At 40.3% G+C, this 71923-nt stretch overlaps 2 protein-coding genes across 2 annotated transcripts in view; both read left to right on the top strand.

Annotated features, from left to right (window-relative positions):
* LOC127561691 (uncharacterized) overlaps positions 1 to 9121 on the top strand; it is a 20205-nt gene extending 11084 nt beyond the window's left edge. Inside the window, exons 6-11 of the mRNA XM_051996872.1 lie at positions 1849 to 1953; positions 3054 to 3158; positions 4355 to 4459; positions 5242 to 5346; positions 6551 to 6771; positions 9068 to 9121. Coding sequence (XP_051852832.1) covers positions 1849 to 1953; positions 3054 to 3158; positions 4355 to 4459; positions 5242 to 5346; positions 6551 to 6771; positions 9068 to 9121 — 695 coding nt within the window. The remainder of the gene's footprint in view (positions 1 to 1848; positions 1954 to 3053; positions 3159 to 4354; positions 4460 to 5241; positions 5347 to 6550; positions 6772 to 9067) is intronic.
* A 3821-nt stretch (positions 9122 to 12942) lies between these two features.
* Positions 12943 to 69477, top strand: LOC127563473 (sp110 nuclear body protein-like). The gene is made up of 31 exons (XM_051999985.1): positions 12943 to 13043; positions 13837 to 13932; positions 14735 to 14830; positions 15622 to 15717; positions 17392 to 17496; positions 18299 to 18403; positions 20137 to 20241; positions 21041 to 21145; positions 21970 to 22071; positions 23765 to 23869; positions 24680 to 24784; positions 30913 to 30999; positions 33265 to 33351; positions 35521 to 35607; positions 37691 to 37777; positions 40172 to 40258; positions 42934 to 43020; positions 45298 to 45402; positions 46995 to 47137; positions 49779 to 49826; positions 50611 to 50688; positions 51474 to 51521; positions 55043 to 55085; positions 57147 to 57275; positions 61772 to 61911; positions 62238 to 62303; positions 63683 to 63801; positions 64640 to 64763; positions 66044 to 66115; positions 66400 to 66543; positions 68873 to 69477. The coding sequence occupies exons 2-31, from the start codon at positions 13860 to 13862 to the stop codon at positions 68954 to 68956; spliced, it is 2862 nt and encodes a 953-aa protein (XP_051855945.1). The 5' UTR covers positions 12943 to 13043; positions 13837 to 13859; the 3' UTR covers positions 68957 to 69477.
* The last annotated feature ends 2446 nt before the right edge of the window (positions 69478 to 71923 follow it).

Below are 71923 nucleotides of genomic sequence, written 5' to 3'. Positions count from 1 at the left end.
GACAGGTGTTGTCCCTTTTTGTGAGCACGAAGAGGTATATTTACACCTTTCTCCCACTTGCTTTTCCAAGGCTGCTTAGCTCTAGCTACTCTGAGGGCATCCTGACTGCCAGACAAAGGAGATGTTCCCTCTTATGTTTTCAGGCACCTGAGTGGTGCCTTCCAGAGCTGCATAAAGAGCTTTAGGCAAGTGTCTCTGGAAAAAATATGAAGAAGAATCAGGGAGGTGTCTGCCCTAGTGCATTTGCCTCTTTCTCTGACTGAAGCTTTCTTTCTGCCTAGTGACTCCAGATGCATCACTACTACAAGGTAGCAGAGGACCTCCTGTCCAGAACACCAACTTTGAGTGGGCATCAACTGTCAGGGCTCCTCAAAATTCTGTTCAAGGTATTTGAATTTTATGAGACTTCCTGTCTCTACTCAGATCTCTGTTACTCAGGTCCTTCTCATCTCACCTACTCCTGTTGTTTGTTAACTCTCAACTATGACCCTCATGTCACATCATGTCTCCCTCCTGTCACCTGAGCACAATATATTCCTCACTGGCTGTGTCTCAGGTTGTTGAGGGCATCCCCTTTGGTTTTTCGTCTTTGTGGGAATAACAATATCTCAAGAATTAAAATGCATGTTTTGATCACATGATTTTGGCAGCATTGATTTCATTTTGCAAAAATGTTTTAATTTCACATGAAATTAAAACATTTTTGCAAAATGAAATCAATGCTGCCAAAATTATCAGGAAACTGGGGGAAAATTCAATTAGGGCAGTCCTATTCCAACCCATTAATCTGTAAGAATACCCAATAGCCCAAATCCAAAAGCATTTCAAGGATATTAAGGCAAATCTAGAGCCAGTTGGGATCTTGAGATGGGGGCATCTGTGTTAAGGAAGAGACAACATCCAGTATCTCCCACTAGAATTCCAAGATATAGATGACTGAGTCAATCTGTGAGGACCAGAGTTGTCTTTTCCTATGGGTATAAGGAGAGGTGTCTGCTCCTATCTCTGACTTGTTTTTCCAGTTCTGGCTGCTCTGGGAGACTCTCAACAGCGACATAAAGGAGATGTTCCCTCTTATGGTTGCAGGCACCTGAACAGGTCCATTGATAGCTGCATAGGGGCTTAGGGAGGAGGGTTCTCTCAAAAGATGTGAGGAGTCAGGAAAGTGCCCTTCCCTGTGCATCTGCCGCCTCCTTTCACTGAAGCTTTCCTTTGCTTTCTAGTGGTTCCCAATGGATTCACACCACAAGTCAGCATGGGGTTTCCTATCCAGAAGAGCGTCCTTGAGAGGACTTCTGCTGTTAGGGCTGCTAATTTCGCTGTCAAAGGTAGGGGGATTTGGGGTGACCTTCTGTCTCTGCACAGGCCTTTCTTTTACAAATATTTCCTGTCTAATCCATTCCTCTCCTTTGTCTTCTCTCTCTTTACAGGCTATCCCTCAACTTTCCTTCTTGTCAAATGTCTGCCTCCTATCACCTGTGCATATTATACCCCCCACTGTTTTTGGTCCCTGAGGTAGCCCTTTTCATCTTTGTGATCATAGCAATATTTCAGGAAGTTAAATGGATAACTTCAATTACATGATATTGAAACATTTTGCACAAACTCTTGCTTCTCACTTGCTTTTCCAAGGCTACTTAGCTCTGGCTGCTCTGAGGGAGCCCTAACTGCCAAACAAAGGAGATGTCCCCTTTTATGTTTACAAACACACCTGAGTATCTCCTTCGATAGCTGTAGAGAGAAGTTTAGGGAAATATCTCTGAAAAAAGGTGTGAAGAAGAGTCAGGGAAGTGTCTGTCCCAATGCATTTGCCTCTTTCTCTGACTGAAGCTTTCCTTTTCTGTCTAGCGACTCCAAATGGATTAGCACCACAAGGCAGCAGGGGACCTCCTGTTCAGAGCAGCAGTTTTGAGAGGACATCAGCCATCAGGGCTCCTCAAAGCTCTGTAGAAGGTACTTGGGCAAATAGGAGACCTCCTGTCTCTGCTCAGGCCTCTCTTACCCAGGTCATTCTTCTCCTACCCCCTCCTCTGCCTTTGTGGCCAGGACTCACTTTTGACTTTCATAAAATATCATGTCTCCATCCTGTGACCTGAGCATATTATATCCACAACTAGCTGTGTCTCTTGTTCTTGAGAGCTTTCTCCATGGTTTTACATTTTTTAAAATATTTTATCTATTGAAAATAGATTCAGGAATTAAAAGGTATAATTTTGATTAAAAGAAATTGAAGCTTTTTCCACAAACAAAATCAATGCAGCCTTAACTAGGAAACTTCTTAGGCTAGTAGGAGACCACCTTTCTCTGCTCGTGCCTCTCTTACCAGATATTTTTTATCTTAGCCCCTTCTTTCCCTTTTTCACCAGGCTTCATGGACTTTCATGTCTCATCATTTCCCCATCCTGGGACCTGAGTCGATCATATCCCCAACTAGCTGTTTCTCATGGTCCTGAGAGATTCCACCTTCACTTTTATCTTTGTAATAACTGAAATATCATAGGAATTGAATTGGATCATTTTGATTCCATGAAATTAAAACCTTTTCCATACACAAAATCAGTGCAGCTAAAATTAGCAGGAAACTGTCAGGAGAGAGAAATTTGATTTGGGCATTCCTATTCCACCCCATCAACCTGCAGAAATACTCACCATTAATTCAAATCCAAAATCACTTCAAAGGTAAGGTGAATCTACATCCAGCTGAGATCTTGAGACAGGGACATTGGCATTCCCTGGGCAAAGACAATTGAGATTAGCTGGGCTGGCTTCTAGATAAGTGTTGTCCCTTTTTGTGAGCACAAAGAGGTATATTTACACCTTTCTCCCACTTACTTTTCTAAGGCTGCTTAGCTTTGGCTACTCTGAGGGCATCCTGACTGCCAAACAAAGAAGATGTTCCCTCTTATGTTTTCAGGCACCTGAGCAGCTCCTTCCAAATGCATAGAAAGTTTTAGACAAGTGTCTGAAAAAAATGGTGTGAAGAAGAGTCAGGGAAGTGTCTATCCCAAGGCATTCGCCTCTTTCTCTGACTGACATTTTCCTTTTCTGTCTAGGGACACCAGATGCATTAGCACCACAAGGCAGCAGGGGACCTCCTGTTCAGAGCAGCAGTTTTGAGAGGACATCAGCCATCAGGGCTCCTCAAAGCTCTGTGCAAGGTACTTGGGCAAGTAGGAGACCTCCTGTCTTTGCTCAGGCCTCTCTTACCCAGGTCATTCTTCTGTTATTCCCTCCTCTGTCTCTGTGGCCAGGACTTACCTTTGACTTTCAAATAATATCATGTCCCAATCCTGTGACCTGAGTATATTATATCTACAACTAAGTGTGTCTCATGGTCTTGAGAGCTTCCCTCTTGGTTTTTCATCTTTGCAATAATTGCAATATTCAGGAAGTGAAATGGATAATTTTTATTACATGAAATTAAAACATTTTTACACAAACTAAAATCAAAGCAGTCAAAATTAGCAGGAAATAGAAAAAATCTGATCCTAATAAGTAGAGGGCTGAATCTCTGAATCAGACAAGAGAGCACTTAAGACTACCGATTCGATGTGAGACAATGGCTTTATTAGCATATATTTGGATGATGGCTCTCCTCACCATTGGTACTTGCTGAATGTTTGATAGTAAGATAATCATAGGCAAGGATTGGAGGGTGGAGGGAGAGAAGTCAGAGGCACTTGGTGGCAGGATGAGGAGGAGAGAGGCTGGAGACTCCGGACTCCAGAATCCAGGATACAGCTTTGGCAAGCCATGTGGCAGCTTGTCTGCCTCCTTTACTTCTCTCCCCAAACACCAAGGACTTTGATTCATCCTGACTCTGGCTGACCCTGAGACCCTCCAGGGAGCTAGCCCGTACTTTACACTAATAGTTTTGTTCCACTCCATCAATCAACAGGAATACCAGACATTAGTTCAAATCCAAAAGCTTCAAAGATGGTAAGATGAATCTGGAGCCAGTTGGGATCTTGAGATTGGGTCACCTATAGGTTTAGGGAGATAGAAAGGACATCTTCTGTTATCAGCCACTGACATTCCCAAAGCATAAACTATTGAGCTTACATGTGCTGGCTTCTATACGGGAATTTTTCCTTCTTCTGGGTATAAGGAAAGGGGTTGATCCTTGTCTCCTACTTCCCTTTCCAGGGCTTATAGAGGTCTGACTGCTCTGGGGGATTCTCAAGAGCCAAACAGGGAGATGTCAGCTTTTATGTTTGCAGACACCTAAGCAGGTTCATTAATAGCTGCATAGGGGCTTAGAGAGGGCTCTCTGAAAAGATGTGAGAAGTCAGGGAAGTATCTTTGCCTGTGCATCTGCCCTTTTCTTTGACTGAAGCTTTCCTTTGCACTCTAGTGACTCCTGATAGATTAATACCACAAGTCAGCATGGGATATCCTATCCAGAAATGCAGCCTTGAGACAACATCTGCTATTGGGGCTGCTAATTTTGCTGTCAAAGGTAAGTGAGTTTTGGGGGACTCAAGCCTCTCTTATACAAATTCTTCCTATCTAATCCACTCTTCTTTTTCTTCTCTCTTTCTGTAGGCCAGTCCTCAACTTCAGTTCTTATGCTAAATCAGATCTCCCACCTATCATCTCTGTATATTATATTCCCCACTGGCTGTGTTTCCAGGCCCTGAGTGTAGCCCCTTTGGTTTTTCATCATTGTAACAATTGCAACGTTTCAGGAAGTTAAATGGGTAATTGTGATTACAAGAAATTAAAACATTTTTCAAAACAAAATCAATGCAGCCAAACTAGTAGGAAACTGGAGGGAGAAAGAAATTTAATCCAAGCAGTCCTATTTTACCCTATTCACCTTCAGGAATGCCTACCATTAGTTCAAATCCAAAATCACTCCTAAGATGGAAAGGTGAATCTAGAGCCAGTTGAAATCTTGAGACAGGGATGCTTACTTTCCAGAGGAAAAACAATTGAGATTAGCTATGCAAGCTTGTACATGGATGCTGTCCCTTCTTTTGGATACAGGGAGGTATATCTAATCCTGCTACCATTTGCTTTTCCAAAGGTAGTGAGGTCTGACTGCTCTGAGGGATTCTCAATGCCAAACAGAGGATATATTCCCTTTTATGTTTGCTAGAACCTGAGCAGCTCCTTCCAAAGCTGCACAGAGAGCTTTAAAGCAGGCAGCTCTGGAAAAGGTGTGAAGAAGAATCAGGGAAGTGTCTGTCCCAATGCATCTGCCTCTTTCTCTGACTGAAGCTTTCCTTTGCTGTCTAGCAATTCCAGATGGATTAGCACCACAAGGCAGCAGGGGACCTCCTGTTCAGAGCAGCAGTTGTGAGAGGACATCAGCCATCAGGTCTCCTCAAAGCTCTGTGCAAGGTACTTGGGCAAGTAGGAGACCTCCTGTCTCTGCTCAGGCTTCTCTTATCCAGGTCATTCTTCTGTTACCCCCTCCTCTGCCTTTGTGGCCAGGACTCACCTTTGACTTTCAAATAATATCATGTCCCAGTCCTGTGACCTGAGTATATTATATCCACAACTAAGTGTGTCTCATGGTCTTGAGAGCTTCCCCCTTGGTTTTTCATCTTTGCAATAATTGCAATATTCAGGAAGCGAAATGGATAATTTTTATTACATGAAACATTTTTGCACAAACCAAAATTAATGCAGTCAAAATTAGCAGGAAACAGAGAAAATCTGATCCTAATAGGTAGAGGGCTGAATCTCTGAATCAGACAAGAGAGCACTTAAGACTACCGATTCGATGTGAGACAATGGCTTTATTAGCATATATTTGGATGATGGCTCTCCTCACCATTGGTACTTGCTGAATGTTTGATAGTAAGATAATCATAGGCAAGGATTGGAGGGTGGAGGGAGAGAAGTCAGAGGCACTTGGTGGCAGGATGAGGAGGAGAGAGGCTGGAGACTCCGGACTCCAGAATCCAGGATACAGCTTTGGCAAGCCATGTGGCAGCTTGTCTCCCTCCTTCACTTCTCTCCCCAAACACCAAGGACTTTGATTTATCCTGACTCTGGCTGACCCTGAGGCCCTCCAGGGAACTAGCCCGTACTTTACACTAATAGTCTTGTTCCACTCCATCAATCAACAGGAATACCAGACATTAGTTCAAATCCAAAAGCTTCAAAGATGGTAAGATGAATCTGGAGCCAGTTGGGATCTTGAGATGGGGTCACCTATAGGTTTAGGGAGATAGAAAGGACATCTTCTGTTATCAGCCACTGACATCCCCAAAGCATAGACAATTGAGCTTACGTGTGTAGGCTTCTATACAGGAATTTTTCCTTCTTCTGGGTATAAGGAAAGGGGTTGGTCCTTGTCTCCTACTTCCCTTTCCAGGGCTTATAGAGGTCTGACTGCTCCGAGGGATTCTCAATGCCAAACAAAGCATATATTCCCTTTTATGTTTGCTGCAACCTGAGCAGCTCCTTCCATAGCTGCACAGAGAGCTTTAGGCAGGCGGCTCTGGAAAAGGTGTGAAGAAAAGTCAGAGAAGTGTCTATCCCAGTATATTTGCCTCTTTCTCTGATGAAGCTTTCCTTTGCTATTTAATAATACCAGATAGATCACCACAAGCCAGCTTGGGATCTCCTCTTCAGAACAACAACTTTGAGTGGACATCAGCTGTCATGGCTCCTCAAAGCTTTGTCCCAGGTACTTGGACTTTTAGGGGATCTCATGTCACTACTCTTACCCACATCCTTTTTATCTTAACCACTCCTCTTCTCTGTCTTCTCCCTCTCAGATACTTGTGTCCCATCTTTACCTCTCATACACATCATGTATTCCTCCTATCACTTGAGCATAACATAATTCTAAAGGCTATGTATCTGTTCCCTTGGGGAGTCCTTTGGCTTTTCATCTTTTTTTTTTTTTTTTAACAATTGTGATATCTCAGGAAGTTAAATGGATAATTTGGATTATATGAAAGTAAAACTTTTTTTCACAAACCGAATCAAAGCAGCCAAAATTAACAAGAGACCGGGGGAAATTTTGATCCTGGCAGTCTTGTTCCACCCCCATCAACCTGCAGGACTATCCACCCTTAATCCAAAAGTGTTATGGGCCAGAACTTGAAACAAGGTGCTGAGTCAGTGGAATTGATAGAGACAATAGTTATCTAATTTAGCACTGTTCAGTATAATTGATTTAATCCTACAAGGAGATGTTTGGGTCCAGAACTTGAAACAAGGCACTAAGTGGAATTGAGGAGACAGTGGTTAAATCTAAATTAGCACTGATTTAATCCTACAACAAATAATGGTTTCCTAGCGATAGAATGATTGGTGTATACTCAGTGTGGAACATATAAGGAGAAGCTCTCAGGGCCAGAAAGGACAGGTGCACTAGAAGCTGTCGGAGGCAAAGACAGATTCATTCCATTATCTACCTTTGTTGTGGTTGGAGGCTGAAGCACAAACCTTTGGAAGTTGAGGAGATTTAGAAGCCAGGGAAGGCAGTCAGGCAGAGCTAAGGAAGACAGAGAAGTGGTGGCAGGCTGTCCTGTGGAGAACACTGAAACCAAGATCCAGAAGTTCTCCAGAAAAACTAGCCGAGCCCCAAGTGAAGGAGACAAGACTTTGAAGGAGACAATAAAGGATTTGAACTTTAACTCCTGGCTGCATTTGGAGGATTACTGAACTGAAAAGAAGGCTATGTCAGAAGCCCCCCAAGAAACCTGCTCCCAGAGAACATTACATTTTAGAGAAGAATATTACATTTTGGCTCCAGAATGTGGGCTAAAGTAGTACTTCAGCTAAAATGAGACAGAGGGTTAGAAAACAGCCTTCTTTTCCAATTCAAGGAAAATGTGTAGAGAGCATTGTCAGACTTATGAAAAACCAAGGTTTGACTATAATTTGGGAGCAGATCACTTAACTTTTAGAAACTGTATAGTCTACGTCTCCTTGATTCTCCAAGGAAAAAGAATCGGATCTAGAGGAGTAGAAATTAGTAGGAGAGCAACTATGTCAGTTCTACAATGAAAATGGACCTGACTCAATTTCCAAAGATACACTTTATACATATAATTTAATATAACAAGCTTTAGGAAATTATGTAAGTTATAGAATAAGGAAAAAGAAGAAAGAGCAGAAGAGGGAGGATCTAAAAAAACTAGGTGAAAAGGATGAAGAATCAGATAAGAATGGAGTTAAGTACAATTCTGAGTGTAGTGTTTCATAGCAGAAGCCATCTCCTGACCTACTTACCTCAATTAACCTTTCATGGAAGGAGATAGAAGGAGGAGGGGGAGAGGCAGTGACACAATCAGCATCACCTATGAAGCAGCCTATGACAAGATTACAAAAGGCATTGGTTAAGGCTAAGAGACAAGGACAGGATATATCTGATTTAAAAATAAATGCCTACTCTGTGATTGAAGAACTTGACTCTTCAGGTCAATAAAGGAGAAGATACACTCCTTTTAATTTGGAAAAAATTAAGGATTTGAAAAAGGGTTGGACTCTTTATGGGGCTACATCATCTTATGTTAAGATGTTACTAGAGAATTTGTAATCTTAAACCCAAATGATTGGAAATCCATAGCTAGAACATGTTTAGAACCAAGACAAAACTTGTTGTCGCTTTCAGAGTATCATGAATTATGTAGGATACAAGCCTAATGCAATAGGCAAACAGGACTTAATATACAAGTCACCTTTGACAAACCAGCAGGTGAAGATCAGTATGCAGAAAATTCAGCACAGATTAATTACCCCATACTAGCATATGAACAATTTGCTACTCCTGCTATAAAAGCTTGGGATTCCCTCCCAAGACAAGACAGAGGGGAAGCCTTCACAAAAATAGAGCAAGATCCCAATGAACCTTTTGCGGATTTTGTGGGATGTTTGCAAACAGCTGTCACAAGAACCATTGGAGAAAATGCAGTTACAGGAATAATGACCAGACATCTGGCTAAGGAAAATGCTAATGAGGTTTGCAGAAGAATTATATGGGGACTACACAAAGATGCTCCTTCACAGGAGATCATAAGGCATTGTGCCACAGTGGGCACAAATGCTTATTATACCCAGATTATGATGAACATGGGAAGACTGGGTCCCTCTTGGCAAGGGACTTCTAGAAAAAGTCAACGATGCTTTCAGTGTGGAAAAGTTGGACATCTGAGAGTCCAATGTAGGTATAGAGCTAGAGTGAGAAGACAGGATGAGAGAATAAGACCCAAAACCCCACATTCAAAATGCCACAAGGGCTTCCACTGGGCCTCAGAATGTAGATTGACCCAGGGAAGTGAGAGGCAGGGCCCAGCTCCAAGATATCATACAAAAGACAGTTGGGGCATGATGGCAGCTGAGTTTACACCCAGAGAGTCTTTAGAAATTCAGGACTCTGGTGTGATCAATCAGCCAAAAAGTAATCACATGGCAGAAAGAAATTATATGATCAATCAGCAGAAAAGCAATCAGATAGCAGAAAGGGATTATAAATGGGGAGAATACAGGCTTTTTTTTAACTCAACAGAAGGACAGTGTTCAGTGAGAGAGCCAGGTGATGAAGAGAAATCTAGAAAGTAGCAACTTGAAGGGACTAGATAGGCTAACTGCTTGGGAGAAAGGGTTTGTTTGTATCTCTACAGATGGAGAAGGAAACAGATGAGTGGCAATGATCACCTGGAGGAAGACAGAAAAAGAGAAAAATCTAGAAACAAAGGAGAAGACCTTAGAACAAATCTTAGGAATTATTGGATTCCCTAACACAAGATGAGACTATAGCAGGACTTCAAAACTTGTAGGAATTATTGGATTCCTGGAATACGAAGTAATGGACAATAGATTCCTTTTGGACTATTTCTAGGACTTATGGACATGTATAATTCCTCATGTTGATTCATGTTATTTGTTACATCCCTACTAGCCTGTGTTACTATGTGCTTATGTAATTTATATAATTATGTATAATACCTCCCATATTGATGGATTTATGTATTCCTGTTTTAAGAGTGAGACCCTTCAGAAACCCACTAATCTGATTTGATTTCCTTTGGTGTTTTCATCTCCCTTCCTGAGATGTCAGGGAGGGCATGATCACCTTTTATGTTGTTTTCACATCTTTTTTGACCAGTCAGGGAAGGTGTGCCCTCTTTTTGGGGGTTCTCATCTCCTTGAGAAGTCAGGGAGGTCATGACTACCTATGTTCTAAAAACAAAAGGAAGTGGGAGATGTTATGGGCCAGAACTTGAAACAAGGTGCTAAGTGGAATTGAGGAGACAGTGGTTAAATCTATTAGCATTGATTTAATCCTACAACAAATAATGGTTTCCTAGTGACATAATGATTGGTGTGTACTCAGTGTGGAACATATAAGGAGGAGCTGTCAGGGCCAGAAAGGACAAGTGCACTAGAAGCTCTCGGAGGCTGAGGCAGATTCATTCCATCTTCCACCTTTGTCGTGGCTGGAGGCTGAAACATGAACCTTTAGATTCAGAGACAATTGGGTAGAACTAAGGAAGACCGAGAAGTGGTGGCAGGCTATCCTGTGGAGAACACTGAAACCAAGATCCAGAAGGCCTCCAGAAAAACTAGCTGAGCCCCAAGTGAAGGAGACAAGACTTTGAAGGAGACAATAAAGGATTTGGATTTTAACTTCTGGCTGCATTTGGAGGATTACTGAACTGAAAGGAAGGCTACGTCCAGAAGCCCCGCAAGAAACCTGCTCCCAGAGAACATTACATTTTAGAAAAGAATATTACAAAAAAGTATGTGAAAGATGATGAGATGAATATAGAGCCAGTTGGGGGGAAGGGCACCTATGTGTTTAGGGAAACAGGAAGAGACTTACATTGTCAGCCACTGGCATTCCCAAACATAGGCAACTGAGCCACTTGTGCTGGCTTCTACACAGGAGTTTTTCCTTCCTAGTAAAAGTAAAGGAGTTGGCTCCTGTCTCCCACCTCCCTTGCTATGACTAATTAAATCTATATGCTTTGAGGACTCCCAACTGCCACACAAATGTGCTATTCCTTCTTATGTTGCTGGCACATGGGCAGGTCCATTGATAGCTGCATAGAAGCCTTAGACAGGGTTCTCTGACAAGAAGTGAAGGGTCAGGGAAGTGTCTGTCCCAATGCATCTGCCTCTTTCTCTGACTGAAGCTTTCCTTTGCACTCTAGTGACTCCTGATAGATTAATACCACAAGTCAGCATGGGATATCCTATCCAGAAATGCAGCCTTGAGACAACATCTGCTATTGGGGCTGCTAATTTTGCTGTCAAAGGTAAGTGAGTTTTGGGGACTCAAGCCTCTCTTATACAAATTCTTCCTATCTAATCCACTCTTCTTTTTCTTCTCTCTTTCTGTAGGCCAGTCCTCAACTTCAGTTCTTATGCTAAATCAGATCTCCCACCTATCATCTCTGTATATTATATTCCCCACTGGCTGTGTTTCCAGGCCCTGAGTGTAGCCCCTTTGGTTTTTCATCATTGTAACAATTGCAACGTTTCAGGAAGTTAAATGGGTAATTGTGATTACAAGAAATTAAAACATTTTTCAAAAACTAAATCAATGCAGCCAAACTAGTAGGAAACTGGAGGGAGAAAGAAATTTAATCCAAGCAGTCCTATTTTACCCTATTCACCTTCAGGAATGCCTACCATTAGTTCAAATCCAAAATCACTCCTAAGATGGAAAGGTGAATCTAGAGCCAGTTGAAATCTTGAGACAGGGATGCTTACTTTCCAGAGGAAAAACAATTGAGATTAGCTATGCAAGCTTGTACATGGATGCTGTCCCTTCTTTTGGATACAGGGAGGTATATCTAATCCTGCTACCATTTGCTTTTCCAAAGGTGGTGAGGTCTGACTGCTCTGAGGGATTCTCAATGCCAAACAGAGGATATATTCCCTTTTATGTTTGCTAGAACCTGAGCAGCTCCTTCCAAAGCTGCACAGAGAGCTTGAAAGCAGGCAGCTCTGGAAAAGGTGTGAAGAAGAATCAGGGAAGTGTCTGTCCCAATGCATCTGCCTCTTTCTCTGATGGAAGTTTTTCTTTACTGTCTAGTCACTCCAGAAGAATCGACTTCACAAGTTAGGACAGGATTTTCTGTTCAGAAGACCAGTCTTGAGAGAGAAACAGCTGTCAGGGCTCCTCTTGGCTCTTTCAAAGGTACTTGAGTTTTAGGTGACTTCCTATGTCTACAAATCCTTCTTGCCTTATTCAATTTTGTGCTTTGTCTTCTCCCCCTTGAGTCACCAGACTACATTTTTGCCCCTCATATCATATCCTGTCTTCCTCTTATGACCTGAGTATATTATATCCACAACTAAGTGTGTCTCATGGTCTTGAGAGCTTCCCCCTTGGTTTTTCATCTTTTTTTTAATATTTGCAATATCTCAATAAATTAAATGGATAAATTTTATTACATGAAATTAAAACCTTTTGCACAAACAAAATCAATGCAGCCAAACTAGTAGGAAACTGGAGGGAGAAAGAAATTTAATCCAAGCAGTCCTATTTTACCCTATTCACCTTCAGGAATGCCTACCATTAGTTCAAATCCAAAATCACTCCTAAGATGGAAAGGTGAATCTAGAGCCAGGTGGGATTTTGAGGCGGGGGCACTTAAGGTTGCAGGGAGACAGGAAGAGACATCTCCCATTGTCTCCTCCTGGCATTACCAGGAGATGGATGATTAATTCTTGCTGTGCTCACTTTGACACAAGCTGTCCCCTCCTATGAGTACAAGAACAGATGTCTACTCCTGTCTCCCACCTCCCTTTCTACTGGTTAACTCTATATGCTTTGGGGGACTCCCAACTGCCAAACAAATGTGCTATTCCTTCTTATGTTGCTGGCACATGGGCAGGTCCATTGATAGCTGCATAGAAAGCTTAGACAGGGTTCTCTGACAAGAAGTGAAGGGTTAGGGATGTGTTTTTTCCTATGCATCTGCCTTCTTCTCTGACTGAAGCTTTCCTTTGCTGTTTAGTGACTCCAGAAGGATCGACTTCACAAGTTAGTACAGGATCTTCTGTTCAGAAGACCAGTCTTGAGAGAGAATCAGCTGTCAGGGCTCCTCTTGGCTCTGTCAAAGGTACTTGAGTTTTAGGTGACTTCCTATGTCTACAAATCCTACTTTGCCTTATTCAATTTTGTGCTTTGTCTTCTCCCCCTTGAGTCACCAGACCACATTTTTGCCCCTCATATCATATCCTGTCTTCCTCTTATGACCTGAGTATATCATTTCATCTATTGGCTCTGTCTCCTATCTCTCAGGGAACCCCTTTGGGTTTTAATCTTTTTTTTAATATTTGCAATATCTCAATAAATTAAATGGATAAATTTTATTACATGAAATTAAAGCCTTTTGCACAAACAAAATCAATGCAACCAAAACTAGCAAGAAATTGGGGGGGAAGGTGATCTTAAGCAGCCTATTTCACTTCCATAAACACTTCAAAGGTGGAAAGAGGAATCTAGAGCCAGGTGAGATTTTGAGGTGGGGGCACTTAAGGTTGCAGGGAGACAGGAAGAGACATCTCCCATTGTCTCCTCCTAGCATTACCAGGAAATTGATGATTAATTCTTGCTGTGCTCACTTTGACACAAGCTGTCCCCTCCTATGAGTACAAGGACAGATGTCTACTCCTGTCTCCCACCTCCCTTTCTATGACTGGTTAACTCTATATGCTTTGAGGACTCCCAACTGCCAAACAAATGTGCTATTCCTTCTTATGTTGCTGGCACATGGGCAGGTCCATTGATAGCTGCATAGAAAACTTAGACAGGGTTCTCTGACAAGAAGTGAAGGGTTAGGGATGTGTTTTTTCCTATGCATCTGCCTTCTTCTCTGACTGAAGCTTTCCTTTGCTGTCTTGTCACTCCAGAAGAATCAAAATCACAAGTTAGGATGGGATCTTCTCCCCAGAGGACCAGTCTTGAGAGAGAATCAGCTGCCAGGACTCCTCCAGGCTCTTTCAAAGGTACTTGAAAGTGAAAGGTCACTTCCTATGTCTACAAATCCTTCTTGCCTTATTCAATTTTGTGCTTTGTCTTCTCTCCCTCGAGTCACCAGACTACATTTTTGCCCCTCATATCATATCCTGTCTTGCTCTTATGACCTGAGTATATCATTTCATCATTTCACCTATTGGCTCTGTCTCCTATCTGTTAGGGAACCCCTTTGGTTTTTAATCTTTTTTTTAATATTTGTAATATCTCAGTAAGTTAAATGGATAAATTTTATTACATGAAATTAAAACCTTTTGCACAAACAAAATCAATGCAACCAAAACTAGCAAGAAATTGGGGGGGAAGGTGATCTTAAGCAGCCTATTCCACCTCCATAAACACTTCAAAGGTGGAAAGAGGAATCTAGAGCCAGGTGAGATTTTGAGGTGGGGGCACTTAAGGTTGCAGGGAGACAGAAAGAGACATCTCCCATTGTCTCCTCTTAGCATTACCAGGAAATTGATGATTAATTCTTGCTGTTCTCACTTTGACACAAGCTGTCCCCTCCTATGAGTACAAGGACAGATGTCTACTCCTGTCTCCCACTTCCCTTTCTATGACTGGTTAACTCTATATGCTTTGAGGACTCCCAACTGCCAAACAAATGTGCTATTCCTTCTTATGTTGCTGGCACATGGGCAGGTCCATTGATAGCTGCATAGAAAACTTAGACAGGGTTCTCTGACAAGAAGTGCAGGGTTAGGGATGTGTTTTTTCCTATGCATCTGCCTTCTTCTCTGACTGAAGCTTTCCTTTGCTGTCTTGTCACTCCAGAAGAATCAAAATCACAAGTTAGGATGGGATCTTCTCCCCAGAGGACCAGTCTTGAGAGAGAATCAGCTGCCAGGACTCCTCCAGGCTCTTTCAAAGGTACTTGAGTTTAGGTCACTTCCTATGTCTACAAATCCTTCTTGCCTTATTCAGTTTTGTGCTTTGTCTTCTCTCCCTCGAGTCACCAGACTACATTTTTGCCCCTCATATCATATCCTGTCTTGCTCTTATGACCTGAGTATATCATTTCACCTATTGGCTCTGTCTCCTATCTGTTAGGGAACCCCTTTGGTTTTTCATCTTTTTTTTAATATTTGTAATATCTCAGTAAGTTAAATGGATAAATTTTATTACATGAAATTAAAACCTTTTGCACAAACAAAATCAATGCAACCAAAACTAGCAAGAAATTGGGGGGGAAGGTGATCTTAAGCAGCCTATTCCACCTCCATAAACACTTCAAAGGTGGAAAGAGGAATCTAGAGCCAGGTGAGATTTTGAGGTGGGGGCACTTAAGGTTGCAGGGAGACAGAAAGAGACATCTCCCATTGTCTCCTCTTAGCATTACCAGGAAATTGATGATTAATTCTTGCTGTTCTCACTTTGACACAAGCTGTCCCCTCCTATGAGTACAAGGACAGATGTCTACTCCTGTCTCCCACTTCCCTTTCTATGACTGGTTAACTCTATATGCTTTGAGGACTCCCAACTGCCAAACAAATGTGCTATTCCTTCTTATGTTGCTGGCACATGGGCAGGTCCATTGATAGCTGCATAGAAAACTTAGACAGGGTTCTCTGACAAGAAGTGCAGGGTTAGGGATGTGTTTTTTCCTATGCATCTGCCTTCTTCTCTGACTGAAGCTTTCCTTTGCTGTCTTGTCACTCCAGAAGAATCAAAATCACAAGTTAGGATGGGATCTTCTGCCCAGAGGACCAGTCTTGAGAGAGAATCAGCTGCCAGGACTCCTCCAGGCTCTTTCAAAGGTACTTGAGTTTAGGTCACTTCCTATGTCTACAAATCCTTCTTGCCTTATTCAGTTTTGTGCTTTGTCTTCTCTCCCTCGAGTCACCAGACTACATTTTTGCCCCTCATATCATATCCTGTCTTGCTCTTATGACCTGAGTATATCATTTCACCTATTGGCTCTGTCTCCTATCTGTTAGGGAACCCCTTTGGTTTTTCATCTTTTTTTAATATTTGTAATATCTCAGTAAGTTAAATGGATAAATTTTATTACATGAAATTAAAACCTTTTGCACAAACAAAATCAATGCAGCCAAAACTAGCAAGAAATTGGGGGGGAAGGTGATCTTAAGCAGCCTATTCCACCTCCATAAACACTTCAAAGGTGGAAAGAGGAATCTAGAGCCAGGTGGGATTTTGAGGCGGGGGCACTTAAGGTTGCAGGGAGACAGGAAGAGATATCTCCCATTATCTCCTCCTGGCATTACCAGGAGATTGATGATTAATTCTTGCTGAGCCCACTTTGACACAAGCTGTCCCCTCCTATGAGTACAAGGACAGATGTCTACTCCTGTCTCCCACCTCCCTTTCTATGACTGGTTAAATCTATATGTTTTGGGGACTCCCAACTGCCAAACAAATGTGCTATTCCTTCTTATGTTGCTGGCACATGGGCAGGTTCATTGATAGCTGCATAGAAGCCTTAGACAGGGTTCTCTTACAAGAAGTGATGGGTTAGGGATGTGTTTTTTCCTGTGCATCTGCCTTCTTCTCTGACTGAAGCTTTCCTTTGCTATCTAGTCACTCCAGAAGGATCAACATCACAAGTTAGGACAGGATCTTCTCCCCAGAGGACCAGTCTTGAGAGAGAATCAGCTGCCAGGACTCCTCCAGGCTCTTTCAAAGGTACTTGAGTTTAGGTCACTTCCTATGTCTACAAATCCTTCTTCTCTTATTCAATTTTGTGCTTTGTCTTCTCCCCCTCGAGTCACCAGGCCACATTTTTGCCCCTCATATCATATCCTGTCTTCCTCTTATGACCTGAGTATATCATTTCACGTATTGGCTCTCTATCTCTTAGGGAACTCCTTTGGTTTTTCATCTTTTTTTAATATTTGTAGTATCTCAGTAAGTTAAATGGATAAATTTTATTACATGAAATTAAAACCTTTTGCACAAACAAAATCAATGCAGCCAAAACTAGCAAGAAACTGGGGGGAAAGATGATCCTAAGCAGCTCTATTCTACCTCCATAAACACCACAGGCAATACAAAGGTGGAAAAAGGAATCTAGAGCCTCGTGGGATCTTGAGGCAGGGGCACTTGGAGTTGCAATGAGACAGAAGAGACATCTCCCATTGTCTCCTCCTACCACAACTGAGGGATTGACGCTTAATTCTGGCTGTGCTAGCTTTGACAGAAGTTGTCCCCTCTTATGAGTACAAGGACAGATGTCTATTCCTGTCTCCCACCTCCCCTTCTATGGCTGGTTAAGTCTATCTGCTTTGGGAGACGCCCAACAACCACACAAAGTTGATTTCCCTTTATATGTGTGCAGGCACCTGAGCAGGTGGATTAAGAGTTGCATAGAGAACTTAGGCAGGGATCTCTGAAAAAAATGAGAAGATTCAAGGAGGTGTCTGTCTCAGGGTATCTGCCTCTTTCTCTGATTGAAGTTTTTTTTTGCTGTCTAGTCACTCCAGAAGGATCGACTTCACAAGTTAGTATGGGATCTTCTGTTCAGAAGACCAGTCTTGAGAGAGAATCAGCTGTCAGGGCTCCTCTTGGCTCTCTCAAAGGTACTTGAGTTTTAGGTGACTTCCTATGTCTACAAATCCTTCTTGTCTTATTCAATTTTGTGCTTTGTCTTCTCCCCCTCGAGTCACCAGGTCAAATTTTTGTCCCTCATACCATAACCTATCTTCCTCTTATGACCTGAGTATATCATTTCACTTATTGGCTCTGACTCCTGAATCTTAGGGAAGCCCCTTTGGTTTTTCTTTTTCTTTCTTTTTTTTTTTTTTTAACAATTGTAATATCTCAGTAAGTTAAATGGATAAATTTTATTACATGAAATTAAAACCTTTTGCACAAACAAAATCAATGCAGCCAAAACTAGCAAGAAATTGGGGGGGAAGGTGATCTTAAGCAGCCTATTCCACCTCCATAAACATTTCAAAGGTGGAAAGAGGAATCTAGAACCAGGTGGGATTTTGAGGCGGGGGCATTTAAGGTTGCAGGGAGACAGGAAGAGACATCTCCCATTGTCTCCTCCTATCATTACCGGGAGATTGATGATTAGTTCTTGCTGAGCTAGCTTTGACACAAGCTGTCCCATTCTATGAATACAAGGTCAGATGTCTATTCCTGTCTCCCACCTCCCTTGCTATGACTAATTAAATCTATATGCTTTGGGGGACTCCCAACTGCCACACAAGGGAGATTTCCCCCTTCTATTCATGCAGGCACCTGAACAGGTCAATTAAAGACTGCATAGAGGGTTCAGGCAGGGATCTCTGAAAAAAATGAGAAAATTCAGGGAGGTGTCTGTCTCAGGGTATCTGTCTCTTTCTCTGATTGAAGTTTTTCTTTACTGTCTAGTGACTCCATGTGGACCAACACCCCAAGGCAGTATGGACCCTCCTGTCCAGAGAAATAACTTTGAGAGGGCATCAGCTGTAAGGGCTCCTCAAATCTCTGTCCCAGGTATTTGGGCTTTTAGGGGATCTCATGTCACTACTCTTACCCACATCCTTTTTATCTTAACCACTCCTCTTCTTTGTCTTCTCCCTCTTAGGTACTTGTGTCCCATCTTTACCTCTCATACCACATCATGTATTCCTCCTGTCACTTGAGCATAACATAATTCTAAAGGCGATGTATCTATTTCCTTGGGAAATCCCTTTGGCTTTTCATCTTTTGTTTTTCTAACAATTGTGATATCTCAGGAATTTAAATGGATAGTTGATTACATGAAAGTAAAACATTTTTTCACAAACCAAATCAATGCAGCCAAAGTTAGCAAGAGACTGGGGAAAATTTTGATCCTGGCAGTCTTGTTCCACCCCCATCAACCTGCAGGAATATCTACTATTAGTCCAAATCCAGAAGCACTTGAAAGATGGTGAGATGAATCTAGAGCCAGTTGGGTAGAGAGCACCTATGCATTTAGGGATAAAGGAAAAGACATCTTACATTGTCAGCCACTGGCATTTCCAAAGCATAGGCAACTGAGCCCACTTGTGCTGGCTTCTACACAGGAGTTTTTCCTTCCTAGTACAAGTAAAGGAGTTGGATCCTGTCTCCCATTTCCCTTTCCAGGGCTAGTTAGATCTGGCTTCTCTGGAAGGCTCTCAACAGTCACACAAAAGACATGTCCCCTCTTATGTTTTCTGGCACCTGAGCAGCATCTTCCAAGTACATACAATGCTTTAGGCAGGCATCTCTGGAAAAGATATGAAGAAGAGTCAGGGAAGTGTGTGTCTCAGTGTATTTGCCTCTTTCATTGAATGTAGCTTTCCTTTGCTGTCTAGTGATTCCAAATGAATAACCATAAGACAGCTTGGAATCTCTTATTCAGAGGATCACCCTTGAGTGGGCATCAGCTGTCAGGCCTCCTCAAAGCTCTGTTCAAGATATTTGAGTTTTAAGAGACCTCTTGTCTCTACTACCCAGTTCCTTCCCATCTTACCCATGTCCTTTGCTAACCAGGCCTTACCTATGACCCTCATATCACATCATGTCTCCCTCCTGTCACCCGAGCAGAATATATTGCTTACTGGCAGTGTCTCAAGTCCCTGCGCGCTTCCCCCATGGTTTTTCATCTTTGAAAGAATAACAATATCTCAGGAATTAAAACAGATAATTTTGATTACATGAAATTAAAACTTTTTTGCAAAATGAAATCAATGCTGCCAAAATGAGCAGAAAACTGAGGAGAAATATGATTTGGACAATCCTATTCCACCCCATCAATCTATAACAATATGTACCATTAATCCAAATCCAAAAGCATTTCAAGGATACAAAGGCAAATCTAGAGCCACTTGGGATCTTGAGATGGGATCACCTATGTGTTAAGGGAGACAGGAAAAGATATCCTCCACGTCTCCCATAGGCATTCCCAAAGCATAGGCAACTGAGTCTAACTGTGTTGACTTTTAAACAGGAGTTGTCCCTTCCTATGAGTCCAAGGAGAGGTGTTAGCTCCAGTCTCTGATGTGCATTTTCTGGGCTGGTTAAGTCTGTCTGTTCTGGGGACTCCCAACTGCCAAACAAATGTGCTATTCCTTCTTATGTTGCTGGCACATGGGCAGGTCCATTGATAGCTGCATAGAAGACTTAGACAGGGTTCTCTGACAAGAAGTGGAGGGTTAGGCATGTGTTTGTTCCTGTGCATCTGCCTCCTTCTCTGACTGAAGCTTTGCTTTGCTGCCTAATGACTCCAGAGGGATTGACATCACAAACTGGTATGGGATCTTCTGTTCATAGCACCAGTCCTAAGAGAGAATCAGCTGTCAGAACTCCTCCAGGCTCTGTCAAAGGTATTTGAGTTTTAGGTGACTTTCTATGTCTACAAATCCTTCTTGCCTTTTTCAGTTTTGTGTTTTGTCTTCTCTCCCTCGGGTTGCAAGGCCACATCTTTGCCTCTCATGCTACATCTTGTCTTCTCTTATGATCTGAGTGTATCATATCACCTATTGGCTCTGTCTCCTGTCTCTTAGGGAAGCTTCTTTGGTTTTTCATCTTTTTTAACAATTGTAGTATCTCAGTAAGTTAAATGGATAAATGTTATTACATGAAATTAAAACCTTTTGCACAATGAAAATCAATGCACCCCACATTTGCAGGAAAAAAATGCAGGGAAAGGTGATCCTAAGCAGCTCTATTCTACCTCCATAAACACCACAAGCACTTCAAAGGTGGAAAAAGGAATCTAGAGCCAGATCGGATCTTGAGGCAGGGGCACTTAAGGTTGCAGGGAGACAGGAAGAGACATCTCCTATTATCTCCTCCTAGAGTTACTGAAGGATTGACAATTAATTCTTGCTGTGCTATCTTTGACTTGAGTTGTCATCTCCTATGAGTACAAGGACAGATATCTACTCCTGTCTCCCACCTCCCCTTCTATGGCTGGTTAAGTCTATGTGCTTTGGGAGACTCCCAACAGCCACACAAAGGATATTTCCCCGTATATTCATGCAGGCACCTGAGCAGGTTGATTAAATGTTGTATAGAGGGCTTAGGCAAGGATTTCTGAAAAAATGAGAAGAAGATTCAGGGAGGTGTCAGTCTCAGGGCATCTCCCTCTTTCTCTGACTGAAATTTTCCTTTGCTGTTTAGTGACTCCACATGGATCAACACCTCAGGGTAGTATGGAACCTCTTGTTCAAAGGAGTAACTTTGAGAGGGCATCAGCTATAAGAGCTCCTCAAAGCTCTGTCCCAGGTACTTGTGCTTTTAGGTGACTTCATGTCACTACTCTTACCCACATCCTTTTTGTCTTACCCCCTCCTCTTCTTTGTCTTCTCTCTCTTAGGTACTTGTGCCCCATCTTTACCTCTCATGCCACATCATGTCTTCCTCTTCTCACTTGAGTATAATATGATTCTAAAGGCAATGTATCAGTTCTTTTGGGGAGTCCCTCTGGCTTTTCATCATTTATTTTTAACAATTGTGATATCTCAGGAAGTTAAATGGATAATTTTGATTACATGAAAGTAAAACATTTTTTCACAAACCAAATCAATGCAGCCAAAGTTAGCAAGAGACTGGGGGAAATTTTGAAACTGGCAGTCTTATTCCACCCCATAAACCTGCAGGAATATCCACCATTAGTCCAAATCCAAAAGCACTTAAAAGATGTTGAGATGAATCTAGAGCCAGTTGGGTGGAAAACACCTGTGTGTTTAGGGAGACAGGAAAAAACATCTTACATTGTCAACCACTGGCATTGCAAAGGCATAGGCAGCTGAGCCTGCTTGTGCTGGCTTCTACAAGGAGTTTTTCCTTCCCAGTACAAGTAAAGGAGTTGGCTCCTGTTTCCCATTTCCCTTCCAGGGCTAGTTAGATCTGACTCCTCTGAGAGGCTCTCAACAGCCACAGAAAACAGATGTCCCCTCTCATATTTGCAGGCACTTGAGCATCTCCTTCCAAATGCATGCAAAGCTTTAGGCAGGCGTCTCTGGAAAAGGGGTAAAGAAGAGTCAGGAAAGTGTGTGTCCCAGTGCATTTGCCTCTTTCTTTGACTGAAGTTTTCCTTTTCTGTCTAGTGATTCCAGATGGATCACCACAAGGCAATTTGGGATCTCCTCTCCCTAGGAGCGACCTTGACAGGGCATCAGCTAACAGGACTCCCCAAAGCTCTGTTCAAGGTATTTGAGTTTTAGGAGATCATACATTTCTGTTCCGGTCTCTGTTACCCAGTTTTTTTCTTCTCTCCCCCTTTCCTCTCCCATTGTGGCCCAGCCTCAGCTTTGACTTTCATGTCACATCAAGTTACCATCTTGGGATCTGAGCATATCCTGGCTTCTACACAGCCAGGATTCTTCTAATTGTGTGTCAGGTTCCCTTTTTCATCTTTGTAAGAATAGCAATATCTCCAGAATTAAAACAGATAATTTTGTTTACATGAAATTAAAACATTTTTTGCTAAATGAAATCAATGCTGCCAAAATTAGCAGAAAACTGAGGGGAAATCTGATTCAGGCAGTCCTATTCTACTTCCTCAATCTGTAAGAATATCCAATAGCCCAAATTCCAAAGAATTTCAAGGATAGTAAGGCAAATCTAGAGCCAATTTGACGTTTGAAGTGAGGGTATCTATGTGATCAGAAAGACAGGAAGAAATAACATCCAGTCTCTCCCACTAATATTCCAAGATATAGATGATTGAGTGTAACTGTGCTGGCTTCTAAACAGGAGTTGTCCATTCCTGTGGGTACAACGAGGGCTTTCTGTTCCTGCTTCTGACATACTTTTCCAGCAATGGTTACCTCTGGCTGCTCTGGGGGATTCCCAACCTCCACATAAAGGAGATGTCCCTTCTTATGACCTGAACAGGTTAATTGATTGCTGCATGGAAAACTTAGACAGGGTCCTCTGACAAGAAGTAAAGGGTTAGGGATGTGTCTGTCCCTATTTGCTCGCTTCTCTGATTGAAGCTTTCCTTTGCTGTCTAGTGACTCCAGCACTACGGTGCTGATCCACTACAGTGGATCAACACTACAAGGCAGCATGGTATTTTCTCTCCAGAGCAGCAACCTTGAGAGGGCTTCTGCTGTCAGGGCTCCTCAAAACTCTATTCAAGATATTTGAGTTTTAGGATACCTCCTGTCTCGGAAAATCTTTCTTATCTTACCCATTCCTTCTTTTTGTCTTCTCTCCCTCCGATCCTTAGGCCACAACTTTGCCTCTCATGCTAAATCCTGTCTTCCTCTGACCTGAGTATATATCATTCACTGGCTGTGTCCCTGGTCCCTGAGGGCAGCTCATTAGTTTTTCTATCTTTGTAAGAATTCCAATATCCCAGGAATTACACGAAATTAAAACATTCCGGTACAAACAAAATCAATTCAGACAGATTTGTCAGGAAATGGGAGGAATTTGGTCCTGGCAGTCCTATTCCACCCCATTTTCCTGCAGGAATATCCACTACTAATTCTAATCCAAAAGGATTCAAAGATGGTAACACAAATCTAGCCAATTAGGATCTTGAAATGGAAATCCTATGTCTTCAAGAAATCTTCCACAGTCTCCCAAAGCATAGACACCTTAGTCTACCTGTGCTGGCTTCTATACAGGAGTTGTTATATTCTATGAGTATATAGAGAGTTGCTGGCTCCTGTCTTCCACTGACATTTTGAAGCCTGTTTAGGACTGGCTGCACAGGGGACTTCCAACTGTCACACAAAGGAGATGTCTTCTCTTATGTTTGCAGGGACCTGAAAAAGCCATTGATAGCTCCATAGAGGGCTTAAACAGTAGTCCTGAAAAGATGTGAAGAGTAAGGGAGATGTCTGTCCCTCTCTGCCTCCTTCCCTGATTGAAGCTTTTTTTGTTGTCTAGTGACTCCAAATAGATCAGCATCACAAGTCAACATGGAATCTCATGTACAAAGGAGCAACCCAGAAATGGCATCTGCTGCCAGGACTCCCCAATCCTCTGACCAAGGTACTTGAGTTTCAGGAGACCTCTTATCTTTGTTCAGGTATCTCTTACTCAGATCCTTTTTTTCTTATTCCCTCCTCTCCTTTGCCTTTTCTCTTTGAGATATCCAGGTTTTTCATCTTTATACCTCACGCCACATCATATTTTCCTCCTATCACCTGAACATAACTTATTCCCCAATAACTGTGTGACAGGTCCCTTAGTAACCTCCCTTAGTTTTTCAGCTTTGTAAGAATTGTAATATCTTTGGGGCAGCGAGTTGGCATAATGGATAGAGCACCAGCCCTGAAGTCAGGAGAATCTGAATTCAAATCTGGCCACAGACACTTAACACTTCCTGGCTGTGTGGCTCTGGGCAAATTAATTAACCTCAATTGCCTTAGGAAAAAAATAATTTCAATATCTCAAAAAATAAAATAGATAATTTTGATTACATGAATTAAAACATTTTTGCACAAACAAAATCAATGCAAAGTTAGCTGGAAACTGGGGAGAAAATTTATCATGGGAGTCCTATTCTACTCCATCAACATGCAGAAACACCCACCATTAGTCCCGATCCAAAAGTACTTCAAAGATGGTAAGACATAAATCTAGAACCAATTGGGATCTTAAAGAGTAGGCGCTTATGTATTCAGAGAGACAGGAAAAGATATCTTCTACTATTTCCCACTGGTTTTCCCAAAGCATAGATGACTGAGACTACATAAAGTACTTCTTAGCAAAGATGCTTGAAAACTTTATGAAGAGTTAGGGAGGTATCTGTCCCTGTATCTATCTCCTTTTCTGACTGAGGTTTTCTTTCTTATCTAGAGTCTCCAGAGGGATCAACAGCACAGATCAGTGTGGGATCTCCTATGCAAAGGAGCTGCTTTAGGGGAGAATCAGCTGTCACGACTTCTCAAAGTCTTATTCAAGGTATCTGAGTTTTTGGAAACCTCCTGTCTCTGCAAATCTTTCTTTTCTTACCCACTCCTATCCTTTATCTTCTTTTTCTTTGCAACCCAAATCTCACCTTTGCCCTTAAGGTCACATCATGTCTCCTTCCTAACCTCCTAATAACCTGAATATATCATATCTTTCTTCCCTGGCTGTTTCTCAGGTCCCTGAGGACAGAGTTTTTCATTTTTCTAACAATTGTAATATTTTAGGATTAGAATAATTTTGATTATATGAAATTAAAAATATTTTTGTACAATCAAAATCAATGCAGTCGCACTGAGTAGGAAATTAGTAAATTGGGGTGAAATTTTTCCGGCAATTTTCTTTGATAAAAGCCTTATTTCTCAAATATATAGTGAATTTACTCAGATCTATAAAAATGAAGATACATTTTCCATTTGATAAATGGTAAAAGGATGTGAACAGGCAGTTTTTAGAAGAAATAAAAGTTACCAATAGTTGGCAACTATTGATAATATTAATTGCATTTAATAACTGCAACAGGAATAATATCAGCTTACATTTTTTGTTACTTCAGCACTTGAAGGATTTTCATATATTGTCTCATCTGAGCCAGAATGGAGGAAACTTAGATATGTGAATGGACTTACCTAAGATCACACAACAGGGATGCTTTGGAAGTTATGACATATGAATAAATGAGCTTATTCTCCTAAAAACCATGGACCTATGCTGATCCTCACAGGTGCTCTGAGGCCATGAGTATTGGCTCTCTGGGCTGAGGGCAGAGGAAGAAGGAGTTTAATGAAGAAAATTGAATAGTTTCAAAATAACCAGTAATTTTATTCAACTACTTTTGTTTTCAAAGAAGCCTCATGATATAAATATTTTGTCTCTACTATAGGATTACACTCTATGTAGGATAATCTTGCACATGGTTGTCTCAAAAATTAGGCCATAGTTTCACCATGACTAGTAATCCAGGGAGTCTTGAGATGTGTAGTCTACAAGGCTTAATTTCTTAGCAAATACAGAACCAGTGAGCTTTCTTGTAGTTAGGAAGATCTGAGTTCAAATCTGGCCTCAGACACTCATTAGCTATGTAACTGAGTAAGTCACTTTACCTTTGTCTGCCTTATTTTCCTCATCTGTAAAATGGAGATAATAGTAGCATTCATCTCCTGGAGTTGTTATGAAGATCAGTGAGATAATATTGATAAAGCACTTATAGCATATACCTAGCACATTATAAGAACTATATAAATATCAGTTCTTATTATTCCTGGGAAAATCCTATAACTAGATCATTAAAGAGGTATTTTGTGAACAAGTAGAAAAAAGCCAGTTTAAAAATCTCTGAGATGGATTTCATATCCAAGATACACTGTGACCTAGCAAAAATATAAGAACAGTAATCATTTCCCAGTGAATAAGTAATCCAAAGATATGAATAAACATTTCTCAGAATAAAATGGCAAATTTCCACAACCATAATGGGAAAAATGCTTCCAAACACTAAAAACAAAAGAATAAAATAAAAGAAAGATAAATCAAAACAACTCTGAGATTTGCCTGGAAAATTCAATTTAATAAATATTTATTATATGCCAGGCACTAAGCACTGGAGGTACAAATAAAAAAGAAAAATAGTTCCTTTCCACAAGGAGTTTACAATCTAATAGGGGAAAAAACATACAAAAGTAAGTTGAAAAAGGTAAGGGGACCAGGAAAGACCCAGTAAGAGGGAACTAAGTTGAACTGCTGATAGAAAATAGAGAGTTACCTGAAAAGTTCTGAAAGAAACACATTGGGAGTAATTTGCCCACTCTTCCCTCCAGTCTTCCAATCAGAGGAGAAGGGCAACTGAAGGAATTGAGAAAATGTTAATCTCATTAAAAGATGAAATTTCAGATGATCAGCTTATAATGGAGGAAATAGGATGTCCCATGGAATAGACAGCTGGCTGGGCTACTGATGGAAAATTGACCCAATCAATATAGGTGGTACTATGGAAAGATAGGCACACTATGTGCTTCTGGTACAGTTTTAAATTTGTCTGTTCTGGTGATCAACTTGAAATTATGTAAATAAAATGACTAAAATGTCTATGCCCATTGACTCAAAGATCCTAGTAATAGATGTCAAGATATATAGGAGACATTCTGTGTATACTAATTCAGATTCTACATTAGGAGAATTTTATGGTTCTCCATAGCCCATAGAGATTAAAAGAAAGAACTTATAGTAATAATGAAAAGCTATGAAGTGAGTAGAGGCCCATTGATTATGAAATGGCTAAAAAAAAAGGTGGTGATACTAAGATATATTGTAATATTACTGTGCAATAAGAAACAAGGAATATGAAGAATTCAGAGAAGTCTAGAAAGACATATGTGAACTAATGTAGAAAGAAGTAAGCAGAACCAGGAAAACAATAAACTAAATCACTGCAATAATGTTAACATAAAGAATAACAAAATGAATGCTACATTATTTATAAAGAGCAAACTTGTTTTTAGTGAAAATGGGTGGGGGAGAAGCATTTCTTTTGTTTTCTTGAAAAAGTTGGGGATTACCCACTCACAAAAAAAAAAAAAAAAAAAGGATTGTGATTGGCCTGACCCTTAGGGAAGTAAACAAGCTGCATTTAATTGACCACCTCACAGCTAATGTCAACTAAGGTACCATAAAGAACCTATGGGAGCCAATGAGAAATGATGAGGCAAGGGGAAAACTCTCTTGCATCAAGTGCTACTGGAGGCCCTGTCCTATCTCAGTATATCTTAGAATTTAATCTAGAAAAGGCATAAACAACCTTTTACCTTTCCATAATATTTTTAAAATGAAAACTTTTGGAGGATCTTATGTATACTTTATATTCTTTTCTTATCTATTTAGTGCAATGGGACGCATTCAACCATATAGTGATCTAAAAGACCTTTTGCATCAAGGCACAAGACTGGAATATGGGGATGAAAAGTATATTTAGAATATATGCATAGCTATACACAAATATATGTGTATATATGTATGTGTGTGTATATATACATATGATATATATGCTTCATCAGTGCCCATTTTGTCTGTAGTGTAAATATAATATATGTGGCTGTATATACAAACATATATAATCCCTCGTGGATATATTTGTATGTATGTGCATATGTGTAAATTACATATGTGGTTATATAAACAACAAAATATTAAAAAAAAAGAAAAAGAAAAAGTTGGGGATTATGGGTGTGAAACATATAGTGCCTATATTTGTCATCTCAAATAATATATTAGTTAATTTGAATAAACTTCTCTATCCCCATCTTTTTTATTCTTTTTTAAGGGGAACATCTTTGGATAGGTGAGGGAGGAGAGAAATATTCAGGTGATAAAGGTAATGTGAATACAAAAGATTCTTTAAAAAACATTTTCAAGGAAAAGAGAAAATCACAGAGACTAAAGCTTCAATAAACACAGGTCACATCAAACCAACTTATTTTCTCTTTTCTAACAGTTGTTGAATTGAGAGTTCAGGAGAAGCCATAATTGAGTTTTGGCTACATTTCAACTGTCTTTGATTAAATTTCTCACAATATTTGTTTTTTCCTTTTGTAAAAATATGTTATTGATGTCTTTGGTTGGTACAGAATGGTTATTTGTAGATATGCAATCTCCAATATAAACCTTCCCTTGTAACATCATGGTATGACAGAAAGAGCACTGACTTGAAGTCAATGGATCTTGGTTGAAATCCTGACTCTTGTTACTTACTAGCTGTGTATCCTGAGCAGTTCACTTAACCTAAGCTTTTCACATCTACGAAATGAAAGAGTTGAACTAAATGGCCTCTAAGGTTGCTTTGGCTCTAAATCAATTCATAACTAAACATTTATTAAGTGCTTTTTAGAGGCAAGTAGTAGGGACACAAATAGAGACAAAAGACAGATCTTACCTTCAAGATGATTATAGTCTAATAGGAGAAACAAATATATATATGATAAATAGGAAATAATTAATAGGGGGAAGCACTAGAATTAAGAGAAGTTGGGGAAAGTTTCCTGTAGGAAGGGGGATTTTGGTTATGACTTAAAGGAAGCTGGAGAGCTCAGTTGGTTGAATCAAAGAAGGGAAAGAATTCTGGAGAGGGAGGAGAGGCAGAAAGAATACCTAAATCCAGAAATAAGGATCTTATTCATGGGCCAGCTAGGAGACCAGTATAGTCCATATACATATACCAAAAAGTATATGAATTTGGTCCTATGAAAACCATTTTAAAAATACAGAAAAATTACACTATATAGTGACTGCATATGACTATCCACATAATTTCTGCTCTCATAATCTCCATCTCTTGGCCAAGTGGATTGTAAAGTGGATTGGCTGTGTTAATAAAGGTATATTGTCCAGGATTAGAAACATGACATATCCTCAAGATGATGTGAAGAAACTGTAGATATAAAAATTATCCTTTTGCCAGTGTGACGTCTAAACTCAAATCTACTTTTCCCTGAGTTCTGTATGTACTTGTGGGAGAGTGTGTGTCATAGAATTTAGAGGAGAGATGTTCTGTACCAACTATATCACCACTGTAGAAACTCATTTCTAAAAGATAATTGAACCTGACTAATAGTTCTCTCATAGGTAACACAGGTACTGTATTATAATATCAGGTCTAATGGTCATAAGATTATCTCCTTAATAAAGGCTATAGTCTATGCATGGAAACCATTGTTATAAGACTGGGTTTGCAAGCTATTATGACAGTCCTCCCTTAAGAGAGGTTGTAAGCTCATAAAATCTAGGTGTGGAAAACTACTAACAATAAGAGGTTAACAATTACCATAGCAGTGTGTCCCCAAATAATTTGCCAACCATCATTTTGACTTCCTTCCCTACACTTTCGAAACCAAAAAAGCAATGTGCCCTGAACCTTGACATGCAAACTAGGCAGCCACCAAAATCAAGATTTTAGACCCATGTCACTATAATACTAAAACCAACACTGCCCTTAGGGGAGCTTCATTCTGTGTATGTATGAGTTATAATTGGATCCCCTTCCCCTTTCCACCTTCTTCCCCTCCCCCTCCTGACAAGATTGACTCTTGTCAATCACTTGCCAATAAAATTTAATATTCAACTGATCCCCACTGTTATTATATATTATCTTGGCATCCAAGTAACCTAAGGGGTTTTCTTCCCTGGTGCCTTTGGGTGGGCCATGGACTTTTCCTTAGATCTAAACTCAATCCCTCAATAAGGACTTTTCCTATTGATGACTATACCTACATCAGAGCAATCTGACACTTTGTGCCGACTCACTAAAAACAAGGATCAATGGGGAAAAACGGTGTCCCCCTCCCAAGAAGGGACCATTCTGTGTCAGATAACTGTCATGGCTTCTGAGCTATACAGCATTAGAAACCTCCAATGTCTCCAGTCTCTGAGAGCTGCCCTAATATCCAGAGTGGAAACATAGCCACCATGATCTGCCAATGAAGGCAGAAAGGGTTGAAGGAAAACTGAAAGCTTAACTAGATCAAGGATTTAAAAGCCTTCTGGTCCAATGGATCCATTTTGAAGATGAGAAAACTGAGGCCCAGAGTGGCTTTGCCAAGGTGACCCAGGCACTAAGTAGCATGGCTGGGATCTAAAGACAGACTTAGAACTCTTTCCACCAGACCACACCATAACAATGCAAAGGGAGGAAGGGGAAGGGAAGCACAAGATGGTTTAGTATAGTAGAGCTCTCTAAACTGGAAAGTTCCAATGGGTCATGTAAGATCATCTTTTTCCATCAATTTTAAAATTTTAAAAATATTTTATTATAATTATTATTATATATTATTATTTAATATTTTCTCAATTACATGTCAAAACCTTTTTAATACTTTTTTTTTAATTTTGAGTTCCAAATTCTTTCTTCCTCTCTTCCCTCTTCCCTCCTTGAAAAAGCCAGCCCCAGCCACCTTTTAAGGTCTGGGATTCTTGAGTAGGGGTTAAAGAGTGATTTTAAAGAGTGATTTGACCCCTTTTCACCATCTAGTTCTAGGGAGTTTTGCTTTGGGGGTTTCTGAAGAAAGGGGTCCTAGAAAGACCCTAGGGGACCTCTTGATGCCCACTTCACTCAGCTCTGATTTTATCTTTTCCAGATACCAGTAATAACAACGAACCCTCAAATTTTAGACGAAAAAAGAAGTGGGGAGGCGTTCGGAAAGTCCTCCAGGTCAGAGTCACAGGTAAGCTGAGACATGAGCCTGATCTTTCCTTGTTAGCCTTGCCAGGACCCAACAAAAGTCCATGTGTTTCAAACCCTTTTACCAGATTGCAGCTTAGCATCCCAGCCTATGAGCTCAGTGTGAGTGGGTCAGAATCAAAATGTTAAATAAGGATTAGGAAAAATCTGGACTCTGCTGGGGTCCCTTGTCAGTAGCAATCAAGAGATACTGTCAGATTGCGTGCCCAGTCATTGAAAACAAGGAGCAATAGGAGAGACCTGTATCCCCTTCAGGAGGGATTCCCCTTGTGCTAGAGAACTATCACAGAACTGAGGACTTCTGAGCATATCATTAGAAATCTCCAATGTCCCCAATCTTTGAGGGCTGCCCCAACAGCCAGAGAGGAGATATAGCCACCAGGCTTGGGGCCCTGACCTGCCATTGAGGGATGGGGAGGGAGGAGGAGAGCTACTGAGCATGGATCTTAATTGAATCAAAGATTTAGAAGCTTTCTGGTCCAGTGGATCCATTTTGAAGATGAAAAAACTGAAATCAGAATGACTAAAGGGCTTTGCCAAGCCTAACTAGACACTGAATAGCAAGACTGAGATCTCAAGACAAGTCTTGGGACTCTTTCCACCAGACCCCAATGTGATTATAAGTTGCAATGGGGTGAAGGGGAAGGGAAGCACAGTGGGATTTGGTATGTTAGAGCTCTCCAAATTGTAAAGTTCCAATGGATGATGTAAGATATTCTCTCCTCCATCAACTTTAAAATTTTTAAAATATTATTACATTTATTATGATATATTGTTATTTTATTTATTATACATTTTATTTTTTTTCTAAAATTTTCCCAATTACATGGAAAAACCATTTTAACAACTTGAAAAAATGTTGAGATCAAAATTCTCTCTCCTCCTCTCTTAATCTCCCCTCCAAGAGAAGGAAAACTAATTAATATAGATATAATCTGATTTAGTCCAGCTACTTCTTAAGGCCTGCAATTCAGGGGAAAGGTTTAAAAGAGTGATTTGAAAAATAAAAGAAAATATGAAACATAAGAAAAAACAACAGATCTGAAGATCAGATCAGAAAGAGAAAACATAAAAATAATTGGACTATCTGAAAGCTATGACCAGAAAAGGAATCTTGACATATAAGAAATAGTTATAGAAAATTGTCTTGAAGTGATAGAAAAGGAAGAAAAAGAGAAATAGAGGAAAAAACCAATCAATTGCCACCTCAAAGAAATTCTACAAGGAAAACAAAGAAATATCATTACTAAATTTGAAAATTCCCAGATTATAAAGAAAATTTTACAACTACCATCCCTACCACCACCAACGAAACAATTCAAATTGTTGGAATAGGGATAAAGAGTTGGGATAGGAATCCCTTAGTTGGGAAAGGGATAAAGAATGAAGGAAACGGGGGTATAGGATCAAATAGGGTAAAGAAGGGTGTTTGGATTAATGGGAGTGGGAGATGGTATATAGATTAATGAGAAAGAGATAAAGAGGGAGGGGAAAGGTAGGGAGAAAATAAGGGAGGGATCCGTGGAGGAGGGGCCACAGCAGGGAAGTTAAGTAATAGCAAGGCAAGTTAAGAGATGGAAGTTAGCAGGGATAAAAAATAAGAGATGTACATAAACATAATTACAATGATCAGAAGTAGAATTCATTAGAAAAAAATTGGGGTAGTAATCACTGATTTTAGAAAGTCAAATTTTAAAAAGATTCAATCAAGAGAGAAAGCGACATTATATGTCAGCCACATTAATATTGTTTTAGATTTATGTGGATGTATGTGTATCAGTGTATGTACACAAGTATACACACACACACGCATGTAAATGTATTTGTATTTAACTGCAGTCTGTTTGGGGGAGTGGGGAAGAAAGGGGAAAAAACACAATAAAGTAAAAAGTGCACAGTAAAGAACAAAGGAAAACCTGCAAGGAAGCAGACAAAAGATGGGCAGTTTGAATACAATGTCATCTATTATTATATATGCTTTCTTAAGATAGAAATTTCTTGTTACATATTTTGAATCCTTCCTGTAGGGCATGACAATAGGTTTTTTGTTTGTTTTTTTGTTCTCATTCTGTATTTCTTTTTCTATTTTGTTTTTTCTTATTTTGCATTAAGTTTAAATAAATAAATACATTAGGGGAAAAAAGTGATTGAGTTTTGTTTTGGGGGTCTCTGAAGAAAGAGGTCCCGGAAAGACCCTAGGGGACATCTTGATGCCCACTTCACCCAGCTCTGATTTTATCTTTTCCAGATACCAGTGATAACAACGAATCCTCAACTTCTGGGAGAAGAAGGAAGTGGAGAAGTGCTCGGAAAGTCCTCCAGGTTAAGGACACAGGTAAGCTGAGACATGAGCCTGGTCTTTCCTTGTTGTTAGCCTTGTCAGGAGCCCACAAAAGCCCATAAGTTTTGAACCCTTTTACCAGATTGCAGCTTAGCATCCCAGCCTGTGAGCTGTTAAACAAGGCTTAGGAGAACTCTGGACTGGGGTCTTTTATCAACAGCAAAGAGAGTGTCAGGCTGCCAGTGTCCACTCATTGAAAACAGCAGAAGAAACGTGTGTGCCCCGCCCCGAGATGACCCTCTGGTGCCAGAGAATTGTCACAAAACTGGAGCCTTCTGACTTACATAACATTAGAAATCTGTGATATCCCCAACCTCTGAGAGCTGCCCTAACACCCAGAGAGGGGCCATAGCTCAAGTCTGTGTCCCTGACCTGCTAGTGAGGGGAGGGGAGGGAGGAGGAAAGCTGCAGAGAATGGATCTTAATTGGATCAAAGATTTAGAAGCTTTCTGGTCCAATGGATCCATTTTGAAGATGAGAAAACTGGAGCCCAGAGTAACTTTGGCAAGATTGCCCAGGCACTGAACAGCACTGCTGGGATCTGAAAACAAGCTTGGGATTCATTCTACCAGACCACAAAGTGATGAAAAAAGAGGAAATAATGTACACACTCAGTATGGATACAGAAATATACCTTATCCTTCAGGAAAGTAGGAAAGGAGGATGCAAGAAGGGGGGCGATAATAGAAGAGAAGGCATATGGGAGGGTCAGAAGCAAAACACTTCTGAGGAAAGACAGAGTGAAAGAAGAAAAAGAATAGAATAAGCAGAAGGGAAATATAGTTAGCAATGGTAAATGTGAAAAGAATTTTGAAGCAAGTTTCTTTGACAAAGGCCTCATTTCTCAAATGTGTAGGGAACTGAGTCAAATTTATTTTTTTTAAAAAATAAGAGCAAGTCCCTAATTGATCAGTGATCAAAAAATATGAACTATTCTCAAAGGGCTATAAAATCATGCAAGCCTTTGATCTAACAATATCACTACTAAGCATGAATCAAAAAGAGATTTTTAAAAAAAGAAAAAAGCAAAAAGACCTTTACATAAAAAAAGTATTTATAGCAGCTCTTTTCTCAGAGCAAAGACTTGGAAATTAATGGGATGCCCATCAATTGGGAAATGACTGAATAAATTGTGATATATGATTATGATGGGATATTATTGTTCTATAAGAAATGATGAGTAGCATGCTCTCAGAAAAAAGCTCCATGAGCTCAAGCAAAGTCAAATGTCCTTGTTTAGAGTGATAGCATTGTTGTGGAGTGATCAGTTGTGAATGACTTTGCTATTCTCAGCAATACAATGATGCAAGAGTACTCTAAAGGACAAATGCTATCCATACCCAGAGAAAGAACTGATTGTGTCTGGATACACATTGAAGCATACTTTTTTAAACTTTATTTTTCTTGAAAGGGGTAGATCTGTGTTGTCTTTTGCAACATGACTTTTACGGAAATATTTTGCATGAGCTTACATGTGTGTTGTCAATGTGAGGAGGGGAAGGAAGAAAGTCTGGAATACAAAGTTTTAAGAACAAAGTTAAAAAGTAATTTATATGTAACTGGGGAAAATAAAAATATTAAGTCCAAAAAAAGAAAGAAACATAGAAGAGAATTGTGGAACATTTTATAAGAAAAGCAACATATCTAGAGAACAGATCAAGAAAAGAAAACATAAAAGTAATTGGATTACCTGAAAGCCATGACCAAAAAACCCCACCCCCCAAAACAAAACCTTTACACAATAATAAAAGAAATAGAGAGAATTGTCCTGAAGTGATACAACAAATGGGGAAAGTAAAAATAGAAAAAAAAATCTAGCAGCCATGTCATCATTGAGATCCTACAAGGAGAACATAATAGAAATATCATTGATAAATTTTGAAACCCTCAGATCTAGAGAAAATTTTAGAAGCACAAGAACAAAAAACAAAATAACAAAACAAAACAAACTGGAGCTACTATAAGAATTGCGCAGGATTTAGGTTGCAGCCAAAAATATTATATTTAGCAAAATTAATTCATAATATTGAATGAAAAAAGGACATTCAACAAACTTAGATTTTAGAACACGTGTGTGTATGTATATACCAAGAAGTACCTTCCAAAATCTACAAGGGACTTCTTGATGCCCACTTCACCCAGCTCTGATTTTATCTTTTCCAGATACCAGTGATAACAATGAACCCTCAACTTCTGGGAGAAAAGAGAAGTGGAGAAGCACTCGAAAAGTCTTCCAGGTTAGGGACACAGGTAAGCTGAGACATGAGCCTGGTCTTTCCTTGTTAGCCTTGCCAGGAGCTCAGTGTGATTCTGGGTCAGAATCAAAATGTTAAACATGGCTTAGGAGAACTCTGGACTCCACTGGGGTCTCTTATCAAGAGCAAAGAGAGTGTCAGGCTGCCAGTGTCCAGTCATTGAAAACAAAGATCAGTAGAAGAAACCTGTGTGCCTCCTCCCCCCAGATGACCCCCTGGTCCCAGAGAATTGTCACAAAACTGGGGTCTTCTGAGTTACATAGCATTAGAAATCTGTGATGTCCCCAACCTTTGAGAGATGGCCTAACACCCAGAGGGGGACATAGCCCAAGTCTGGGGCCCTCACCTGCTAGTGAGGGGAGGGGAGGGAGGAGGAGAGATGCAGAGAATGGATCTTAATTGGATCAAAGATTTAGAAGCTTTCTGGTCCAATGGATCCATTTTGAAGATGAGAAAACTGGAGCTCTGAGTAACTTTGGCAAGATTGCCCTTGATGAAAAAGAAGAAATAACATACACATTCAGTATGGATATAGAAATATACCTTATCTTTCAGGAAAGTAGGAAAGGAGGATGCAAGAAGGATGGAGATAATAAAAGAGAAGGCATATGGGGGGGAGGGTCAGAAGCAAAACACTTCTGAGGAGAGACAGAGTGAAAGAAGAGAAAGAATAGAATAAACAGAGGGGAAATACAGTTAGCAATGGTAATTGTGAAAAGAATTTTGAAGCAAGTTTCTTTGACAAAGGCCTCATTTTTCAAATGTATCGGGAACTGAGTCAAATTTATTTTTTTAAAAATAAGAGCCAGTCCGTAATTGATCAGTGATCAAAAAATATGAACTATTCTCAAAGGGCTATAAAATCATGCAAGCCTTTGATCTAACAATATCACTACTAAGCATGAATCAAAAAGATTTTTAAAAAAGAAAAAAAGGAAAAGGACCTTTACATAAAAAAGTATTTATAGCAGCTCTTTTCTCAGAGCAAAGACTTGGAAATTAATGGGATGCCCATCAATTGGGAAATGACTGAATAAATTGTGATATATGATTATGATGGGATATTATTGTTCTATAAGAAATGATGAGTAGCATGCTCTCAGAAAAAAGCTCCATGAGCTCAAGCAAAGTGAAATGTCCTGTGTTTAGAGTGATAGCATTGTTGTGGAGTGATCAGTTGTGAATGACTTTGCTATTCTCAGCAATACAATGATGCAAGAGTACTCTAAAGGACAAATGCTATCCATACCCAGAGAAAGAACTGATTGTGTCTGGATACACATTGAAGCATACTTTTTTAAACTTTATTTTTCTTGAGGGGAATAGATCTGTATTGTCTTTTGCAACATGTGTTTTATGGAAATATTTTGCATAAGCTTACATGTGTGTTGTCAATGTGAGGAGGGGAAGGAAGAAAGTCTGGAACGCAAAGTTTTAAGAACAAAGTTAAAAAATAATTTATATGTAACTGGGGAAAATAAAAATATTAAGTCCAAAAAAGGAAAGAAATATAGAAGAGAATTGTGGAACATTTTATAAGAAAAGCAACATATCTAGAGAACAGATCAAGAAGAGAAAACTTAAAAGTAATTGGATTACCTGAAAGCCATGACCAAAAAAACCCCACCTCCAAAACAAAACCTTTACACAATAATATAATAGAGAGAATTGTCCTGAAGTGATACAACAAGTGGGGAAAGTAAAAATAGGAAAAAATCCACCAGTCATTTCATCACTGAGATCCTACAAGAAAAACATATAGAAATATCATTGATAAATTTTGAAATCCTCAGATCTAAGAGAAAATTTTAGAAGCACAAGAACAAAAAACAAAATAACAAAACAAAACAAAACAAAAAAAAAAAGGGAGCTACTACAAGAATTGCACAGGATTTAGGTTGCAGCCAAAAATACTATATTCAGCAAAATTAATTCATAATATTGAATGAAAAAAGAACATTGAACAAACTTAGATTTTAGAACACGTGTGTGTATGTATATACCAAGAAGTACCTTCCAAAATCTATAAGGGACCTCTTGATGCCCACTTCACCCAGCTCTGATTTTATCTTTTCCAGATGCCAATAATAACAATGAACCCTCAAGTGTTAGGAGAAGAAGGACGTGGAGAAGCACTCGGAAAGTTCTCCAGGTTAGGGACACAGGTAAGCTGAGACATGAGCCTGGTCTTTCCTTGTTGTTAGCCTTGTCAGGAGCCCACAAAAGCCCATGAGTTTTGAACCCTTTTACCAGATTGCAGCTTAGCATCCCAGCCTGTGAGCTCAGTGTGAGTGGGTCAGAATCAAAATGTTAAATAAGGCTTAGGAAAACTCTGGACTCTGCTGAATCCCTTATCAGTAGCAATCAAAGTATGTCAGACTGCCAGGGTCCAGTCATTGAAAACAAAGATCAGTAGAAGAAACCTGTTTGCCGCCACCCCGCTCTCTCCTCCCCCTAAATGATCCCCTGGTGCCAGAGAATTGTCACAAAACTGGGGCCTTCTGAGTTACGTAGCATTAGAAATCTGTAATGTCCCCAACATTTGAGAGCTGCCCTAACACCCAGAGAGGGGCCATAGCCCAAGCTGGGGCCCTGACCTGTTAGTGAGGGGAGGGAGAAGGAAAGCTGTAGAGAATGGATCTTAATTGGATCAAAGATTTAGAAGCTTTCTGGTCCAATGGATCCATTTTGAAGATGAGAAAACTGGAGCCCAGAGTAACTTTGGCAAGATTGCCCAGGCACTGAACAGCACTGCTGGGATCTGAAAACAAGCTTGGGATTCATTCCACCAGACCACAAAGTGATGAAAAAGAGAAAATAACATACACACTCAGTATGGGTATAGAAATATACCTTATCCTTCAGGAAAGTAGGAAAGGAGAATGCAAGAAGGGGGGATAATAGAAGAGAAGGCATATGGGAGGGTCAGAAGCAAAACACTTCTGAGGAGATGTGACAGAGTGAAAGAAGAGAAACAATAGAATAAACAGAGGAGAAATATAGTTAGCAATGGTAATTGTGAAAAGAATTTTGAAGCAAGTTTCTTTGACAAAGGCCTCATTTCTCAAATGTGTAGGGAACTGAGTCAAATTTATTTTTAAAAAAATAAGAGCCAGTCCCTAATTGATCAGTGATCAAAAAATATGAATTATTCTCAAAGGGCTATAAAATCATGCAAGCCTTTGATCTAACAATATCACTACTAGGCATGAATCCAAAAAGAGATTTTTAAAAAAGCAAAAAGCAAAAAGACCTTTACATAAAAAAAGTATTTATAGCAGCTCTTTTCTCAGAGCAATACAATGATGGAAATTAATGGGATGCCCATCAATTGGGAAATGACTGAATAAATTGTGATATATGATTATGATGGGATATTATTGTTCTATAAGAAATTATGAGTAGCATGCTCACAGAAAAAAACCTCCATGAGCTCAAAGTCAAATGTCCTTGTTTAGAGTGATAGCATTGTTGTGGAGTGATCAGTTGTGAATGACTTTGCTATTCTCAGCAATACAATGATGCAAGACTATTCTGAAGGATTTATGATGACAAATGCTATCCAAACCTAGAGAAAGAACTGATTGTATCTGAATGCAAATTGAAGCATATTTTTTAAATTTTTATTTTTTTTTTGAGGGGGGTAGATCTGTGTTGTCTTTTGCAACATAACTTTTATGGAAATATTTTGCATAAATTCACATCTGTCTTCTTAATGTGAGGAGGGGAAGGAAGAGAATCTGGAACTCAAAGTTTTAAAAACAGAGAAAAAAGTGGTTTACATATAACTGGGAAAAAATATTAAAAACCCAAAAAAGAAAGAAATATAGAAGAGAATTGTAAAACATTTTATAAGAAAAATAACACATATGGGGAATAGATCAGGAAGAGGAAACATAAGAATAATTGCATTACCTGAAAGCCATGATCAAAAGAAAAACACCCCAAAACAAAACCTTGACACAATAATATAAGAAATAATTAGGGAGGATTGTCCTGAAGTGATACAAGTAGGGGAAGTAAAAATAGAAAAAATCCACCAATCACATCATTGAGATCCTACAAGGAAAACATATAGAAATAGCATTGATAAATTTTGAAATCCCCAGACTAAGAGAAAATTTTAGAAGCAACAAGAACAACAAAAAAGTAAAATAGCAACACAAAAAAAAACCTAAACAAACTCAATTCCAATAGGCTGGAGCTACTATAAGAATTGCACAGGATTTATGTTGTACCCAAAAATATTATATCCAGCAAAATTAATGAACAATATTGAATAAAAAAGGACATTCAACAAAGTGTTAGATTTTCAGGATTTTGTTTCAAACAAATTCGAACTCTATAGAAATAAGGTGCAGAGAAGCTATATAGATACATTAAATGAGGGAGGAGGATAGGTAGTTCTGAAAACCTATTTCTATTGGGAATAAGTGAAAGAGGGAATAATACATACATACACACATGTGTGTGTATGTAGATACCAGGAAGTACCTTCCAAAATCTATAAGGGACCTCTTGATGGCTACTTTACCCAACTCTGATTTTATCTTTTCCAGATACCAATAATAACAACGAACCCTCAAGTGTTAGGCGAAAAAGGAAGTGGGGAGAAGTTCGGAAAGTCCGCCAAGTTTGGGTCACAGGTAAGCTGAGACATGAGCCTGGACTTCCCTTGTTAACCTTGCTGGGAACCCACAAAAGTCCATGTGTTCCAAACCTTTCTTACCAAATTGTCTGCACTGTGGTCACCAGACCACAAAGTGATTATAAATTGCAATGAGGTGAAGGGAAGGGAAGCACAGGATGGTTTCCAGTTCTCCAAACTGGAAACTTCCAATGGGTGATGTAAAATCAACTTTTTCCCATTAACTTTAAAAATTTAAAAATATTTTATTATGCTTATTATTATATATTATTAATATTTAATGTTTTCCCTATTACATGTCAAAATCATTTTAATACTTTTTTAAAATTTTGAGTTTCAAATTCTCTTTCTTCTTCTCTTCTCTTTCCCCTCCTTGAGGAGCCCAGCAATTTGATATATATTTGGTATTATTTAGGCCCTGGTCCTCTTAAGACCTGGGATTCTGGGTAGGAGTTAAAAGAGTGATTTGAAAAGTAGAAGAAGAGAAGGGGAAGAGAAGCAAATGAATCTTACCCTCATCAGAATTGGCTCAAAGAGGAAATAACATACACACTTAATATGGGTATAGAAATATACCTTATCTCACAAGAAAGTAGAAAAAGAGGATAAAAGAAGGGGGGAAGATAATAGAAAAGAAGGCATGTGGGGGGGTTCAAAAGCAAAACACTTTTGAGGAGAGACAGTAAAAGAAGAGAAAGAATAGAATAAACAGAGGGGAAATACAGCTAGCAATGGTAATTGTGAAAAGAATTTTGAAGCAAGTTTTTTTGACAAAGGCCTCATTTCTCAATTGTATAGGGAACTGAGTCAAATTTATTTAAAAAAATAAGAGCAACTCTTCAACAATGAGATGAACCAAATCAGTTCCATTTGTGCAATAATGAATAGAACCATCTACACCCAGTGAAAGAACTCTGGGAAATGAGTGTGAACCACTACATAGCATTCCAATCCCTCTGTTTTTGTCCACTTGCATTTTTTATTTCCTTCTCGGGCTAATTTTACATTATTCTGAAGTCCGATTCTTCTTGTGCAGCAAAATAACTGTATGGACATGTATACTTATATTGTATTTAACATTTACTTTAACATATTTAACATGTATTGGTCTACCTGCCATCTGGGGGAGGGGATGAGGGGAAGGAGGGGACAAGTTGGAACAGAAGATTTTGCAAGGGTCAATGCTGAAAAATTACCCATGCATATATCTTGTAAATAAAAAGCTATAATAAAAAAATAAGAGCCAGTCGGCCAATTGATCAATGATCAAAAAATATAAACTATTCTCAAAGGGCTATAAAATCATGCAATCCTTTGACCTAACAACATCACTAGTAGGCATGAATCCCAAAAGAGATTTTTTAAAAAGAAAAAAGTAAAAGGACCTATACATACAAAAATATTTATAGCAGCTCTTTTCTCAAAGCAAGACTTGGAAATTAATGGGATGCCCATCAATTGGGAAATGACCGAATAAACTGATATGTGGTTATAATGGGATATTACTGTTCTATAAGAAAGAATGAGTAGGATGCTCTCAGAAAAACCTCCATGAGCTCAAGCAAAGTGAAATGTACTGTGTTTAGAGTAATAGCAACTTCGTGGGATGAACAATTGTGAATGACTTTGGTATTCTCAGCAATACAATCATCCAAGGCTACTCTGAAATATTTGTGATGACAAATGCTATCCATATGCAGAGAAAGAACTGATTGTGTCTGAATACACATTGAAGTATACTTTTTTAAACTTTATTTTTCTTGAGGGGGTAGATCTGTGTTGTCTTTTGCAATATGACTTTTATGGAAATATTTTGCCTAAGTTCACATGTGTCTTCTCAATGTGAAGAGGGGAAGGAAGAGAGTCCGGCACACAAAGTTTTAAAAACAAAGTAAAAAATTGGTTTATATGTAACTGGGGGAAATAAAAATATTAAATCCAAAAAAGGAAAGAAATATAGAAGAGAATTGTGGAACATTTTACAAAAAAAAAATATCTGGAGAACAGATCAAGAAGAAAAAACATAAGAGTAATTGGATTATCTGAAAGTCATGAGCCCACCTTCCCCAAAAAAAACCAAAACCTTGACACAATAATATAAGAATTAGGATTGTCCTGAAGTGATAGAACAAGTGGGGAAAATAAAAATAGAAAAAATGCACCAATCACTTCATCATTACGATCCTACAAGGAAAGCATATAGAAATATCATTGATAAATTTTAAAATCCCCAGATGTAAGAGAAAATTTTAGAAGCAACAAGAACAACAAAAAAGTAAAATAGCAACACAAAAAAATCTAAACAAACCCAATTCCAATAGACTGGAGCTACTATAAAAATTGCACAGGTTTCAGCCAAAAATATTATATCCAGCAAAATTAATTAATTAATAATATTGAATGAAAAAAGAACATTCAACAAACTTAGATTTTTAAGATTTTGTCTCAAACAAATTTGAGCTCTATAGAAATGAGATGCAGAAGAATCCACATACATACACTAAATGAGTGAGGAGGGCAGGTAGTTCTGGAAACCTATTTCCATTGGGAATGGTAAAAGAGGGAATAATACATACACACATGTGTGTATGTAGATACCAAGAAGTACCCTCCAAAATCTATAAGGGACCTCTTGATGCCCACTTTACCCAGCTCTGATTTTATCCTTTCCAGGTGCCAGTAATAACAACGAATCCTCAAGTATTAGGCGAAAAAGGAAGTGGGGAGGCGTTCGGAAAGTCCGCCAGGTTAGGGACACAGGTAAGCCGAGAGCTTGTCTTTCCTTGTTAGCCTTGCCAGGAGCCCACAAAAGTCCATGTATTTCAAACTCTTTTACCAGCCTGTGAGCTCAGTGTGAGTCAGAATCAATGTGTCAAAGAAAGCCTTAGGAGAACACAGGGCTCTGCTGGGGTCCCTTTTTCGGTAGCAATCAAGGGGAGAAGAGCAGCTTCCCTGGCTTAGAATGACCTGGAGGATGGAGGTTTCTGGGACATCGCATGCTCTTGTCCTTCAGAGTCAGTCGCAGCCTCAGCACCCTGCGGCCTCTGTGCTTTTGTGTCCAACTTTCACTCCCCATTCTGGACATGATGCTTAAAGTCCAACAGATTCCTTTAGCCTTCGTTACTTCCTCCACGGGGCCCTTTCTGCTTAGGATGCAGGACATCCCGCATCTAGTCTTCGCCAATCCCTTTCACAGCCAATTCCCTAGAGAAGGCTGCCTTTCCTCATTGCCTCCATGTCCTCTCCTCCCCATCAATTCTCAACTGCTCCTGGTCCGGCTTGCTCACCTACTCAACTGAACCCAGCCTCTTACAGTCACTGATGATCGCTTTGTTGCTAAGTCCGAGGGCCTTTTCTTAGTGCCTTTGTTCTTTGACTTCAGTTTAGCCTTTTCTTCACTTCTTCCTCTAAGTTCTCTCCTCTGTGGACTTTTAAGTCATTGCTCCTCCCTGGTTCTCCTCCCACAAGTCTAGCCTGATTACAGCCACATAGGAGGCTGGCTGGCTGGGGAGGCAGGAGCTCATCCTCTGGTCAGAGTGGCAAGAAGCATCCTTTCTTTCAGCCCTGATACCGACCATTCCTAGCAGGTAGACTGAGCAAAAGAGCTCTGAGGTCCGAGCCACAGACCACTGTGGTCTGTAGAATAGCAAAAAGGTTAGACACAACTAGGTGGTGCAATGAATAAAGTGCGGGCCCCAGAATCAGGAAAACCTAAGTTCAGTTCTGATCTCAGACTCTTATGAAGGAAGTCATTTAACTTCTGCCTGCCTTAGTTTCTTCAACTATAAAATGGGCATAATAATAGCATCCTAGGCATAATAGCATCCACTTTCCAGGATTGTTAGAAGAATCAAATTAATGTAAAGCATCTGGCATATAGTAGGCTCTTAATAAATGCTTGTTCCACAAGATATCGCAAGTGTCAATGTTGAAAAATTACCCATGCATATGGTTTGAAAATAAATAGCTTTAATAAAAAAAAAATGCTTGTTTCCCTTCCTGAGGTATTAAAAATAATTATAAGGAATCATTTTGACAAAACCACAGGGCCATACTATTTAGAGTTCAAGGAGACCTTAGGAATGACCTTGCCTTTCCCTTAAATTTTGTGAAGGAGGAAAAGGAGGCAGAAGTAGTGATTTGTTCATTGCCAGGTCAGACACAGCAATGTCAGAACTCAAGAAAGCTCTACACTCTTTCCACCACACCTTGCTTCCAGCCTTGACCCTAAAACTTAGACCTCTAAGCTCCAGTTCATTCTCTGGACCACCTGACTTCTGACATTCTAGTAAATTTGGGCTTGATCAGGGAAGGCCTTTGTTACAGCTATTATGGGTCCAGAGCTGGAAGAAATTTAGTGACCATCGAATCTAACACCTTGGTTTTTCAGAAGAGAAAACAGAAGCCCAGGGATAATATGTGGTTTGCCCGTGATCATACAATAGGAGGAGAGATAGGATAATAAAAGTCACCATCATAATAATAGCTAGCACTAACACAGTGCTTTGAGGTTTCCAAAGTATTTTACAAATATTATCTCATTTGATTTGCATACAAACTCTAGGAAATAAGTGATATATTATTATTTCTATTTTGCAAATGAAGAAACAAGGCAGACAGAGATTTATTGGCTTGTCCAAGGTTACAGAGCTGATAAGTGTTTGAAATGGGATTTGAACTCAGGTCTTCCTGCTGCCTCAGTGATTTGAGCCAAGGCCTCTCTGCCTCCAGAGTCCCAGGGTTCTGTCTGCTTTGCCATAAAGCATAAAGGTGAGCATTTCTAGAGTACTTTGAGATGTCACCTGACCCTTATAAGGACTCAGGGAGAGAGACACTTATTCCAATGCTTCACAGTAATTTGCCATGGTTCCTCGGTAGTGAGTATCAAAGGCAGGACTTGACTCTTTGTGTCCCTTGCCCCCAAAGCTGGCACTCCTATCCTTACCTTCCTCTGGAACTCCTGGCAATGCTTTTTCTTTGTGTAGGGTACAATCTGTTGGGATAAAGAGCAAATCAAATTGATCATTTCTCTTCCAGTTTTCATAAACATCCAAGATCCAAAGGTGAATTTCCATCTCCCCGAGCTTCCTGTCACCTGTGGGATGGTAAAGGGCACTTTACATAAGGAAAAAATAAAGAAAGGTGAGCCTTATGTCCTCTGACTCTTGGGAGACTCAAGTCCATAGGGACTGATTGTAAGATGAATTGAAGGATGAAGGGAGGGATGAATAAAGTTGGAAGGGTGGAGAAAGAGATAGAAAGGTACATGAAAGTGTGGATGGAAGGATGGACAGATGGGTGAATAAAGAGGTGGGTAGAGGGATGGGGAAAAGTATAAATAGTCATTAGCTCAAGAATATTTGGTTCTTTGAGGTCAAAGGAAAAGTCCTCACCTTTTCTAAATGAGTTTCTAAATGAGATTGGGGGGCACACAACCTTATAGAACTCCAGACACTTTAAAGTCATAAATAGTGACCTATCTGTGATTTCACTGGTATAAAGAACTCCTAGAGGAGGAAATTCCCCTCTACCAGTTCAAGTTACCACCTTTTCTGCAATTTATAGTCTTAAAGATTTGCCTTTTTGTTGTTATTCAATCACATCAGTTAGGTCTGACTCTTTGAGAACCCATTTGGGGTTTTTTTGGTAAAGATATTTGAGTGATTCACCATTTCATTCTCCAATTCATTTGACAGATGAGAAAGCCAAGATAAACAGGGTTAAATGACTTGCCCAGGAAGTGCCTGAGACCACATTTGAACTCAGGTCTTCCCAACTCCAGGCCATTTGGCTGCCCAAAGATTTACCTAAAGCAGTAGTTCTCAAATATTTTAGGTTTAGGGCCCCTTTACACTCTTAAGAATTACTAGAAGAGTTTTTGTTCCTGTGGGCTGTAACTATTGATATGTACCATATTTGTCAGTGGTTGTGGAGAGGATGTAAAGAATTCCTAGAAAGTCATTAAAGATTGAGGAGTTTAGAGAATCTAGACTCAAGTGGAGAGTGCTCCTGCAGCAGCCAACCAGTCCTGCCCTAGCATTTGATGCCCACTGTGCACCAAGCACTGCACTAAGCGGGAAATACAAAGAAAGGCACCAAAACCAACACGGTCTCGGCTTCCTAGAACCCACATCCAATGGGGGAGAGAATTTGCAAATGACTGTCCAAACGAGTGGAGGATAACTAGCCTCTTCATACTTGGTTTATCGGAGTGATGGAGGGAGGGTGACAGGGAGAAGAGGAGAGAAGTGGTAGAGGAGGAGGTTTGGGAGAGAGAATAGTATGGAACTCCAGTGCTACTGAAGCAATCCAGAGCCTCTCAAAATTCCCAGAATCAATCTCTCTGTCTCTCTATCTCTGTCTCTCTGTCTCTGTGTGTGTGTCCGTCTGTCTCTCCCTCTCTCTCTTCCTTCTCTCTCTATTTCTGTCTCTTCTCTTCTCCCTCTCTCCCTTCCTCCTTTCCTCTTTCTCCTCTCTTCCTCGAATTCTTCCTCCTCCTCCCCTCTGTCTCTGCCTCTCTCTGTGTGTGTTTTTCTCACTCTCTGTCTCTGTTTCTCTCTCCCCTCTGTCTCTTTCCGTCTCTCCCCTCTGTCTCTTTCCGTCTCTCCCCTCTGTCTCTCTGTTTCTGTCTCTATCTCTGTCTCTCCCTTTCTCTTCCCTCTCTCTTTCTCTCTGTTTCCCTCCACTTCTTTCCCTCCCTCTGTCTCCTCCGCTCCCCACCACCCCAATCCTAGGCTCCTCGGAGAAGTGCATCGAGATGGCGGACGGGACGTGGCTCACCCCGAGGGAGTTTGAAGTCAAAGGCGGCCGCGAACGCGCCAAGAATTGGAAGAAAAGCATCTACTGCGGCGGCTTAACACTGCACAACCTCATCCAGGTAAAGCCCTGAGCGCCGCTGCCCCCGACCCCCCGCTGGAGCCGGCGGCGCTTCCTCTCCGGGCTCGCCGACTCGGCGGGGCTCCCCTTCGCCGGCCACGCACGCGAACACCCGGGCTCCCTCTCCCCCACGGTCACTCACTCCCACAAGCCCCCATAGCCTCTGCGCGAGGAGTCGTGACTGACGATCCCACATCCTCCCTCGCACTGGGGCTGGGAGGCAGCGGGGCCGGGGACTTGTCTCCTCTCCCCCCGCCCCCGCCCCGGCAGCTGGGCACTTGCCCTCTGGCAGCTGGGCATTCGCCGTTTTGTCCACTGTGCTCGAGCTGATTTCTGGGCCCTTTCGAGTTCTACTCTCGTTGTGAATTGTTCCGTTGTCTCAGACCTCCGTCCCTCCTCCCCCTCCCCTACTTTTTTTATCTTCTCCCCCTCCCTCTCTCTTTCCCCCACATTCTGGGGTTGAGCTGGTCCATTTTCTATTACCTGCCTTCGTTTCCATCTTTTGAATACATTTTAATAGCTTTTACTTTTTCCAAATCCATGCAAAAATAGTTTTCACCTGTGCGAAACTTTGTGTTCTAAATTTTTATCCTTTCCTTCCCCCGACTCCCTCCAGCCTAATCCAACGTTAAACGTGCAATTCTTTTAAATCTATTTATATACTGGTCATGCTACACGAGAAAAATTAGATCCAAAGATGAAAGAAAATTATTTGATAAAATAAAAAGCTATTGAAAAGCAAAGAAAAAGAAAAAAACAAGCAAACAACCAACCCCCCAAAAAGTGCGAAAATACTATGCTTTGATCCATAGTCAGTCTCCATAGTTCTCTCTCTGGATGCAAATGGCTCTTTCCATTATAAATTTATTGGAATTGCCTTGATGCCTTGATGTATATATGTTTCTAAAATCTTAGTGGATGAGTGACCTGTGAACCTCTATCAATCTCTTCAGACTAGTATTCTTCTTCCATAGAATTGTTTGCTTCTGTGTATTCAGAATTTCATTGGGAAAGTTTTCAATGTTTCTGGGACTACCTTCTGTAGAATTTTAGACCATAGAATCCTATCTAGTTTCCATTTCTAAACTCATAATTGATTTATAGTAAGTAAACATTAAATCACTATTTTCTCATCACCAGTTTTGAGGTCTTTCTTAACCTTGTTAAATTTCTAATGGTTCTTGGCCAGTTGAGGTTATTCAAAGGCCCAGTTCTGAACTCTTTAGCTGGAAATAAATATATTTTCTAACTTAATTGAAGAAATTTTGTGATGAATATGCTCAGCTTTAGGGATAGCTAAGTGGCACAGACAGAGCTCTGAGCCTGGAGCTGGGAAAATCCTGCATCAGATACTTACTAATTGTGTGACTCTGGATAAGTCGTCTAACTCCAATTCATCTCATTTCTTCATCTTAAAAATGGGAACACACTGGAGAAATAAATAGCAAATCATCCCAGTATTTTTGCAAAGAATGGGGATGTAGCTGAACAACAACAAATGTTTAGTTTTTAAGAAAAAGCTGTTTTGAAGTACCAGCCTATTTAATTTGCTTTCTAATGAATTTCTTTTTCCTTAACTTTCATTTCCTGTTATCACTGGGTAATTTTACACAATTAGAATCCATGCTTTTAAAATATATGAATTACTTCCTTCTGGCTATTGATAAGAGACTTTTCTTTGCCATTGAAGGACTCTGAATTTTGTGATTATATTACTCAGTGAGTTATACTGGTGTTCCTCTATGTTGAGCTCCTATGGATATGGTACAAACTCATCTTTTCAGTTAAAATCGTAACTTCAGCCTATCTTTCCAGACTGATTTCACATTATTTCCCATTATGTGCCCTATGTCCTGTCCAAATTGACGTTGCTCTTCCCCTTACCTAATATTCCATCTTTCACTGTTATACAAGTTATTTTCTCCAGGCTTTCTCTTCTCTCTTCTACCACTATCTTGCAATCATCAGCCATCATGGAACAATCCAAGTGCTATTTCCTATACAAAGTCTTTCCCGATTGCTCTGTTTTTTCATTGCATTCCCCTCTCCTTGCCTCATTCCAAAATTACTTTGTTTATTTTTTATATTTGGTTTCTGTTTACATACTGCTTCCTCCAAACAAAATCTTAATTCCTTGAGGGCAGGAACTTTGTCTCTGTCTTCATCTTTGGATCGGTCATATAGAAATATAGTAAGGATTTAATAAATGTTTGTTGAGTCAAGTAAAGTTGTCATCGTTCAAATGAAGTGATGACAACCTTCATTATGGTGATGTCAGTGAGTATGTTAACAAAGGAAGGGATGATAGAAATATTGCAAAGGACCACCCACAGGATTTACCAGTTATCTTTAAATCGGTGACAATGAAAAGGGGAGCCTATGGGCTGCCCCTGAGGCTCAGATCCTGATTAAGCAAAGAATGGAGGTGTCTACCACAGGAAGTACAAAGCCAGAAGGAGAAGCCATTTGAGGAAAGGGATGGGCAGACTGTGAATTTCATTTTAGATGTCTAGAACTTGGTATAATGAGATTGGGGGATAGAGATTGTTATTACAGATTTAGAAATATAGACTTGGGATGGAGATAGGGCAGGAGAGACTATGGACAAGACACTCCACTCATTAACTTTTTGTCTCTTTCAGGACAAACTTCTACCTTGTCCTCCAACTACACGTCACAAGAGAAAAAAGGTACTTACCACCTGATCTTACCTAGGTGGCCACAGGGTGGCTATTCCTGGTCCAAGTATTACTTAGATCAATAGTGTTAAATTTGAAAGAAACAAGCTATTAAACTGTAGCTAAAGATCCTTTCCAGTTGCAAATTGACTTAGAAAACCACATAACATTATCTGTGTTCTATGGTATTTTTTATTCATTTAAAAATATTTCCTAATTATATTTTAATCTGGTCATTCTGGCAATAGACCCTTCCATGTTTGACAGCTGTGATCTAGAATTTCTTGAGGGCACCCAATATGATGAATATATACTCTTGTGCAGAACCTTTTGTATTTATTTGTTTTACACTTGGGTTCTCCCTTTATAAAATTATATCTTTATATTCCTAACAAAGAACACAAGTCCTGTCACATAGGAGGTATTTAATAAATGCTTTTTTATGGATTGGTAGTTGAAGCTTAAGGAAAATATTTTGTGAACACTGTTTTCTAGAATCACAGAGCCAGTTATGCTTCAAACTACTAAAAGGGCAGAACTTGAGTCACAGAAATGTTGTAGAGAAAGATTTGGAGGTCATAGTAACTGCCAAGATAAATAGTGAGTCAAAAATTTCAGTGCTTCAGGCCTGCCATTGGAATGAAGATCAGGACTATCACACAGAGGAAAAATAAGATTATTTTTCTTTGAGATCTTTGACTGGTATATACAAATATTTTGTTCTCCTAACCTGCTGATAACAGTAAATAGAGTCAGAATTGAACTAATAGGCACTAATTGAGTGTTGTGTCTGTAGATGCCCCCTGCAGGTGAACCTAGCAGACAGCTAGAAGCCAAGAAAAGGATACTTCCAAGTCAGCCTCCATCTGATCAGGTAAGTCCTTCCTCAATCAAAAAACAAATGTTTCATTGGTTTCACCCCAAGCTCTATTTTGCTCTCTTCTAGCCTTATTTGTTTGGTGCTGGGGTGGAGTCCACTGCCTTATTCAGAGCTTTCACTTTTTTTTCTAAACTATCAGAACTATTCTTCCTTCAATGTTCTATTTCCATACTTGCAGTTGACAAAATTTCCTTTGAATCTCAATGGATTCCAGAATTGTCTGAAGATTCAAACTTTTCTCCATTCGGGGTTCTGGCTCTTCCAGATTAGGAACAAACCTCTGGAATGATGGCTGGGCAAGCAGACCATCATCTAACCCTCTGATTTATGATTTAAGAACACAAGTAGTTCACGAGAGGAGGGGAGGGCAGTGACTCCTAGGGATTGTAGCTGGGGAAAGTGGTCTTCTCTTCCTTTTGAGTAATGGTGGGCTGAAGTAGTTAGGCCTTGAAGATAGTCAAGGAGTGTGAAGGAGGTTGGATAGTCAAAGAGAGAGACTAAAAGGTGCCTCGAATGTGGGCATGAGGAAGATGCAGGGACCTGAGTGGTTTCTAATTGTCCAGAGACTAGGATGGCCCCATCAGAAAGTCCACAGTCAGAAAGGGGGACCAGGTTGGAGAGGGTACGAGGTGAGATTTCCATTAGATGTACTGAGTTTGCAAATCAGGTGCCAGGGGGATGGATATTTACTTTTAAGAGACAACTGGAAATATGGGACTAGAAGGCAGGACAAGGAAGCTCCAAGGGAGCCCTGCTCATTAGGTGTTTCTCCTTTTCAGAATGAAGCTCCACCCCCACCTAAAAGAAGAGGCCGCCAGAGAAAGATGGTAATTTTAAAAGGACGTTCCCCCAGGAGATGCTCGGGTTACGTTGAGGCTCATGTCAGGAAAAGCTTCCTGACAGTTGTCCCCTGGCGGAAGGGATGGTCACTGGTAGAGGGAGGTGGGGTTTGCCATGGTTAGGTCTAGTGGATTCTTGGTTAGGTCTGGGTCGGACTGGTTGGCTGCTGAGATCCTACTCCTAGTTTTGTGATTCTTTGAAGTCTGATGAATCTTTTACTGTAGTTTCATTTTCAGGAAATGAGAAGATGAATTTTCCTATTTTAGTAGTTAGCTCAATTGGGACCAGGATCAAGGATGAATTTGTCCTTCTTCTATCCCCCTCACTTCCCAGGACCACATGGAGGCTAATTATTGCTCCCAAATACTTGGAATCAGGGCTGGTAACAGAAAAAGGCATTCCTAACCCTAATTCCACTTCTCCTCCCTTTAGTGACTCATCCCAGCCTCTGCCAGGGATCAAAGTGAAGTCCACTGGTCCAAGGCTTTTTGCCTCGAACTCCAAATTCAGGCATAGATCACTGGGGACAAGGCTCAGCAGTAACACCTGCCAAGCCTTCACATCCTGTTTGCCACTGTCTCAGGGGATCTCCATTTTCCAGGGAGGCAGGCCCTCCATTTGGCAAGTGATAATTCACCCAAGCTCACTCCCACTTGCCACTTATGAGTCCTCCCCAAGGAGATCAAGGGCTCATAATCATGTCCTAATAGTCCTCCCCCATTTCTTCATCAGGTAACACATAAAGCCCTCTGATGGCCCTGGGCATGGTTCCAGTGGCCCTATTAATGATCTGAGACGCTGAGCCCTCAGAGACTGCCTTACTCCGAGGCTTTCAGCCCTATGGGCCATTGCTAAAACAATGATGGCGTTATATTTGTGTAAGAATCAGTGAAATATGCACAAATGTCTATGATGTAAGGATAAATCTAGAGTCAGAAACTGGGCTAGTAGTGACACTGATATAGAGATCTCCCAGAAGGTTATTTTGAAGGAGGACATTAGGGATGAAGAAGCAGATCAAGAAAGATTTCATATAGGAAAGTGCATCTAAAGTGAGCTTTGAAGGGAACTTGGCAAACTGGCAGAGGTAAGGAAGGAGTCTGGAGGACAGATAGTCAATTCAAGGGGCCAAAGATGGAGACCTAGTGCTTTGTGTGAGGAGGAGAGACGGTCCATTTGGCTGGACCTTCGAGTAGGGGGAAAGGCAACAATGTATGTTGAATAAATTTTAACATATTTAACATGTATTGGACTACCTGCTATCTAGGGGAAGGAGTAAGGAAGGGAGGGGAGGAGGGGAAAAGTTGAAACAGAAGTTTTTGCAAAAGTCGATGTTGAAAAATTACCCATGCATATGTTTTGTCAATAAAAAGCTTTAATTTAAAAAAAACAATGTATGTTGTAAAAGCAGGATGAAGAGCAGCTAGGTGGTACAATGAGTAGAGCACCAGCCCTGAAATCAGGAAGATCTGAGTTCAAATCTAGCCTCAGACATGTAACACTTCCTAGCTGTCTGACCCTGGGCAAGTCATTTAACTCCAATTGCCTCAGCCAAAATAAATAAACAAACAAACAAAAAGTAGGTTGAAGTAAGGCTATAGAGGAAAATTTATATCTGATCCTGGAGATAATTGTTTTGTTTGGCATCAAGTTGAAGTAAAGTTGAAGTAAAAATAAGGATTCAGGAATTTCCAAGAAATTTGTATTCAGGAAGCTGATCTCAAGAAGTGCTTTATTATTTTGTGGCTCAGCAAGCAGGCAAACAAGAGCACATATACATCCACCATGTGGCAATAGAGGCAAATACATTCTCCTCCTCCCCCAGAAACTTAACCGGGTTGAGAGGGAGGGAGATGTCAGGGGGAAAAACATGCTCAAAGCTGGGGTTCAGGTGAAAAATTATGTCCCCCGAGAATGGGTATTGACTGAGAACAAGTAATGGGTACTATGTGGGGAAGGAGACCTTCCTAATCACCAATGGGATAAAGTTCTCAGTATCGATTATCAATAGTAGCGAAAGGTGAGGCTCAGAAAGGAGACTATTGGGTTACCCTTCTAGGTCAGCAGAAGGAGAATGACTCAAGACCCCTGGCGCAGGTTAAAGGTTTCATCCAGTCAAAATTTGTGAGCATGATTTGCCCAATTCAGAGTTAACAGATCAGCAGGGTAGAAAGGTACAAACTATCTGTCTGGCCATCTGCTTTATTTTTTTTTAAATAACTTTTTTATTTACAAGTTATATGCATGGGTAATTTTACAGCATTGACAATTGTCAAACCTTTTGTTCCAATTTTTCCCCTCCTTCCCCCACCTCCTCCCCTAGATGCGAGGACCACCAGTAGATGTTAAATATATTAAAGTATAAATTAAATACACAATAAGTATACATGACCAAACAGTTATTTTGCTGTATAAAAAGAATTGGACTCTGAAATATTGTAAAATTAGCCTGTGAAGGAAATCTAAAATGCAGGCAGGCAAAAATAGAGGGATTGGGAATTCAATGTAATGGTTCTTAGTCATCTCCCAGAGTTCTTTCCCTGGAGGTAGCTGGTTCAGTTCATTACTGCTCCATTAGAACTGATTTGGTTCTTCTCATTGCTGAGGATGGCCAGGTCCATCAGAATTGATCCTCATATAGTATTGTTGTTGAAGTATATAATGATCTCCTGGCCATCTGCTTTAACAGGCATTTGGCTCACTTATCCCGACTGACCATCAGAGTTCCACCATTGTAACTCTAACACCAAACTATGTAAAGTTTACAATGTTCACAGGAGTCCTTGGAGTTTCCTGCACAGCTTGGGAGAGGTGGGGCAGAAGGATAAGATCTTAGTTACCTGTTAGGAGAATAACTTTGGTCATTGAGTGGAGACTGAATTGAGTGAGGAAGGACTTGTGGCAGGCCGGCCCCCCAGCCACTATTGCAACAGTCCAGGAATGGGGTGACAAAGGCCTGTACCACGCTGGTGACCAGAGGAGAGAAGGGGGTCTGTATAGAAACAATGTCAAAATAGAAGCAAGGCTTGGCAATAGATTGGTTACATGGGGGAAGGGGGTCAAGGAAGACCCTATGCCATTTTCAGGGTGCCAGTCCCAAGGATGTCCCTCTCTTTGCCCAGCTCGCTGACCCTGAAGTGCACAAAAGCACATGAAGGCATAGACACATGGATAACTTGGGGGGGTCTTTCATGTGGAATAGAGAGAAAACCGTTGTGGGCTAGATTCTGTGAGACCATTGGGTGGAAGGAGGCTAGACTTCTCAAAGAAGGGATGGCACACCCAGTTCAGGGCTCCTCCCCATCCTGGGGAAATACAGAACCAATGGGCGGCACTAAGCCAGATAGTCCAGGGCAGCCCTGGGCTATGGCCTCCATGTTCTTTCCAGAACTGAGGAGGAGAGGACAGAAGGTCCTGGTATCCTTGAACCCATTCCCTAAAGAACAGTCATTCTGCAATGTGCATGAGCACAGCCTGCCTGACATCTCTGTTTCACTGTTTGCCACAGCAGGTACCAAAAAGGACTCCTTTGATCCCGTTCTACTTATCAGGTCAGTACCAGTTTTTAATTCTGTGTAAGGATTTATCATTTGCAAAAGGAACAGATTGTGACTTGGGATCATGACTATTACATGTGAATATTCCCTACTGATGGTGCTATATGTGATATGGAATAATGATAATAACATTAATAACTAGTTTTAAGATTTGTAAAACACTTTCTACATGTTAACCGATCGGATCTTCACAACAACCCTGGGAGAGCGGTCCTATTATTATTTCCATTTTGCAGATGAGGAAATTGAAGCAGTGATTTACCCCGACACACAGGATTTGAATTCAGGTCTTCCCTACTCTCAGTCCAACATGCTCTCCCCTAGTTCACCTAGTTGCCTGTGTAACATAGATACATTCACCTGTGTGTATGTGTGAGCCACAGTAGTTAAACTGTGGGAGCAGGGAGACAGCAGCTTTTGTCAATAGCACTGGTGAGCTTATCAGTCTTGTCTCACTCTGAAGCTTCCCGTGTGATGGTTTCGACAAGAGAAAGAGCAAGGACGTTCCGTGAGAACATTTTTGGTGGCACAGAAATGAAGCTCTAGGAAGTTCTGTTTACTGAAGTGCCTTTAAAAATGTATTTAAAATGAAAACTTGCAAAAAATTATTAAAATGAAATTAAACTTTAAAAAATTCATTTAAAATATATTAATCCCTTTCATTAAAAATAATTTATTAGAAAGAAATCTTTTGATTTATTAAAAATATTAAATTTTTAAAATTTCTTAAACTTCAAAAATTTACTTTGAAATACCTTAATCCTTTGATTTATTAAAATTTTCTAAAATTTATTAAAAATGAATGAAACTTGAAAATTTATTAAAATTAACTTTGGAAAATTAACTTAAACTTTAGTTTTCAATTTATATTTTTATCTTGTTACTCTGCACTTGACAATCATCAACAAACATGACAATTTTTTATATTTGACATGCACAGAAGGGAAAAGAGGATTGTATAGGAAACTATGAATCAGTACTACATAAAGCTTGTGCTTTTTAAAAGAACATCATAAATTGGCCGGATCAGATTCAGATCGTCCTGCTTGAGTTTATCGTTTGAAATTCTTTTGCTCTTTTCTATGTGCAACTAGCTGGGTAACTTTCCTTCTGTGAGGCTGTAGATTTCCTTCACTGTGTCCCCACTATCCCCCTTGCTTGGTGTCCATTCTCCCATTCTCCCCAAAAACTATTTGGAGATTCCGATAGTCACGTCCTGCATCAAGTGTTTCCCAACTGGATCTGAGGAGTGGGGAACAGTACCATGGACTCAGAAGTGCATACCCAGGAGCACCTATAAAAACCATCATTGTTCCCATTCAGTGCAAGGTCGGAGATAAGGGGACGCCCATCCCAAATTCTTCTCTGTATGTCCCCTCAAGCACTCAAGATGCATGCACCCCCCAAGCCCCAGAGTTGGTCCTACCCAAGTGTGTTCTGGTTTTCAAAGTGGATACTTCAGAAAAGCTGATAGGGAGCAGTGTGGGGAGTGGTAAGAACAAGTCCGTGCAGTCCAACAAGCATTTAGTAAATGCCTATTATGTGCCAGGTTCTGCAGATAAAGGCCAGAAATACAAAAACAGAAGATAAATAGACCTTGTGCTCATAGAGCGCACATTCTTTTGGGGGAAATAACATGATTGAGGGGAAAGTAGATATAAAATAAATGGAAAGTAATCTGGGGAAGGAGGAAGAGAAGGAAGAGCACAGGCACCAGAGGGATTCTCAAGTACCAAGTTGTTTTTTGGGGATTTTTGTTTGTTTGGGGAGCCATACCACAAAACTTGTGTGCCCAGGGACACACAGCTAGTGAGTGCCAAGGCTTAAAGAGAGCCACGCATTCCAACTCTTGTCATGGGGAAGGGGGGGTTTTGTATTGTTAAGGTCCACTAGTCAGACCTGCCCTCATTGTGCTCGCCACATGTGGCTTCAGTTTCCATCCTTAGGAGAATGACCATCCCTCTTGATCCAAGTCCAGTCAGGGCTAAGGATCTGTAGGGATTCTTTGGCTCCTCTGAGCACTGAACAAACATGCTCATTTTTGTTTTCTTGTAGCAGTGAGAAGTCAAGTAACTACCCTGGACAGCCGACCAAAGTACCGGGCCCAACTCCAAGCCAGGGAATGGATTCATGTGACATGCAGAGTAGGCAAGGGGCGTCTGTACAAGAACCGATTTGCCTCAGGTGAGTTGTCCAAGAGGTTCCTGGTGTGGGGTTTGGGGCCTTCCTGGTTCTACAAATCCCAGGCCTTGGTTCCATCATCCTCCAAGGGATTTTACTTGCCAGGTGGAACAAGGGAGAAAACCGAAAGAGAAATGAGTGACCCATCTAAAGTTCTCCCCTTGACTGTCATATAGTATCAGTGCCTTTGAGTGATAGAACCATGAGGTCAGGAAGTTTGGCTCAAGCGTGAGAAAACCCTGGGAACGGATTTGATGGTCAAAACTGAAAAGAAATTATGATATCTTCAAAGACCATGATTGTAACATGAACCTGAAATTATCATTGGTATAGACAGCAGAACAAAGTAGGGCATTTCTGCTTCCAAACACACATCTGTAAACCATCACCAGCCTGGAGTGAAGTTGCAAAGCTTAGTAGCTAGGATCCTCAGTAGGAATAGAGACCAGGAGTCATTAGAATGGTCAACTGTGAGAAATGCTGGCGTGAAGTGTACGTACCTTCATAAAGAGGTAAAAAGGATGGTCTTTCACATATAACTGGGTTTTAGAGGTTTTCCAACCTCACTTGTGGGTCACCCTTGAAACCGCTATTGACTCATACTTAATCTTATTATTCTGAGCTTGAGGGTAATCTGACAGCATATTTATAGCTCTTATTAATAAATACAATTTCAATAGCTCAATTAAGCAACTAAGTTCAGAGCTCCTGTAACAGTTCACCAAATGTTATTTATTCAATAAACTGGAGAAGTATCCTTTCCCAATGGTAGTTACTCATGTCCAGTGGTTTGCAGTTAATTGTTTAACAATCAGTTCTCTGGAGGAAAATAAATATACATACACATAGCATACTTAAAAATTTAACCTATATCATTAATATTTTCCTCTATAACTTCCTAGATAATAAGAAAAACACAAACTCAAGCCTTGATTTTTATCATTTGATGATTTCTGATTATACATCTCCTGTTGAAAATTTAACAATCAGCTCTCTCAACCTGTTATAAACTGTGTGCAGCATACACATACACCTTCTTATTTATCTCTCTATACTTAATTGTTTAATCTTCTAGCATAGGCTTGAGTTAGGGAGAAGTGATGTGGGCAGTCTTGGCTTTTAGTTTAGTATGGAGTTTTGGAGATGAAAAGGCATGAATTCTGATAGCTGTGGAAAGGTTGGGAGCCCTGAGAAATGGGCAGAGGGAGAGAAGAGACTTTTTGACTGAATTCTATAGTAGGTAGACGGGGCATCAGCAACTTGAGGGGATCCAGTGATCAGCAACACTGCCATCCCCAAAGCTTGAAATTGTCAATTCTATGCCCACCTCCCAATCAGGAAACTATCTCGTTAGTTGCCTACCTCATGGAAACTGGCTAACAGGGCTACCTTAGGACTAAATAAATATTAAAATTTCTGAATGTGTAATTCATTGACAATGAAATAATAACAATATGGCACTTTAATAATTTTGTATTTTAAAAGTTGCAAAGCTCTGTATAACTATTATCTGACTCATAAGAATCTTTTTCATCCTCTTCCCAAGATAGTTATATATAGTAAATATTTCAGAAAGAAAGACGATCCTGTCATCTTCAGTCTCTGTTCTTTCTCCAGACATAACAAGAAAACAGTATCTTCAGCATTTCCCAAACCCTGATAACATTTTCTTTAGAATGTTTCTTTGTAACATAAGACAGATCTGCCAAGGAAGAAATTTCTCCTCACCTTCTTCTCTGTCTTCTTTATACTGTATCTTACAGGTCAAAATTAAACCCATATGATTCTTTCCCTGACTTTATAGGGGAAATATCTCATAGAAGAACATCTGGAAGGCTCTTAGGTGTTGTTTCTTAAAGAGATGACAACAAAGCAGAGATTCTTTTTTTGGAAGAAAATACAACTTTATTTTCACTATCCTTGAACTAAAATTTACAATTTCCTTCAAATGTTTTAAAACATTATATCTGAGAAGGGGATCCAAGCTTCATTAGATGGCCTGCCAAATGAGTTCCTGACCCACAAAAGCTTATGAACCCCTTCTCTACAAACTCTGGTTGGGCATCTTAGAAATTTTTCTTTTTTTTCTGGGGGACTTGAGTTCATGTATTTTTTTGGTAATACATGTAAACATACTCATACCCTTCTCTTGTGGTACAACAAAAATCAGATCAAAAGGGTAAGAAAATGAGGAAAAAAACAAAAATGCAATATGTATAAACTAAATCATTCTGCCTACCATCTTCTGGAGAGGGACGGGGAGGGAGAGGAGGGAAAAAATTTGGAAATTCAAACTTGTAAAATTAATAGTAAAAATTTTCTTGACATATAACTGGGGGAAAATAAATACTATTAAAATATAAATTAAAAGGAAGCAAAAAAAAAAAAAAACCAGAAAAGAATATAAAATTCAGAAGCTTACATAGACAAGGACAGCTTTTCAAACTGTTAAATTTGTTTTGTATTTTTTAAAAATACAAACCATATAAGATAGAGATTCATGGTTTTATGTATAATCATTTTTCTGTTCTTTTTTGTATATGCAAATGCTTGTGTCTATAGATAATTGTCAAATTCTGGATGATAAAATTTTAAAGGAGGAAAAAAAAGAAAAATGCAAATGAACAACATCAAAAAGAGTGAGAATGTTATATTGTGATCCACACTCAGTTCCCACAGTCCTCTCTCTGGGTGTAGATGGCTCTCTTCATCACAAGATCACTGGAACTGGGTTGGGGTCACATTCATCAAAATTGCTCATTGTATAATATTTATGTTGCCGTATACAATGAGTAAAGCAGAGTTTCTTAATATGAGGTCTGTGTGTGTATACATATACAAAAACATACATGTATGTGTATGTGTGTGCATTTCAATTTAAGTGGTTTCCTTTGCATTTTATTTTATGAATTTAAAAGTATAATTTTGAGAATAATATGGAAATAATAAGTCTGGGGAAACCTAAGGAATGCTTCTCATTATTCAATCTCTTGTTCAATGACCTTTGGGAAAGGTTTTGGAACACTTTGCTGAAAAGAAACTATATATATGAAAGAAGGAACAACCTCCCCAGTTTTCCACATGCTGTTTCCCCGATCTTGCATTCCCAGCTGCCTGTTAGACATTCCCAAATGGAGAGTGGACCTTACCTTGGATCCCACTACTCAAGTGGTTCTGAGATCATACAATTGAGCCATCATCTAACCCACATCTTCGTTGTGTTCATAGGGAACCTTGTGAGAGGTGGTTGTGTATGTCAGCAAAATCTTGGCAAATTCAGGAGCATTCCCTTTGTGTGATGATTCTGAGCCTGACAAGTAGGCCTTGCGTCCTTATGATCAAAAGATCTTGTTCTTTAATCACTCACTTGTTTCAGGTTTTGACTTGGACAGGACATGACCAAAGAGCCCACTCAAACAAGCCTCTCACCACACTCAAGGAGGTCTCTAGGGCTGTGCCTCAAGTCTCCATTACTGGCATTGTCTTGGTCAATGTTTTATTAACTACTTAGATGAAAGAGAGAATGCATGGGTCGGAGGGATGGATAATTGGATGGCTGGCAGAACTAAGCCTTGAAAGGATCCCTACAAGCTGAAAAGTTGCATCCAGAACATAGGGAACAATGGAAAAGCTTCCGTTTAGATCCATGGGATCAATGATGCACATATAGTTAGAGCAGGATTGACTGAACAACTTCCCTGTGGGAATTTGGGAGGTCACAAAAATTTTTATCAGCATGAGCCAACATTGTGGGGGACATGAAGGGAGGGAGTGGAGAAGATAGAAGGAGCAGGGGGTCAGTGCTGATAGAGCCAAACAGCTGAAAGCCATGACTTCTCCTCATGATGAGGAATAATGATGTCCCCATATTCTTCATTGCTGTCAAGTTGAAGAAGAGCTGGAGGAACCCAGGGTTCTTATCCTGAAGAAGCTTATGGGGAAGGTATGCTCACTCCCTTCCAAAACGTGAGGGCCAACCCTATAAATGAAAGAGTTCAACACCGTCAGTATTGCCCAAAAGGGGAGAACTCAGGCCAATGGGTAAAAGTTTTAGGAACTTCAACCCAGTGTAGGAATGTAAACTCTTTAAAGGCGGGTTTGGTTTTTGTTATGGTTTTTTGCCTTTGTTTCCCAGAACCTACTTTGTTATTGCTTAATCAATCTCTATCTAAATAAATTGAATTGGATATAAAGAACTTCCTAAAAATGGAAAGGAAAAAAAAAAAACCTACAGCATCAGGTGATGAGCTCCCCATCAGGGAAATGTGTGCTAGTCGTAGCTGGATATCTATCTTTTATAGCTGTTATAGAAAGGACTGTTGGGTAATCTCTAAGTAATTTTGATTATTCTGCACTATCTTATTCCTGATGGTCTTTCCCTTTCTGGAAGGGATCACGGACAGTTCAGACAGGCCATGAACACTAAAGATCGAGCCTGAGGCAAGAGGGCTGCCATATTTTCCTTTTCTTCCTAGTCTCTCCCTCTGTTTGTTTTACAGCCTATCGGGGAAAATGCATCCAGACAGAGACAGGGTGGTACACCCCAACAGAGTTCTTGGCCAAGGACCCTGAGTTCGAGATTGCTTCCTGGACCCACAGCATCTACAGTGGTAGACTATCTCTCCAGTGCCTCATTGAGGTAGGCTCCTAGGCTCAGTTCCTCCCTGGAATTCTTAGCAACCCAATACCTTGCATGCTTGTGAGAAGGACAGTTCAGATGAAGTTACAGGAAAGTCAGGGATGATTCAGAAGCATCCCCAGCCCTGCTTCTCCTTGTGGAAACCTCTTAGCCTTCTGATGTGGTTCTGACTTTCCTCCACAGTGGGGTTGACAGTTTAAGTAGCTCTGTCTGAGGGAGATTAGTGTGTCAGCTGTTCCCCCCTCTCTGGAAGAATTTGCCCAAAGGAAGGCTTAGTGCCCCCATTGGGCAACTCCTTTAATGCCATTCCATCTTCCCTCTAACAGAACAAAATTTTGAATCTTCATGAAAGCGGCTGCAGCTGTGCCATCTGCAAGGAAGAGGACATCTTTGTGAGTTCCACATTCCTCCCTTGTCTTATCCTGTCTGTGTCCCTCTCTTAGCAGAGTAAAAGCTAGGCTGGGATTTCCTCACCTTCTCAGATACCTATGAGGAAGAAGGGGCTGGGAAAGGATCATCCACTTGCCCCAGTTACCCAGTGAGTCAGTGGAAGAGCTATGATATGAATCCAAACCTACAGACCCACACTAGAGAGTCCTTCCATCATATCTCATGGCTCACCTCATATCATATCACTTAGACATGTTTTTGAAAAATTTCATGAAGAGATAAAAAATCAGCACTCATATTTTGTTGTTTTTTAGTCATGTCTCCCTCTTTGTGATCCCACTTGGGATTTGCCATTTCCTTAGATGTGGAAACTGAGACAAACAGGGTTAAGAGACTTGCCCAGAGTCACACAGCTAGTAAGTTTCTGAAGCCAGATTTGAACTCAGGTCTTCCTAAGTCCATGTCTGGTGTTCTTTCCACTGTGCCATTCACCTGATCAAGCATGTATATGAAATCCCTTAAAGTTTACTAAGTACTTTACAATTATCTCCTCACAATAATTCCTAGGAAGTCAGTGCTATGATTATCCTTATTTTCCAGATGAGGAAACTGAGGCAGATAGAAAATGAGAAATGAGGGCTCTGTCCCAGAATCATACAATGACTGAAGTAGGATTCAAACTCAGGTCTTCCTATTTCCAAATTTAGCCTTCTATGCACTGCCCCATTTGGCTGCATTTTAAGGTTGTTTAATAAGATCTGTGTTGGTAGTGCCCTCCATCATGAGCCAATCCCTGAAGAACTCAAGAGGCACCAGGTTCTGTTGCTATCTACTGCCATGTATGTAACGTGAAAGCCCTGTGTAAATTGTAAATGTGAGTTGTTTTATACACACACACACACACACACACACACACACACACACACACATCCTTCTGAAAAATCACACAAGTTAATTTGATACTTATTATGGATCTGTGTGGACTCATAGATGTCACTGGGCCTTGGTGAGAAAGGAATTCTTAATTCAAAAAGGAGCAAAAAGGAGGGGAAGAAGTTATGATATGTTAAGAAGGTAGAATCAAACAGGGGGAGAGCATAATGAAGATCAGTGGAAGCAGCTGCATAAGTGATGTTGTCAGTGAAATATACTATAGACCACTGAGACAGAAAGTAGATATAGATGAGGAGCTAGAGAACCATCCAAGCCTACAACAGAATCACCTGCTCCTTTTCTATCTCATCCATCTGTATGGTTTCCCCTATATTTCTTGGATCAGAGATTACCTCTTTACAGGAGATGTCAAGTATCTTCATGAGTATAAAATCAAACAGATCCCTCAGATCCACAAGTAATATTTTCTTCCCTCTTTCCTTTACAGCCAGAAAATAGCGATGTATGCTTCATGTGTACAGATGGAGGTAAACTGTTCTGCTGTGACGCCTGCCCCAGATCCTTCCATGGGGACTGTCACATCCCCGCTGTTTCACAGGAGAATTGGTGAGATCTGATTCCAATATGTAAAGTCTGGCAAGGCAAGTGTAAGATCCCCATGGATATCAAGCTTCCAGGGTCCCGGGCTATTTGCTAGAGGGACAACTCCTCTTTAAGGGAAATATTCCTGAAACTGATGGCTCTAGGGATACCCAGTTTCCCAGAGATGTAACTGTGTTAGCTATCAGGAATAGTATAGGGACTTGTATACTAGAGAGGGGGTGACCAATGCACACAGCTCTGAGTTTGACCCGTAGTAATTCAGGAAAAGTTAGGAGTACTAGTCATTTGAATGGGATGGTGGAGCCTAATGTGCCAGGGCTGGCCAACATCAGGACCTTGGTTCCATCAGGGGTTCAATGCTAGACCCCTGATGGAGCCAAGGATCTTTAGAGAGAAGGAAGGAGAGAAGGAGATGCCCATTGTATTCTTAATAAGAATTGGCGTTATTTATAATAATCAATAATTATGATATTATATATAATTATATAATATGATTATAATAATTAATTATAATAATGTGCGTGATGGTATCAGCCAAAGATACAGGATATATATTTGTGGACCCAAAGATATAGACGAGGATCTACAAAGGTCCTCAGTCATAGTCAAATAAGAAATGTTGAGTTAGAGAGTCAGGAGACATGACTAATTTACCCAGAGCACTAAAAACCTGCTACCTCCTAGCTTGTTGTCACTCCTGTTAGATTGAGAGTGAGCTCCTAAATGGCCTGAATTGTGTTTTGCTTCTTTTGGTATCCCCAGCACTTAGTACCGTGCCTGGTACATAGCAGGTATTTAATAAATGTTTACTGACTGACTGACTGTTTCTTTGACCTCTCAGTGCACAGTGGTTCTGCACTTTCTGCATATTAAGGATGAATAAGGAAAAGAGGAGCTCAGACAATAAATCCTGCCAATTGGAATCGGAGGTTCTAAAACAGCAGATGTGCTTTGAGCAGCGGATGGTAAGTCAGGATGCTATCCCTTGTGAAGGTCAGGTCCTTTCTGATGGCATAGTGACATCAGTCTTTCTGCTGCCATTAACACACAGAAACACACACATATGCATACAGTCTGGTCACTAGGAAAGTGACTGGAATGTTCCCATTTCACTTAGACCCCTGTCTTTCAGGGCAAAAGAGACTTTTGGCCCACTTTCTGCATCTTCAAAATACCGAGAAGTCTTGTATTGTAAACAGAAAATGTCCTTGCACCAAATGTTTTTTAGGATACAAATCAATAAAAGAGATCATTTTGGTCATTGTTCCAAGACAAGGCAGAGAGAAGCATCATGAAGCAAGAGGAAGTCAGGGTTAATGATATTTCCTTTTTAATTTTTTTTAAAGTTTTTATTTTCAAAACATATGCACAGATAATTTTTCAGAATTGATCCTTGCATAGACTTGTGTTCCAAATTTTCCCCTCTTCCCCTCACCCCCCACCCCTTCTTCTAGATGGCAAGCAATCCAATATATGTTATACATATTAAAATATATGTTAAATCCAATATACAATTATCTTACTGCATAAGAAAAATCTGATCGAAAAGAAAAGAAAATGAGTAAGAAAACAAAATGCAAGCGAACAATAACAAAAAGAGGGAGAATGTTATATTATGATCCATACTCAGTTCCCATAGTTCTTTCTCTGGGGGTAGATGGCTCCCTTCATCACGAGATCATTGGAACTGGTTTCGATCATCTCATTGTTGAAAAGAGCCACATCCATCAGAATTGATCATCATAGAGTTTTGCTGTTGCCGTGTACAATGATGGCCTGGTTCTGCTCTTTCACTTAGCATCAGATCTAAAGCTATTTCCACAAGCTTGAAGAGTGTTCAGAAAATACACGGTTATGTTGGGGCCACAGCCATTAAGTCACTGGTCTTAGGGGTAGTTGAGATTCCAAGTTAGGAAAAGAATACTTCCTAATCTATTCATCTATTGTTGGCCTCAGGGTCCAGAATAGGTGGGCTCTCTCTTTTAGTGGGTCTGGCATGATAATTAGGGCAAATTGCAGAGTTAAATGGGATGTCCATTCATATGGAATTAGACAAGACCTCATCTTCAATGAAGTCACTCATGTCAAATAAGGGAACATCCAGGAGCTCCCTTCCTCTGCTACCTCACCAGCATGGTCAGCTTGCCACTGAATGCATCAGGTCTTCAGTCTTTGGAGACACTAGGTGAGACTCCCCAGTTGGCCTGGCTTTATTAGTCTCATACACAAGCTTTATCTTCTGCAGAAATGTGAGTATCTCCTGATGAAAATGTATTGCTGCAGAGAAAGCATGCTCTTTGCTACAGATCCACGCAATGTAAGTAACAGTGATTCAAATAATATTCTTACCTCTGAGGGCCAATTTATTAAACATTTGCTAAACTCCCACTGCCTGCCAAGCCCCATGCTGGGCACTGATCACCCAGGCACAGAACAGAAAAGATACCTCGCAGCCAAATAATGTTGCCAAATATATAGCCCAAAGCGCTGATATCTTGGATTCACCTACTTTTCGTGGGGGGCTGGCCATCCTGATTGTTTCACCAGATGGAAGCAGCTGCTGTGTGAGAGCTGATGTCCTTTCCATGTTTTTGTTAACAGTTTAAGGCGTATTCCAAGTGTGTCAGAGAACCCATGTGGCTGGACCTGATAAAGAAGCGGCTTAGTGAAGAGACCTATAATACAGTACAGGGGTTTGTCCTAGATATGCGCCTGATTTTTAACAACTGCAAGAAATTTAACAAGGTAAGTAGCACTGCCTGCTTCCTGATGCCCTGGCCTCCTAACCCTGGCTTTAGACTCTGACTTCTCTTTACTACTCTCCCTTCAGTTCTTCTCATCTTCTCTTTCTCTGCTATCTGCTCGGACCACTCAGTGCCTGATCGCCCTACCTACCATATTCTGTGCCTTGTCCTTGTTGCCTGGCTGCCCGCCTCCTGGTCCACTGCTCACCTCTCCTGGGTAGGAAGCATCCACTGTGATTCCAATAAACTTCAGCCATCCTTTACTAAAACACCCATGGATACAAGGGGCTGGTCTCTCATCTTATTCCCATTTGGGGCACCTAGTGGGGACTGCCTGCTCTGGATGACACCTTTCACTCCCAAAGCCAAGCTTCTTCAAGTTCCTTGATTTCTGGATACTTCTTCCTAGACATTTCCTTCCCAGGCTAATCTTCTTCCCCTCCTCCATTTCCAGTCCAGTGTTGTGGTATAGCTGGTCCCCTGACCTGGACTACTGAGGGAGATGGAAAATTACTCTCTGGAACCGAACCATGCACAGGAAGCTATAGGCCTGGGTAGGCCATGGTCGTTGGAGGATCTTGGCCAGTGGACCACAAAGATGTCATGGCCAGGAGCCTCAAAACTCTCCAAGAGGAAAGCACAAGTACTCTCTGTGAGCCTGGAGGTCCACAGAATTTTATTTATGCTAATTATTGTCATTGGGCTCATCCCTGAAGAGGGAGAAAAAAATCGAAATTCTGGATTTCTTCCACAGTTGATACAAGTGCTAGGAAATCCATCCAGACCATAGTATTCATTCATGTTTATGATAGGATAGAAAGAAATGATGGGTAAAAAATCCACAAAAACAAAAAAAACAAAGAAAGATCACCTATTTGGGGTTTGCTGCTTATACCTACCGATTCTCTGGCCAGCTACCCCTAGAACTCAGCACACTACTTGCTCTCTCTTTGTTCTCCCTTGACCCCCATAACTAAGGAAGTTCACCATTCTAGACAGGCCCAAGGGACTGCCATCACCAATTGCAGCTGTACATAAAGCCTGGATAAGAGGGCCAGATAATTCCATTGAAATAATTTTTCAATTACTATTTTTAAATTTTAATTATTTTTCTATTAAAGAAGCACTTTCTTTACCTTTCTACCTCCCTTCCATTGAGAAGGAAAGAGAAGGAAGGAAGAAAGGAAGAAAGGAAGGAAGGAAGGAAGAAGGAAGGAAGGAAGGAAGGAAGGAAGGAAGGAAGGAAGGAAGGAAGGAAGGAAGGAAGGAAGGAAAGAAAAAAGGAAGGAAGGAAAGAAAAAATGAAGGAAGGAAGGAAGCAAGCAAGCAAGCTGTTATAACAAATAAATAAATTCCCACATTGGCTATGTCCAAACATGTATGTCTCATTTTGCCTTTTGAGCCCATCATCTCTTTGTTAGGAGGTGACACTCTCCATTAGCCCTCTGGAATTGTGGTTTTTTATTGCATGAATTAGGGTTCTCAAGTTTTTCAAACTTGTCTTTCTTTTTATGGTATAAATTGCTCCCTTCATTCTGCATCAGTTCATACAAGTCTTTCCAGGTTTCTCTGAAACCGTCCCATTTGTTGTTTCTACAGCATAATAATATTTTGTCACATTCATATGCTATAACTTATTCAGCTCTTCCCTAACTGATAGATATCCCCTCTGTTTCCAGTTCTTTACCACCACAAAAAAGAGTTGCTATCAATATTTTTTAATATGTGGTTCCTTTTTTTCTCTTTTTAATCTCTTTTGGATATAAGCCTACTAGTACTATCACCGAGTGAAAAACCATACACAGCTTGTGACTTTTGGGGTAAAGTTCCAAATTGCTTGCCAGAAAAATTGTATCAATTTACAGTTCCACTAACAGTATATCATGGTTCCTATTGTCCATTGTCTAAGCCAGAGCTTCTTAAACTTTTTCCACTCACTACTCCATTTTTACATGACCCCAGGTGTATAGGTATATAAAATAGGTATCGAAATCAAACATTTACTGATAATAAATCATAATTTCACCACCCCCATATTCATTTGTGGAACTCATATAGGATCACAACCCACAGTTTAAGAAGCTTTGGTCTAAATGGTAAGGTGGCACAGTTGAGAGAACATGGTATGGGAGTCTGAAAAACCTGAATTTAAATTCTATCTCAGCTATCTACTGTGTGACCCTGGGCAAGTCACTTACCCTCTGCTTTCCTCCATTTCCCTCATCTCTACATTAGAAATGATAATTTTTATCTCCCAGGATTGTTGTAATGACCAAATCATATAATATTTGCAAAGTTCTGTGTAAACATTAGTTCTTGTTTTCTTTCAGGACAACCAGTTTGGTCATCTGGGAGCAAAGATGAAGGAAAAGTTTGAGAAGGATTTCAAAGAAGTCTTTAATATTGAGGAATAAAATGGAACAACAAATCTTCCTATGACTCTTCATTAGTTATGAGCCAATCTAATGCCATGTGTTCCTTCCTCCTTGGCTGGAATTACAAGATCTGACCTCTCCACTGGCCTTCCTCATTCTGACCCATCAGTCATCAGCTCTACTGAAACCCTAGAAGTCTTCTCTTTCTATTTCAATTTGGACTTTTCTGCTTGGTTTAATAAGCAATTGTCCCTTCTACCTTCACTTACTGATTACCTAATTCAGGCTCAGAAATAGTGCTCAACAAATTTCCAACAGAAGATAATCTGGAAGACCACAAGAAAAGGTCTGTCCTGATCTGGTGGGAGGAGGCCAGCACAGGCCAGGAGGCAGAACACTGCTTCCCTTCTAATCTTGTCTGCATTAGTTTTGTTTGTACAAAAGTTAACTTGATATTGCAATATTCTCTTTGGTTTGGTTTTCTTGGGATCTCTTCATTTTAGTTCAGTAATCACGACAAGTACAGACAAGTGTTAAAGTCCAAATCCTTTATTATCTCATTCAAAGTCTTGTCTCCTTCACTTGGGGTTTGGCTACTTTTCTTAGAGGCCTATCTCTCTTCTTGGTTCCAAGAGTTGAGCTCCTGCTGCCAGTCCTTTATATTCTCTACTTCTGCCAGTTTCTTCTCTGTGACTCTGTCCCTGCTTATATACTCCACACTGAGTATAAACCAATCATTATCTCACTAAGAAAGCATTATTTGTTGTAGGATTAAATCAATGCCTCCTCATTGTCTCCTCAATTCCACTTAGCACTTTGTTTCAAGTTCTGGCCCCTAATATCTCCCGCTTTCTTTTATTTTTAGAACATAGGTGGTCATGACCTCCCTAACTTCTCAAGGAGGTGAGAACCCCCCAAAAAAGATGATCACGCCTATCCTGATTCCTAAAAAAAAGGGGAGAAAACATCATAAAAGGAGGTGATCACGCCCTCCCTGACGTCTCAGGGAGGGAGATGAAAACACCAAAGAAAATGGGAAATCAAATCAGATTAGCGGATTTCTAAAGGGATTCTTTTGAAACAGGTATATATATCAACATGGGAGGCATTACACATAATTACATAAATTATATAAGCACATAGTAACACAAGCTAGTAGTGATGTGACAAATAACTTGAATCAACATGAGGAATTATATATGTCCATAAATCCTAGAAATAGTCCAAAATGAATGTATTGTCCATTACTTCACATGTGTAAAGATTCCAATGATTTCTGCAAGTTTTGAAGTCCTGCAATAATCTCATCAACAATTTTTCATCTAAGGAAATCCAATGATTCCTGGGGGTTTTAAAGTTCTGTAATAGTCTTATCAGCCATGCCTTTTCAGCCATTTGCCTGCTTTGTGAGGCAAATTCAGCTGCTGGCTCTTCACATTTGGTGGCAGTCTGGTGAATCAAGTCTTTCTATCTCAGACTGTTCTATTTAACCTTGTTAGATTTGGGTTTTTGTTGTTCTAATCTTGGTCAAATTACAGTTTGAACTTCTTCTGAGACATGGATCAGCCCATCTGAAGCTTTGGTAGCTGTCAGAACACCACACCCACTCCCTGCCTGGATTGAGAGCCTTCGCCCGTTTCTCAGCCTGAAGCAGCTTAGACTGAGACTCTCGCCCCTACTCCTGATGTAATTTGGACTGATATGGAGGCAGTGGGAAAGTGGTTGGTGAATTACTGTTAAAATTGCAACTGTATTACTGTGCATTTAAGATTTGGGGTGGAAATTGTTAAATTGTATAACTATTGCTGCTGTGGATGTATAGGAACTTTATATGTGGGATGGTTATTTGATGCTTTGACTTTGAAACCCCTTATTCTGTTTGAGTTGCCCTGGCAGCCTCAGTGTTTGGGACCTTTTTTTGGAAACAACCAGAAATCAGGTGCCTTGGCACTTGGCAGTCTGTAACCTCAGGTTTTTAACTGGTATCTCAGCCTTCTCAAAGGACGTTTCAGGCCTCTAAAAGTTCAGAGTTTGCATAGCTTGATGGTCTAACTGTGCATATTCTCATAGCTCTGCTCAGAAACCTGTATCCTAGTGGCAGCCCTGTCCTTTTCTCTGGGCAGGGACAGGTGGAACTACTCCAAGCCTTACCCTTCTCCTCTGCAGTGGGGTGCTACTCTGAATGGGCAGCACGACTATCTTGAGCATGCTACTCTCTCTATAAGCAGAGTCTGAATTAAGTGCACAAATGACTGCAGACCACCTAGCACAGCGAATTGTCCATCACAAACTGGATTTTCTGGCTGAGATGGTGCTCCATCTGTCATGCTGCAACAGGGAGCCTTTATACTGCTGTTAACTCTGGGGTTGTCAGGGAGAGACTTGCCCTGGCTATATAAGTCCTTGCATTTTTCTACTTCTATTTTGGTTTATTTGCCTCAAGTAGGGTTGGTCAACATTATGGTTCTTGGACCTTCCAAGTATCTAGGGGAAGGTAATTCAATGATTTGAACTGTTGTGCCACACTTCTCTTAATGGTCCTGTCCCAGTTTCCCTAAATGGCCTTGCCTCAGTTTCCCTGAGTTATTCCGACTCAGTTCCCCTGATTGCAAACCCTCCTCCTGTTCATTAGGACTAATATAACTTAGGGCTCGTTACTTCTAAATGTGCCAACTCCAGATAAGGGGAATTCAACAAAACCTATGGGCAACCAACCCTCCTATGGGCTTCAAGATCTTCCTGGCCCAGCTGATGACCAGGGCTGGCAGCGCCCTGCAGAAGGACGTGTGATTCTTCCAAAAGCCTTGAGCTAGCCTTTGTTTCAAAACTGCACTCTCTAACTCACTTCGAGGGGACTCTTTCATATGATCTGCTTTGCCATTTCTTTTTCTTGCCTGGAATGAAATGCCTCACTGAGACTGCTGCCTGCTGACGTGCCAAGAACACTGTCCAGTGGTAGAAAGAACTGTGCCTTCTCTGCATCCCTGAGGACTCACACCAAGCGAA

This window comes from Antechinus flavipes, chromosome 4 (assembly GCF_016432865.1).
Source record: "Antechinus flavipes isolate AdamAnt ecotype Samford, QLD, Australia chromosome 4, AdamAnt_v2, whole genome shotgun sequence".
Lineage (NCBI taxonomy): Eukaryota > Metazoa > Chordata > Mammalia > Dasyuromorphia > Dasyuridae > Antechinus > Antechinus flavipes.
This window is presented reverse-complemented; position numbering and strand designations above follow the sequence as displayed.

What these genes read in the sequence shown, in the direction of transcription:
- LOC127563473 (XM_051999985.1), top strand. Translation starts at nt 13,860, where the DNA reads ATGGGATCTTCTCCCCAGAGGACCAGTCTTGAGAGAGAATCAGCTGCC. An exon ending in CACTGCACAACCTCATCCAG is followed by an intron (nt 47,138 to 49,778) that starts GTAAAGCCCTGA and finishes TGTCTCTTTCAG; the next exon opens with GACAAACTTCTACCTTGTCC. An exon ending in GTCAGCCTCCATCTGATCAG is followed by an intron (nt 50,689 to 51,473) that starts GTAAGTCCTTCC and finishes TCTCCTTTTCAG; the next exon opens with AATGAAGCTCCACCCCCACC.